The sequence below is a fragment of the Thalia democratica genome, chromosome 2 (genome assembly GCF_965202585.1).
Source record: "Thalia democratica chromosome 2, ktThaDemo2.hap1.1, whole genome shotgun sequence".
Taxonomy (NCBI): domain Eukaryota; kingdom Metazoa; phylum Chordata; class Thaliacea; order Salpida; family Salpidae; genus Thalia; species Thalia democratica.
The window spans coordinates 5,340,586-5,412,674 of record NC_139166.1 but is presented as its reverse complement, the minus strand read 5'-3'; the positions used below and the strand labels follow the sequence as shown (position 1 = coordinate 5,412,674).

Below are 72,089 nucleotides of genomic sequence, written 5' to 3'. Positions count from 1 at the left end.
GACCTTAAGTTTTGTTTTGTTTAACAGCCGTCTTCTGATTGAGTACGCACTTTGAAAAGCGTGCTTAATTGGGACGACTCGACAAAATAACCCGTTTTTGGTTTTTATATAAAATGATTTTTTTTGTTATATATGTTTACAAACACAATTTGCTTCTTTAGAGTTATAATTTAGAGCTTAGAAAATTAATCAAAAAAAAGTTAGAGAATTTTTTTTGTTGCTGCAATTATTCATTGTTATTGGTTTCTTTTATAAAGTGTATAGTGTATAAACTTTATAGTACTAATTCTATAATACTATTTATAAAAATTGAGCTGAGTTTATGGTCAACTCACTTCTTTAAAAAGTAATAAAAATTGTTTGATATGTTATGTTATTTATTAAAAACTTAAGTATTTTATCAATTATTTAAAGGACAAATTTAACTTTCAGCATAAAATACACGAGGGTTACTTTGACTCTAATAGCTTATTTTGTAGTTTGTTTTTTATCAAAATTTAAAACCCATGGTTTTAATTTCCTTAATGTTAACTTTATTTCTATTCTAAAGGACGTTTTTTGTGTTGCTTTTTACAGTAATTTCCATCGATATGGGGTTTTACTTCAGTAATGAGCCCCTTTAAAAATTAAACGTTTTTTTTAATCTTTTTACTTATTTTAGCTTTTCTCCTAAAAAAAAATAATGTTTTTTTTAATTACTTAATAAATCAACTTTTTTATAATGCAATCTTTATTTTTTTCTTCTTTTTATTTTCAAGATATCCCAAAATTATTTTTTCCTAAATATTCAAATATATCATGGCTTTAATGAAATACATAATATTATTCAAAAATTTTTTTATTTTCAATATTTTTTTTCAACTAAGTTTTATATTAAGGTAATATTATTATATTTTTATTTATATTACCTATGCAACTTTTACATAAATTTATATAATTCCAGGGATTTCTGGCTCAAGTGCTATGAATGTACTTAAATCAAACCAAATTTCGATGGAAACTATTGTGATAGGTAAAGCAAAAGAACGTATTTTACAATAAAAAAAAAGTTTCAAGTTAGCCTTAATAAAAATTGAAAATAGTGGGTTTAAAGTGTGGTAAAAAAAATTACAAAAAAAAACGTTTTTATCCAAAGTAGCCCTCGTAATTGTTTAAATATGTGGTGTATGACTCGATAACGGAAAGGTTTTTTCGTGCACTAAGACCATAAACCAAACTTTCTGAATACTTATATATATATATATATATATATATAAGATGTTCTACTTTTACAATTTACTATCAATTAAACAGGTTAGTATTTTTTAGTATATCAAGTATTATAGTAAATGTAATAGTCTTTTATATTTAACCGAAACTTAGAAATTCTTTTCACTACATTTTTTTTCTAAATATTTTACTAGGAAATTATCTTATCTTTTGCAAATTCTTTTAATACCTCCAACTACCGCGGGCGCCTGTATGGCCCAGCGGTTTGCCTCTGACTGCCGGCCATGCTTCTCGAGTTCGATCCCAGTGGTTGCTCTTAATGGGGACGACCACGCAAGTATATAAGAATGCAATTAGCTGCTAGCACCCCTGTTAGCACATTAGATTGTAAACGTTATTTAATTTTGTTAATTTCTTCAAATAAGGTATTTTTACAAACAGCCAATTTGACACATTTATTTCAAGGCAAAAAAAGATGTTAATTAAAAATAAAAATCTGAATTGTACAGCTGAAGCAGAGGCCTATTTAAAGCAGCGTGTTTAAATGCTTAAGCTATAAAATAAAGAATAAGGACGCCCCTTATACTTGCCCTTCCATAACTATTTTTCTCTTTAAATATCCCTTTTAATATTTTGTAGTTATAATCGTAGACACCTTCTTTATGCGCAAAAAGTAATAGGTTTGAAAAAAACAACGAATATTGACGTCATAATTGACAGTATAAGACGAAATACTTGTAAAGACACTAAAGTATATCACATTCCCTCCATTCTTTATTTTACTCTTTAGATATTTTTTTAAATATTTTCTTCTTGTAATCTATAATAATAAAAATAACGAATATTGACGTAATAATCAACTTTATAAGAGGAAATACTCGTTAAAACACTCAACTATTGTCTTTTCTACTTTATTCTTTGTATATCATTTTAATATTTCATACATATAATCTAACACATCTCCTTTGAACGCGAGATATAATTTTCGGAAAAATACGAATATTAACGTCAAAATCTACTATATAAGTTGAAATACTCGTAAAAAAACTAAATTATTGTACGTTTGTTACTGACTGGTAATTGTTTTTTAATTAATAATATTTCTAATGAATACCTAAAGTTAATTATTGAAATGAATTAATTTTAATAACACTAATTTATTGTTAATATGTAACGAATTTTCGATTTTAATTTTTGTTGTTCTCGATTATACTTTTCCTCCAGTTGGCGCTATAGTTAGCCGATATTGTGTTTTTATTTCAAGATAACGTTAAGAAATTGCTCATTAGCCTCTAGCTCGCGCACTACGCGCAGCTCGATTATGTTGTTCTTTATTTTAGTTTTTGAGTAAGTTCAGCCAAAAGATCGTACAGAAAGCACACCAAACTTAAGAACTTAAGACACTAATTAAATTTAAGAACTTCATTATGTTTTTCAATTTATAATATATTTATGTTTATTTTTATAATCGTATTTTATTGTGCTCAGTTAGCAATAAGACCGTGCGGAAGGCACATAAATATTAAGAACTTTAAGACACTATAAGAACTTAAGAACTTTTCTATTATTTTCATTTTATAAGATCTTGATGTTTATTTGCATTATCGTATTATATTGTGCTTAGTTTAGCCATTGTTGTGCATGAAGCACGACATATACTAAGACTCTGTATTATTAGTACTATTATTAGTAAGACTTTTTTTTGTATTTAAGATTGTGTCATTCAGACACTTTAAGAACACTATTAAGATATTTTAATTTGTAGAATTTGGTGTTTACTTGTTGTTTTTATATTCGCAGTTTTATTCTGATGATATATTAGCTGCTTTATCACTTCTACTTTTCTAGTTTTCACACCAAAATTACTTTGTCAATAAACTCACTTCATTAAAGAAACTATTTATGTTAAGTATTTTACATACATTTTAATTACCAAGTTAAACCTAATGAGTGAGGTAAATTCAGTAAAAGTTAAACGCGCTAAGCGTTTAACACAAAAAAGGGGACTTCCCCTAAATAAAGGTAGTTTCTACCACCGGTCTAGGACTACAAATATGTATCTTTTTTTAAATAACTTTAGATAAATGTTTCTATTAATATAATATACTTAAGTTAATTAAAGAGTGTAAACAATTCATTTGTCACACTCGCAGAAAAAGAAAATACGTCAATCAATTTTGAAATCCAAATTTATTACAAATTTATTATTAATCAACTTGTAATTATTTGTTATTAAAATAATTTGTACTTGAAAAAATTCTTTGTGAAAAGAAGCTTCGGCGTATTTTGAAACGACGAAAAAAAAGCTTAAAATAATTGGTCATAGAACTTGGTGGAGCACAAAGATCCTTTTGGTTATCGAGTCGCAGACCACTAATGTCTTTTAACTTCTTGTCCAGCATGTATCTACAAAGTCCGCAATACCAAAACCTGAAATATTTCTTTGGAATTATTGTACGGAAGGCAATAGAAATGAAGCGACTATTTGCAGTTCGAGCATCCTAACTGAAAGTACAAACTTTTTTTAACACAAACAACTAAAAAAAACTATTGATTTACCATATGTAGGAAGGGAAGGACAAAATCAAAATCAAAAAACAGCTTACTCACCCATTTTACCTTTTCATTTATGTTTTGTTTATGCATGGCAGGGTCGGAGATAAGGCAACTATAGCAGAAGACTTGATTTAAAACTAAAAGTACGTAGAACTAGATCGATTAATGGTTAAAAAAACTACAACTCAAATTAAACTTGTTTTTGCTTAGTAGTAATTTATATCTAATCAAACTTAGTTTTACCTCCGTCCTTTATTACGTTAAAATTTCCAAATGTTTGAAAATAAGATGTTTGCTGTTAGTCATTGCATGTAATTTCTGTTAGTGGGGGAGGGAAGCGAGATACAAACTGTTCTGCAGCCTAAAACGTAACAACAGCACTTAAAAAAAAAAAAATTAAAACACTAAGGAGAATAATTGCTAGTTTTTTTTAAATAAGCTACGTATATATACCTTAATGACATCCCACAGCTATCAATTTGTCTGTCATGATTAAAACCAATAGTTTGAAAATGTTCTGCTTTTTCTAACAAACTGTTGTTGTCTATTAATTGATGTCTATCAAAAATAAGTATTAATAAGAAAAAATATGAATATTTAAAACTAAATATCTGTTATAATTGAAATTTATAAACTAATTGACAACTAGAACTAAAAATTTTAGTGAACTGAAAAAAAAGCTTTGGTTTTGACTTAAACCTTTTAGTTGTTTTCTATTTACAATAAATCCCAATACTTTAAAATAAAAGAAAACTTTAAGAACATAAAACTTAAATTGTTTTGTGAACCATGGATTTTCGTTAGATTTTTCTATAGACTTTTACTGATAACAGAACTCACTTACTTTATTTTTTTATCAACGTATTTCTTCTACTTATCTCTTGTTGCAATACTTGTGAAAAGTCAAAAACGTAGACTTTTTAGCTTTCTGACAAAACCTTTACAAAAATTTAATTTATTTTAAATTTTAATTTATTACTATTAAGGTCATTTTTACTAAAATGTTAGGAATGTATTTTTCGTTACATAATTAAGATAAGTTTAAAATAAAGTTGATCCGTAATTAGTATAATATATTAAAATAAAGAATACTAAAAAGTAACATAAATAAGTCTAATCAAATGCAAATAAAATTTTATTATTCTTATATAAACATAGGAAGATTGAAATTTTTAACGAAAAACTATTTATTTCTTACAAAATACGTCTATACTTATCTATATATAAGATGGCAACACAAAAACAGAAAAAAAATACTAGTTTCTAATAAACAAAAAATAAATAAAAGGTAAATATAGATTAACATTAGATTAATGATCATTAATATATCAAATATAAATTACTTACTTTTTCTATCCAGCGCTCTAAGCCACTTATATGAACAAAGCTTACTACTCCATTCAAAGATTTGACCTTAGTTTACTGTTGAGAAGCTATTCTAAAGTTATACTGATTAAATAAAACTTTACTAACTTCTTTTAATAAATTTTTGTCTACGATTTTTCCATACAGCTTTCCAGATCTGTTTCAGAACTTACTAATGTTTGAAGCTACTTCAAGCTTAGTTCAGTAGCATCACTTATGTTTCTGTTCATTTTCAGTATACAGAGATGATAAAGAGTTCTTTTATTCGAGGTAACCTGTCACTTTTAGTCTGCAATGTTTTAATTTATTACAAACCTAATTATTATTGGCTTTAATGAATTTTACAAACCATGTTGCCCACAAGGTGTTTGTAAAGCTGTTTTGCGTCTTTATCTTCAGTTGATTTGCTTATATGGGTTGAGAGAGCCTTCATAATATGTGCGAACATATACGTATGATAGTTTTATCTTGCCTAAAATAACGTTTGTATTATCTGTTAAAGAATTGAATACTTTTATAAATAAAAAATATTATAATACTTTAAATACTATTACTAACCTGGATATATAGCTTTCTAATGTTTCTCTATTTAACAGAGTCAATAACAAATGAATAAATACATGACTGAAATCAGTTTCGATTTTAAACTGCAGCTTTTTAGTAAAATTTTAAAGGGTATACAGCCACTTTCTTATAAATGCAGAATCAATTGGTACTGTGTAACTGTTACTGAGCATTTCGGCTACGGGCAAAGATGCTCCGCCTCTTTTAGCACCAGGCAAAACTAGAGCGTAGTTTAAAACGTTGCCCTTTACCTTTGATAGTTTTTGGACAAGACCACCAGTAGCATCTAATAATAAAATAACGTTTCAGATTTTAGATGTTGTTGTAGAAATTTTAATACCTGGAACAAAAACAACTAAGTTTAAAAATTCTCTAAAAAATTATTTTATCGTTATCAGAAACAGTTAATTCATTTAGCACCTTTTTGTATATACACCCTCCGAAAGTGTCTTTGTTTAGTTGCTGAATGTATCCCTTCAGAGTTTTACTTGTAGAACTGTTCCTAGCAAGAAAAAAATTGCGGCTTTTGTTTTGCCAAACCATTCTTAACTTTTGCTTTTTTGGAGTTCGTACAAGATTAGACTTAAACAATCATATTTTATAATAAAAACTGATAAGTTAATATATAGTAATTTATTTAAGTTTGTTTCAATTGCATTAGCTGCTATGAACTTTTAGTGCTGAACTTCTGAGAAGTGTAGATACCACCACTCAGTTCTTCCTCTGCTCCCTCTCTAAGAAAGCTATCTTTAACAACTTGCATTTTCGTTTGGCCATCGTTAATCACTTTTTCAGCGACTTGTTTTCATATTTTCTTACTTAAAATTCCTTCATTAAGTAATATTTCCCTCTCGTATGTATAGATACACTCAATGCAGGTTTCAAGGTGAGCTCTTCTGTACAAATAACAATTGCTTATAAAAAATTTTACAAAAGTATTTAAGTAAAAAAAACTAACTTACTTTATTATAAGTATGATTGAATGTCTTTTGTACATATTATAGCAACCAACAATTTTACTAATACATTAATTAATATGTTAGGTATGTGAGGTATGGATGTTGGTACACTAGTTTATTGGTATTACTTATTATAAATGAATCCTACGTAATTCAATTGTTGCTTATAATTACTAATTGGTATTTTAGTTTACTTTATATAATTCAGACAAGAAAGTTTCAACAATGAATCTTTTAAAACGCGATAATTAAAACCCAATTTCAGAAGTATAAGTTACTTTTATAAACCAAAATTTAAGAACAATTTAATTTCAAGTGAATAACACTTTTAAAACTACCACTGATGTTTAAAGAACTTTAAAACAATTAAATGTTTTTTTAAATAACATTTCTTATACTTTAATCATGAAAGTTCACCAATAAATTTGTATGCTCTTTTTACTAAATATTTCAATCTCTAGGTCTTACACAACAGCTCTATATCTCAAAACAATGATAAGCGCCTTAGATACTTGCGTTCTGGTTGAATGATTTTGTAATACTCAGAATTCAAACACTGAACATATGAAAGTTGCATATCATTACAGTGAAAGTAAAGCAGACTCCCGCAGTTTTTCAAATGATTTTTTTTTTAATTTACCTTAACTAGTTGGTATTTACACTTTGTACATTAATCAAAAATTTAATATAGTACTAAAATTCGTGGGAAATCTGTTATAATGTAAAAACTTTTTTATAAAACCATTTTTGTACTAAAAAATTCTTAATCTATTTTGTACATAGTACAGCATACAATAATTGATATGTTAGTAAAAGTAAAACAAATTCCTTCAGTGCTTAATATTGATATTTTTATTTTAATTAACCATATTAAGATTGAATTAACTAGTGCCGTGGCCTTCAAACTAATGAAATTCTATGTACACCAAACTGCAAAAAATAAAATTAGTGCTTCCCAGGATATAACTTTAAAAAGCGCAGCTAGTGGTGGGACTACGTAAACACTTTTAGTAACATATTTCTTTTTATAGCAATATTCTTGAGATATCTGGTGATATCATTGTTTTATGTTAATGAAATACGTTTTCATGGAACCCACTAGCGGCGATAGTATATCATAATTAAGTTTTTTTTATACATCCAAACCTTTTAATAACTCAAGCTGAAACTTATTATTTGATTCAACCTTAATAGACCCTTCTATTTGTGATACCTTTTTTTCAAAGGACATTTTAGTTGTATGGTTTTGTATTACACACTTATTAATTAAACACATCTCCGCAATCACTACAAAATCCCCAGTACAGTACTCTCACAATATTTTATTTGACGTTAATTACATAGTTGAACAAAGTTTATGTTTTTCACTTTATGAGTGTTATCTATTTTTACAAATGATATTCAAACAGAAAAACGACTTACAAACAGCTAAATTCAAATAATGTATACTTTGTTGCCCTCCGTACAGTTGATGTAGACATTGTTTCTTTCATAGACTAAATTTTTACAGTCTAAGAAGTTCATGGTTGTAACTGATTGTTACTTCTTTCTGGTAAAAAAAAATAAAACTGAAATTTTTTTTATATCTTTTTGTAAAATTCATTTCATATAACTACCATAATTTAGGATTTAATTAAGCTCAGTACTTAATTTAGTGTTTGTTACACTTTCAAGTAAAAAGCAGTACTGATTGACCAAAAACCAGTTTATAATTCATTAAGCTAGTTTAAATTTAAATATGTATATTTATGTTGGCTAAAAACTAAATATAAAACAATTAAAGCTTATATGAACAATACATCAATTAACTAAACAAATACTGAATTGGAATACAAATTATTAGCCTAAGATTCAAAAAAAAAAATGTAAACTAGTCTGAATTTTTCAAAAACTTTTCAAACAAACATGTGTCAGCATGACTTTTTCCAAAATAATTACTTTGCCTAAGTTTTTTAAGTATCATTTAAGTTATTCTGAGAAGTTTGAGCGTGTGAAAATTCTGTTTTTTAAACAACTAAATGCCATTATTGCCTTTTAATCTAGTACTAATCGTTATCAAAAATAAATAAATACTAGTTAGCGGTAAAAAATTGTGCTGATTTTAAACTTTTTATTTCCATAATAAATATAAGAAAGCAAATTTAAATGAAAAATATTATTAAAGATTGGTATTATACATTAAATAAGATATCCCAGTATACGAATTTAAAAATTAATAATGTGTTAACATAACAAATAAAATAATTTAGATAAAAACCAGAGTTCTGGTAAGTAAAAGATGTTAAATGCAAAAAAAAAAGTTAAAATGACAATCTAATAACTTGCAATAAAAATAAATTCAATTTTACTGATATTAGAATTGCTTTTCTTTGGAGAAAAATTTTTTTTATTAAGGAAAACATTGAAAGTAGAAATTGTTGTTAAAGTTTGATAGGGTTGCAATACTTTTAGTAAAAACTGTCCTGATTGATAAGAAACTGTCTTGAATGACTTTAAACTGATCTGTAGTCATCAAGGATTTTTTCAATATATTTCGTAACTTTTCAAGGGCAAGAAAAACCAAGCTCTTCAACAAAAATAACCACAAAGTAATAAAAAATTGAAACTAAATTATCTATATCTCATTTAAATGGTAGAAAAATACTGGTCTTAAATCTAAAAGCTATACAGAGATAAAAATAAATTATCCTGAGGCAGCCTGAGTTGAAAAAAAAATTCAAAGTTTTCTGAGTTATCCTGTGTCATACTGAGATTTTCATAAGTTTTAAAATACCCAGGATTATTCAAAACTTGTGGCAACCTTGTTAACTAATTTGAATAACGTAGTTACAACAAACAGACAATTTGACACATTAATTTTAAGGCAAAATAGGTTGCTAATTAAAAATAAAAATTAGTTTTTAGTTTGGAAATAAAATTTTCTGAGTTACATCAAACTAGTATAGTCATCCTGATTGAGAATTTTCATTCAGATTGTTACTTCATGACATTGTTTATATAGAGAATCATATGTGACATTTATAACCAAAATCGATCATGAGAGTAAAATGGCTAATTAACTAAAAGCTAAAATAAACACCAGAGTTAAACTTAACTTTAATATTCAATTATGTCGCATAAAATAAATAAATAAAAAAACAAAACTAAAATTATTTTGTGTAATCTAAAAATTTCGTTCACCCCTTAATAAGTTTCGTGTACCCCAAAACTACTTTTTTGTACACTTTTAAGACCACTACACTAGTAATCTATTCCAATCTTAATGTTTTAATAGTTACAATATATTTGTCATAAATAAATAAATTGAATACTTACAAAAAAGTATATATTTAAAAGTATAAAGGTATCTGCTTTTATGTTATCTATTTTTTATTATAAATTGAATTTTTTCTTTGTAAAAATAACAGACCTTTTTATAAAAAACCTTAAATAAATACAGCCTTACTAAAAGAGAAATTTTTCAACTAACTAACAGGCTCAAAACACAACAACATGGTAACTAAAAAAATGAAATAAATAAGTGTGTTAATCCCTCTAATCTAAATTACATATTGTTGATCTCAAGTAAAAAAAGTATCTATAGTATCTAAATTAATGCTGAAAATTGCTTAATGATATATATTTTATATTCTTGCAGAAGAAAAGCCAAAATATAATTTGAACCAAAACAGGTTAAACAGCAAAAATAAAAAACTGTAGTAATAAACTAAATGTATGATGAAAAAATGAAAGGAGTTATACAAAAAGCTGAAAATAAATACCTTAATTAAATACTTAATTTTATTTAAAAGTTTAAAACAGGTGTTTATCCCAGTTTTTAAATTGTGTGCAAAAGTCTATTTTTAGGAATGCTTTTATAAATCGCAACCTTAGAAAATTAACAGCGTTGCCAAAAAACCTTGTACCTTGTTAGTTGGAAGTATCTAGAATTTGACAACTAATGCTAAGAAAAACCTTGAATTTGAAAATTTCTGAAAAAGTACCTGAAGTTTTGAACAAATATTACTAAAAAATCTGGAATTTTTAATAACTAATAGCATAAAAATTGTAATTTGAAACTAAAAATCTAAATTACGGATAAAAGAAAATCTCATAATTATTTTTTTTGCTTAAAAACAGATTAAATAAAGTTTTAAGATAATTTTTCAGTATCGTTATACTATCTAATACAGTTTTTTACCTTGAACTTGGTTTTAAGATAAAAATAGACCATAACACGTGCAGTTTTAAACCTTTTTACCTGGAAAAATAACTAAAACCTGATAGATATTTACAAAAAACGTTAGGCAACCCTGAAATAAGTTAAAGCGAGGAGGTACGACTAATAAGTGTCAATAGAAGTACTTGGTTTTATGCATTTGGTATAATTTAAAGTGATTTTTAATTATTAATATAAGCTATAAAGAGGAAAGTACGATAGTTTAGTGTTTTTACGAATATTTCGTCTTGTACAGTCGATTATGTTGCAAGTTTCGTTGTTTATTCTTGTTTTTTTTTTCGCATACAAAGAAGGTATTTTTGATCATAAGTACTAAATGTTAAAGGGATATTTGAAGATTGAAATAAGTTTTGGAGGGGAAGTTGAATGTAGAGCTCGTATCTGAATGTGTGTCTAACTAGAGACACGAAGTAAGTTCACTTGTTAGTTACAATAACTTTCATTTAATACTAAACGTTTTTTGCCTTTTAAGACTCTCCTCGAATTTTCTAGTAGACTAAAATGGCTTTTTGTAAATTTTTAATTACAGAAGTTCCTATGAAAAGTTGCACATTTGTTACTTGTTAAAAAAAACATAAAGTTATTTTTGTATCATTTACATTACAAGTTTATTATAGGGATGTTGTTGCTCTAATAGTCTTTTTTTTTGGTAAGTTCTAAGAACTTCATAAAATATTTTGTAAACTAATTTTAGCTAATAAAAAAAAACAGATTAAATCATAGCTTTTAGAGGTTACAAAATAAATGCGCACTATTAGTTTGTTATTATTATTTTTTATTTATTTTATCATCTTTTTTTTAGATTGATTAACTAGTATTAACCGGGTTGTTTGCCCGGGTACTGTGGTAGGTGCCTGTAATCTAGTTGTTAAGAAGCTTTGGGAACAACATTGCTAAATTAAATCAGAATTACTATGTAGACACATTGTTCACTGGAATGTTATAACTAGTATCTACAATAGTATTTCCTTTCTTTCATATGAAATTTTTTGATATAACATTTTTTAGTTGTGCAGAATTTATTCTTCAGATTGTAATGCGTAATTGTAATAATGAGGTATTTTACTAAATATGAAAAAAAAAATTAATCAAATTGTTATGAAAAAGAATATACCCACAAGTTTACCAGTTTCAAGATACTTAGTGTTTATACTTAGTTTTTGCAGTTTTACAATACCAACATTTTAATTAAAAATTTATTTTCAAACTAATAGTTCAATTTTTATTTTAAGAATTTTTTGACCACAAATTAGTATAATAATTTATATGTGAAAATTTTAATAAAAAAATTAACTTGACATTACAGTTAAGTTAATATTTGACAAGATATTAAGCAAAATCTCTGAAATCTAGAATACAGGGTTGCCAAAAACTTTAGAATTTTGGAAAAACCTAGAGTTAGACAATTTAGGTTATAAACAACCTGGAAAAACCTGTAACTTAAGAAATTTTGAAAAACCTTGGAATTTTTAACAAAAATCACTAAAAAACTTAGAAAAAAAGGCCTAATTAAATATATATCAGGGTTTGAGTCTTAATTACAGTTCTACTATAAAAATTAAAATATTTCTCTGTAATTGAAATTAACTGTTTTTCAGTTTTTAGTTTAGGATGTTGTACTGTTACCATTAGATAATTTTTTTTTAATTAATTAAAACAACAAACTTAAAACTTTATGTGTTTTAATGTTACTGTTTGATATTAGTTAAAGGTCATGGACTCAAGGTACAGTAGTTAAATTTTATAATAAATTATTTGGGTAAGAGAAAAATTTACACAAAGCTTCTGGTTTTTATTGGACCTTAGTTTAATAAAAAAGGCTATTTTGTATGTGGGTCAGGGATAATGGTATAAACGAATATAAAAAATGGTTTAAATTGGTTAAAAAAGCAGATATGCAAATCAGATTGACTTTTAAGTATACTTAATTAATAATTTATCTATAAAATATTTACTTATGATAAAATTAATCCAGCGTGGACTTTGGAAAACCTTGTTTTAAGTTGTATTGTTTAGTATTTAAATTAAACTAACAGTTTCTAACTTATAGTTCTTTACTCTACTTAAAGTTGTTGTACTTAACTCAACTAAGAAACTTCTCTCTTTAGCTATAAAACCCATTGAACAAAATCACTGACTAATAGCTAACTTTTATTACCCATACAAGGAAATCAAGTTTTGTTTATTTATTTGACAATAGCTATCCACCCCATTACTTTAGAATTATTGTCCTTGCTAGTTTTTTGCCAATCTTTATGTTTTGAACCAAATTTCACTTCAAAAAAAATCTCATTACTAAATAGTTCAATCTAATAATTTCAAGTCATGTAAGTATGGCCTTTAACTCTTTATTTTTTATTAAGTATTTTTGTTTATTTTCTTTTTGCAAAAGCCAAGCTACCTATTCATATTGTTTTCTTATAGAGAAACTATTAAAACAAAAAATGTATTTTAAATGATTTTTTATTGTTTAAATTGTTTTTAAGATATGATTTTAGTATTTTTTCCACATATTCAGTATGTTTTTATGTTCAAAATGTGCAAAAGTTCAAAAAAAATAGCTAATTTTTTTTTTCATTGAGATATTTTTACACTGATTTTGTTTAATAAAACTTCCATATTTGACATATTGTGCCAAAATTGCCATGTTTTTTGCTACAATTGCAAAATAGTTGCCACATTTTTCAAATTTTGTTATTTTTGTTATAATTGCAATATATTTGCTATTTCAGCCATATTTTCAATGTTTTTCTCAAACTTGCAATATTTTGCTATAACTCCAATATTTTGCCAAATCATTGTACAAAATCATTCATGCATAGCTAACTTCTATTGCTCATTCAAGTAAAATTATAATTAGTTTCCTTGTACAAGCAACAGTTCCTTCAGCTTCATACTTTAAAAATATTTCTCTCGTTAGTTTTTGATTATTTTCAACATTTTAAACCAAGTCTCACCTAAAAAATTAAACACAATACTAAATAGTTCAATCTAATAATATTAATTCCTGTAGGTATGGCCTTTTAATTTTTATATTTTTATTAAAACTTTCATTATTGTAGTGTTTTTTTTCTCTAAAATTTTTGTATTTCTCACAAATCCGCCTACTGTTTTCTTTTATAGAAAACCTCTTAGTATAAAAAAAAGTATGAATAATCATTTACATCTATTACTTATTTAATCATTTCATACTCTAATGCTGATTATGAATAGCAAAAAAAGAAGGTCTCATGTGTTTTTATGTTAGGTTTTTGAGTAATCATGTTGGAGGTTGTCATATCTTTATTAATTTCTTTAAAAGTTTGAAAAAAATTTCGGAAACCCCGTACTACATCAATCAAAGTATATTTTTTGGAAAAATATAGATCTAAATTTAAAGTTAAGTAAAACAAACTATAAAAAATACAAACAGTTATAAATATTTGGGAATTATTGTAAACAGAAGTTTTAATTGCTCAGAAAGTATAGAATCCATAAAAACAAAATTACAAAAAACATTATGTGTATTATATAAATAAGACATTTCTTAAATGAAAAAGTATTAATGTAATCTTTAGTTCTCTATTTACGAGCAATGTTAGATCTGGTTTGTTGTGCTGGGTAAAAGCAAATAAATATGTATAATGTATATATGATATCAATTTTCTTATAAACAGAGCATCTAGATGCGTACATTATAAGAAATATTAAGATAGTGTTAGAAAAATTGAAAAAAAATTAAAAGTGGAAAGTCTGTTGAAAAAAGGTCTTTTTACGTTTAAATTGAATAATAATTGGTTACCAATTTTCTTTTATGATTTATTTTAAAGTGTTAAAAATATTTATTATTGTCACACGAAGTCTTCAGAAACAATTATTTCAAGAGTGGTCACAAAATACTAGCTTACCAAGGTAATAAATTATTGACTGAGCTAATAAATTACAGGATGATCTTAAAATTTATATATCAAATAGTGATTATCAAGGTTATAAGTGATCATTACTACTTGTTTATTTACTTTTGTTTAGGGAGTTAATAATAACTGTCATCTAATACTCAAAAACTTTAGTTCATAAGTTGATTTGTTTGGCTACAATAACAGTAGTTCAGTCTAAACTGCAGAATTTTCTATATTATTATTCTTTAGATTGTTTATAAAATTACTATTTTGAAGTAATTTTAAAATTTTCATATTTTTATAATTTTTATATTTTATTTTTATATTTATTATAGTATGCCAATATAAAAATTAATTGATCGATGTACCATTTAACATAAGTTATGCATATAAATAAATCGTAAACTGTGATTACTAACTCAAGTTAACTTGAAATGAATTAACCTAACTTACAATTTAATCAAACTTATGTTATTTTAATGTCTTATTTAAACAAATATTACTTGCTGCTTTATAGTTACATTTTTGGACTTCTAAAAATATACAAAATTAAAATTAATGGAAGTAAATTTTTGTTGTCATACTATTCATTGTTATTGTTTTTTTTTTTTTTTTTTGATTCAGTGCATTGTGTATAAATGTTACAGTACTTTTTTTGAACTATTATTTATTAAAGTTAAGTTTGTGGTTAAATTAAGCAGTAAAAGTTTTATTATTTATTCAAATTTAAACTTTTTAACGTGTTTCAATCAAAAATTTAAAACAAAAGTCAAACTTTTAGCACTAAGTACTCATAAATTCAACGTATTCTTGTTAAAATGTTGCCTTCTTCAAAAGTGTTGTGACCTATATTTCAAGTGTTTTAATGTCAGCTATTAGTACTTATTATTTCGATCTATAAAGTAAGCTAAAGCTAACCCTTAAAGTCTAACAATTTTTTATACTTCTGTTTTTATTCTTTTAGTTTGTAGCCTTAAGCTGTATTTACTCTATTGCCTTATTACGCAAGTTTTTGAATATATTATGAATAAAACTTTTTATAAGTTAACACATAACTTAGTTTATTTTCGTTTAATTTTCCTTTAAACTATGCATTTTACTGATTGCTTTATGTCTTAAAATACGAAAAATTAGATTTAAACTTTTATTTTTTCAGCTTGTAAAATATAATAAAAGCATGTTGTGAACCACTCGATAACCGAAAGGTTATTTCGTATACCAGGTCCTTAGACCAGAGTTTTTAAGCCCTTTTTCTTCTTTCAATAAAAAAATATATAAGTTAGTCTATATAAATAATTTATTGTCATTTAATCAGAATAAATTTATTTCAGAAAAAAAGTATTTTTTAATAATTTTAACTACATTTTGGAATGAAAAGAATGGTTAGTATATTTTTTATATAAATTATATTTTAGTAACCATAATAGTCTTGTATATTTAAATCAAATTAATAAGTTAATATTTATAATGGTTTCAAGAACTTTTTTTTGTTACTTTTTTTATTTGAAATGTTTTTCTGTATCAAATGGTTTTACTATTTATTTTATTTTAAATCTTCTAATTTATTTTGTTGATAAAAGAGATAAAAAGTTTAGTATAAGAGGGTTTCAAAGTTAAAAAACTAATTTTTAATAAAGTCACTTTAAAGAATTTTTATCTGTTGTGATTGTTTAACTACCTTTAGCAAGAACATTTTAAATTTCATAGTATTTTTTTTTTGTTTTGGTTATTGAATTACCTAGTTTTAATACGTCTGTCTAAGTTACTTATTTCGTATATTTCTTTTGGTTACCATCGAATTGTTTATTGTACCAATTTATTGCAAATAACCATACTTTTTTCATTAAAAGTTTATTTAGCAGTGCTTTCGAAAATTTAAGTAATTATTTTTTCAAAACAAAATAAGTACTCAAAAATTAATTACACAATATACGAGTAAACTTAAGAAACAATTAATATAGAACTAATCAATTTAGTCATAGAAACTTAAAAAGATAATTAGAAGAAAAACCGACTTTTTTAAAATGAAAAGTGTAGTTCTAGCTCCTTTATCAGAACCTAGTTGATAATTAAGTTTTGATATTATTTTCAAATCATAACTACCTCTACTGCTAATAAAATACTTTGATTTCTACAAAATTTAATTACATCAAAACAATTAAAGATACTATCCTAATTTTGACAAAATGTTCATTGCTCAATATGAGATAATACTGCACTTTTTGTGGGCCTTGTATGTTCTCTGACAAATAGTGGTAGATCTGTTTCTCCAGTATATTGGGTATACAGGTCACCTGGACATTAAAACTTGCAAACAACGCAACTACCGTAAAATCTATCAATCTAATCTTTCAATGAGAAAATAGTTTCAAACTTTAGCTGTTCTGAGGTCCAACTTCAATGGTTTCCAACTTTAACATAAAAATTACTACAATGTTTTTAACTGTTTTGATGTAATTAAATTTTGTAAAAATCAAAGGATTTTATTAGCAGAAGAGGCAATTATGATTAAAAGATATGGCAAAAACTTAATTAACAACTAGGTCCTGATAAAGGAGCTAGAACTACACTTAACGTTTTCAAACAGTCCATTTTTGTTCTAGTTATCTTTTACAGTTTTATATTGTTTCTTAAGTTTACTTGTATTTTGTTTAATCAATTAGTATGTCAGTATTTGTTTTGTTTTGAAAAGAAAATTAGTTAAATTTTGAAAGCACTGCTCAATAAATTGTTTAATGGAAAAACTATGGTTATTAGCAACAGAGTAGCATATTAAATCATGTTAACATCTTTTATTACGTCTATTTAATTGCTAAGCTCTTACATAAAGGTAATCCTGGAAGAAAGAATTAAAGAGGTTGAACACCAAAGAATTGTTTTGATACAGCTTTGTCAAAAAATTTATGACGAGATGTATCGGCTATTGTCAATAGAGCCAAAAACTTCCGCCATTATACAAGCTCTACACAAGCTCAGTCAGGATTGTGCCGGAGCGGCGAAGGAATGCAACGATCTCCGAAGGGTCTTGGGGGCTCTTTACACTCAAAGAAAGAGGAGAGACTGCATCCGAAGAGAGATCAGTCCTGGCGACGGATTGACCGCTGACAGAATGGCCAGACTGCTGCATTTTGAGGCGGACGAGTCCCACGCGAAAGAGGAGTGTTGCGTTTGCTTGGAGGAAATTGAAGTCGGCAGGTCCATGGTGAAACTGGACTGCAAGCACGCGATGTGTCAAGGTTGCACGTACACGTGGATGTCTGCGAACAACACTTGTCCACTGTGCAGGCACTTTCACAAATGACAGCAAATACACGCTTTTATTATTTTACAGGTATCTTCCGCTTGAGTGCGCGCTAAGAACACAACACAATAGGTCCTCAACAAAAAACAAACTAATTCCATTTTTCGGGTTAACAGAGGCACTGGTGTCTCTTTTTAATCTACTTATTCGTTGGATGCATATTTTTAGGCATTGGCTTTTGATACAGTTCTACTTCATGTTTAGTAACTCGTTGTTAAGCCGATCTCAGCAGCTTACAAAGTTGCAGCCTTGAAAATAGTAGCAAAAAATTTTGTTGAGAGTGTGTAGTAAACTAAAAGATGCCTACTTAAATAAAGGAGACTAGTGTAACTACATTTATATATGTTTATAAGTTAACTTAATTAAACTCTATCAGTTTTAACAATGATAATATAATTAACATGTTATTATTTCAAAGAGAAACAATTACAATGTTTCACCGCAAAGCGGGTTTTCAAATTTAAAAACTTTAATAACTTAGTAAGGGTAAAAATTATAATAATGTAAAACTGAAATGGGGAATATTGTGATGCGTGCCCTTTACACAAGTTGTATAACATCTTAACAAATATTTTTACTATATTAATTATGGAACGGGTCAAAAATGCACGAAGACAAAATTGCACGAAAGCAAAAATTTGAACGAAGACAAATTTGCACCAAGGATCAATTTTGCACGAGAGTAAAAAAAAATAAAACAAAAAATAAGCTAAAACATGAATTTATGAAAAAATGAAAAAAATACTGACCGAAGGTAAGGGTTAGGGGTAACAGTAATTGAAAAAAAAATAGAATAGAAAATAAAAATAAAATAAAAAACAATTACTAAAACAAAAAAATTCATCCTGTGCAAAAGTATGTCCGCGCAAAATTGTCTTCTCGTGCAAAAGTATCTTCGTGCAAATTTGTTTCCTCCTGCAATTTTTTACGCTCGTAGAAATTTGACAGTTACCCATTAATTATAGCCTGTAAAAATTCATTCATGTAATGTGGGCATTAAGTTTTCAGTACGTATTTCTTGTTTAAGGTTTTTTGTCTGCTAAGAATATATGGAGTTTTTCTTGGGTACGTAAGGTGCACATGTTAGTATGGTTTGTGTTAGATTTTACTGATTTTACTATTTTCCATTTAATTAAGTATTTTATATAGTTACGGTTTAAATTCCATAAGTGGTTTGCAAGTTGGGTAAAATTTTTGAGTTGGTTTTCAGAGGGTTTAGGGAAGAGGTCTTGTGTTCATAATATCTAAATTTAAATGTTCTTTTGGTTTAACCTATGTAAATTTTGTGGTCATTATCATACGTGGAAACCTTAGCTTGATATACGACGTTATTTAGGCAACATCCACGGGGCAGTTTGATTTTGATCTACAGTTGCAAAGTTTTTTGTTTTTATCTGATTTCTTCATAAAGTTATAGTTGTCTGAATTTATAACGGATAAACGTTTGGTGTGCAGCAGTATCAAATTTTTATGCATTTTTTGTTAACTAGTTTGTGATAAATGCTGTCTTTTTTAAATGTTTATCTATAAAGTCTAGGAAACGCTTGCCAATTTTGGTCTGTACTAATTTACAAAAGGGGGGTTATTACAAATGCAATTTCATTTTCTATTATTTTTAATGTTGGTACTATTAAATTTATTGTAGGTTGAATTATACTTATATAATTTTTTAATGCATTTTGGTATAAGCTTTTGATGTTGTAGAAACTTTTTATTTCTATAGATAATTTTCATAATATTTATTCAATCATTTCTGGTATACTATTACGTATATTTTAAGGATGGTTGAAGCTGTTATTAATGTAGTCAGTTTTAGAATTAGGTTTACGGTAAGGACAGTAGGTTTTTAAGGATAGGTCGAGAAGGCTTCAGGAAATTCTGTGTTAGTGTTGCCAATTTCAATTTAATTTCAAATCCAATAGAAGACATTTTGTTTATTAGGGATAATTTAATTTTTTCAAGAATAGTTCCAGAAGGTTTTCTATAATTAAAAGGCCATCGTATCTATATAAGCCTACATTTGATGGACCTATAATTAGGGGTATTCCGCTTAGTATATATAAACTTATTAAATCACAGACCTCCGCGCCATGAGCCCATTGCTCTGTCTAAGTTATCGTTATTTGATTTTTCGGTCCAAGGTCTCTTATCATAAAATACAATGGTTTGACATGTATGCTTGAAAGTGTTTATTTCCTGTTTGTAAAAAACTAAGTATTTTCTGTAAATTTTATAGCTTTTACGAGGTGTCTTTATTTTCTAGAGGGTAAAAACTTTTTTTTTGAACAATAAGATAATATCAACGATAGAATTATTGCAAATAAAGAAGTTGTTTTATTTGTCATCTTTTCAAGCTAAATTACCATTGTATATATAAAACTATAAAAAAAAATTTTTTGGGTAAAAAATTAGCCAATTGAAATCTAACGGTAGGGAATTTAAAAGCATATGTTACTTCCTAAAAAAAAACTACTTCCTAATAAATACAAGAGTAATTGATTAAAGAAGTAGACAATAAGAACTTTTTACTAGTAACCTTTAAAGACCATGCTTCTAAAACTATGCTAAAAAAACCGTTTTCTTTGTGGTATAATTTATAAGGGGGCTAGAATATTCGTGGAGAGATTCACTGTAAAATTAGAACATACATTTATATACATATTAAAGAAAGATTTTTAGCAATAAGTAGGCAGAATAATTGTTAGGAGTTAAGTTGAGTATAATATAGTATATTAGTTATAAAGCGTATATATAGCAGTAAATGGTAAGGTTTTCTAAATTTATACTTTAAAGTGTCTAGTCTTAACGAAATAGGTGAAGAATTACAAGGTTTAAAACAGCTAAAAATAGTGTAGCATTAATTCTAACGGCTCTACTTTTCGAAATTTAATATTAAACTTCCAGTGAGAACTTAAAATAGTGATCTACCGGATCGATAAAGTTAGTAGCCGGCCGGATCCGGATCTTGTTTTAAAATTTGGCCAGATTCACTTTTGCGTCTTAATTTGAAAGTGGGATCCTTTTTAAATTCAGAATCCTATCGGATCTTTTAAAACTCTCAAATTTTCTTGTTCTATCAAGTGTTTAAAACTAGCCTTATATACACTTAATATATTTTTAAATCTTCAGCACGAAATCCAGAAAACCTGTTGTAATTTTCAAAACTTACTGTTATATCTGTAAAGCTTTCAAAATTTTTCGTAATATCCAACTATACATTCAAATTTTCCCGTATTACCTAATTAATGATTATCTTTCAAGATTTCCCATAACATCTAGTTAAACTTTTTAAATTTTCTCGTAATATCTAGTTAAACTTTAAAATGTTTCCGTTTTATCTGAATAGATTTCGATTTTTTCCCATATATCTAGTAAAACATTTTAATTTTCTGCAAAATTTATAAAACTTTCGAAATTTTTCCGTATTATTTTCTTAAACTTACAAAATTTTTCCGTAATATCTAGTTAAACTTTTGAATTCTTTCCGTAACGTCTGTTTAACTTTTGAAACTTTCCCGTGATATAATAAATTTCAAAACATAAGGGTTATATCTGTGTACCTTCCGAAGTATTGTACGTTGCTAGCTCCTTATGAAAAATTAGTTGCAAAAATTGTTTCAAGCAAAATGTTTAACACCACTTTTTCATTAAGATATTTTAAAGAAAACATATCATTAATGTGTGTTTAAAATGATTAAAAAAAAAATCAGTGATTACGTAGCAAAATTTATTTAAAATATTTTTTATCTATGTGTTTTTTGTTAAATATAAAAATTATCCTTAAGTTATTTACCAAACTTTTCCATGTTATTATTTTTATGAATCATTTGAGTGTATAAACCAATAACAAACATTACATTTTTTCATCTCTTAGTATACCAGTTTGATAATCCTACCAACTCGATAACCGAAAGGTTCTTTGTGCACCAGGTCCTTGGGCCAAACTTTTTGAGCGCTTTTTTTGTCGTTCAATAAACTATAATAATAACATTGTACAAACACGCCTGTATAAGGCTTTAAAATTTAGATCGTTTTATATTTGATACTATTACACTTATGACTATAAGTCTATATTTATTCATAAGCTGTGAAGCAAGCTGTTGCTGGTAAATTATAATGACATCACTAATAAAGAGTCTTGTTTAAATGAGTTTAGATCAAATTTCATCTCAAGTTTCGAGCCAGTTAGTCATATAATGAAATCAACTTTGGTGTATCAGAACATATTTAGGGTTTGTATACAATTGACAAAATTTACCTGAAAAATTGCAAAAAAATGTTTTTTTAATAAAGTTAACACAAAGTATTGAAATAAGCTCTGATAAAAGTTTTTTCTTATAAATTTTTGGATTATTTTGTTATGGTCTAAAACAAAATTGATCATCATTCTTAAACTCAAAAACACATGTTAAAAAATTAAAATTTACAGGTTTTCGCTCTGGTAGACGTTTGCTAGTATTTTTTGACTTGTTTAAATTTACATACAACTATTTTACCAATAGCTTGTTTAAGAAACGTAGATAAAATACAATTAGGTAAATTTTGAACTATTTTTAATGAATATCCTCTATTCTGTTATAAACTAATTTTTAAAATGTTTACCGTTATATGAGATTCTATTACATATATTACATCACTTAATAGCTTAAAGGTTTGAAGTCTTTGATCAGGTTTGCCACAAAGTCAGGAAGATTAGGAAAAAAGAAAAAAGTCAACAAAAAATAAGAAAAATTAAGATTTTCGAAAAAAATTCAGAAAATTTAATATAAACATGCTCTTAATAGAGAATTTATCATCACTAGAAGCTGCATTTAAAAACAAAATTCTAACTCAATTCATCTTTTTAAGGTCTAATTGAACTTTTAAAATAAATTAAAACTATTTGAGTTTTTGTTTGATGTATTTTTGAAAAGGTTTTGATTAAGAATTTGAGTTAGAAAAAGTTGATAACTTTTTTCCGCTCAATCTGTGGCAACCCTGTTTGAGGTGTAAGGACGTAATCCTTTATTTGAATATCCTTACAATAAATAATAATAATTTTCCTTTTAAATTAGTCATTTTAACCGACTTTTAAAAGCATATGACATATTTCCGCCTTGAAAAGTTTTTCCATATGTTGTTTATTAAATTGTTCGAAGTTTCCGCGGAAAAGAAATTATTTGCCGAGAGAAAAGCCAATTCTCTCGAATCGATTCTGTATATAAGCACTTAATTCGCTTGATGCGAGCGCTCTTTTTAAAATATGAAGTTGCAAAAGAGAATTTTCTTGCAACTCGCCATAAATTGAAGAAACTAATACTATGTTTTGTCCAGCTCAGTTCTTGTGTCACTAAAAGTTTACAGATTCTTTTATCAACTATTTTATAAAAATTATTTACTTGGTGTCCATTGAACAGTGCATCAGATCATCGCATATTAGACCTTGTTAGTGTCGTTTTTTATAGTTTTTGTATACTTATGTATATAAAGTAGTGTTTTCAAAAACTTGTTTATTTGTAGTTAATACAAAGAGTTAAATATATTTATTGCTAAAACTAAATAAACATATATGGTTAAGTTTTAATATTGTTTCTAGAAGACTTTAGGTTATAAACAGTTCACATCTAAACTCATAAATTCAGTAGTAACTAACTTATAACCGTTAATTTATAGCATATAATAATTTGATACATACGTTAGTATTATTACGTAATTATTCTCTTACTCGGTAGTACAGCGATAATATCATACTATTCAACCTTACCCAATCTTACCCTTAACATGTCCCATAACCAACCTAAACATACCGGCTGACTACAGAGGGAACGTTAGTTTTAACTTGTTTTCAACTAGCTAACTATACCTATGTAACAAAGTAAAAAATTATGATTTTATTTTTGCTTTATTTTAAGACCTAGCGCTTATATGGTGTGAAAATATAAATTTTAAATTTAGTTTTAAACTTTTTTAAATTAAAATTTATAATATTACATGGTATTTTTCATTTACTATACTTCTAATTTAAAGTAATCCTATTAGTTGTTTAAAGTGTAATATATTAATCTCATTTAAACAAGATTCTTTATTTGTGATGTCATTAAAATTTACCAACAATAGCTAACTTTACAACTTATGGATAAATATAGGCTTATATTGACAATGGCAAGTGGTATCAAATATCAAATGATTAAATTTTAAAGCGTCTGTACAGGCGTACATATACAATATTTTTATTTGTTCATATTACTGTTATTATACTGATATATTAAGTAAATAAATTATGTAATACTTGTTATTGACTTACACACTTAAATAGTAATATAGTTTATTGAACGATAAAAAAACGCTCAAAATATTTTGTCCTGGGACCTGGTGCACGTAGAACATTACGGCACACCATGAGTTTTGTCTTATCCAGGACATTGAAAGGGAAAGTTTGGTAAGTAACTTATTTCTTCAACAAAAATAAAACGTACCTAAGAAAAAGAATTATATTAAACTAGTTTTTCCTTTTATAAATAAACAAACTACTAACTTGTTTTTTTATTTTGTATTACATAAGTTTTTATTGTGCATTTATGCACAAGATGATTGTTATTTTTGGTACTTTAACAATATAATCAATAAATAAACATCCAATAACTAGATATTTATTATTATTCAAAAATTAAAAGGTTATTGCTAACATTCTTTTTATTTTGTTAGTGTTTAAATAATAACTAAATTAGTTTTCATATAAAGTCAAACTTAAATGTCCTCTTCAAATTTTACTTTGCAATTACGGAACCAGGTGAAATCTAGACAGAAATATTCATTCGATGAAAAAACACTGTTTGTAATTGAGTTTGACTTTTCAATAATTTATATCATTTAGTCACACATTTTAACTCAATATAGGTTTTATTTGAGTTAAAACTAAAAAAAGGTATTGTTTTATTTTTGTTTGTAGTTTTTAATCATTTAAAAATTGAAACTACAACAAACGAATGTTTTTGTTAATGTATATAAACCCTCGTTTAAGTTTCTTTAAAGTTGGTAAATTTTTTTTTACAACTTTCACCACCATCTATTTGACATGACAATAAAAAATTCAGACAACTCTAACTCCGACAACTTAAATTCTAAAAAAAAAATTTAATGATCATGTTTCAAAAAAGTAATATTAGTTTGAAAAAATGAAAACCACATATGTAGATTTTATTAAATATTTTAATACATTTTGAAATTACTAAACATAACTATGTTTTTTACTTTATTTAAGCCATATGTGAAAAAATATTTACTGTTTCGCAAAAGGAAAAAAAAAACGGCTTTTAGATATTAGTAAGACCTACATATATATTTTTTATACTTGACAAATATACACTGCTTTTTAAGTTGTGACATTTAAATCTTTTTTAAGAATTTAAATTGGCGGATTTTAAATAGTAGTGCACCCTATTTGACTAATGACAAATCAATGTAAGTTTTTATCTATTTTCTTACAAAAACCACAAAATTCCTTTTTTTTTTATTATATAAGAACTTCATTATAAATAACAAATTATTACTAACATTTAATTAAACTTCAACAAGCAATCAATTGTATTTGTGTTTGTACTTATTAGTAAATTGTTATAAAATGTCTTAATCCAGTCTTTCACTCGACCAATGCCAAAATAATGTTTAATAAAAAAATTTGAAAAGCAAGGGGCGTAAGCACAAAAAACGCGCCAAACGAATAAACCGAAATTGTGTAAACCGTCACAAAGAAAGGTTATTATACTACTAGCAAAGCATACATTATACTACCAGCTATGTCTTAAAGCCCAATAAAAAGACTAGAAAGTCCAGGAAAATTATTTACTTCAACCCTCCATACTGCAAATCTGTAAAAACAAATATTGGCAAAAAATTTTTGGATCTTATACGACTTCATTTTCCAAGAAATAACAAACTCCATAAGATCTTTAACAAGAACACCATCAAAATTTCCTATAGTTGCCTTCCAAACCTAAAAAACATTATAAATACCCATAACAAAAGGATTTTAGATGATTCAAACAAAAAAGATAAGACTTGCAACTGCAGGGACGAAACCAACTGCCCTTTTAAAGGAGAATGCTTACTAAAAGGCATCTATAAGGCTTCTATTAGGAATAAGGAATATATAGGATCAACAGGGGTATCCTTCAAAAAAAGATGGCAGCAACACAAATACAGTGTTCTCAAAAAAACCCAAACAACTACACTATCTAAATTTGCCATTATAAACAATATCAATTTTGCCGAAATCAATTGGCAAGTACTATACAAAGTTAAAAGCTCAGTCCCGAAGAAAGCCGACAACTGTTCAATCTGGAAAGAATGGCTATAGCAGAAGCAGATAGAAATAAATCACTAAATATCAGAAAAGAATTAACCGCTATGTGTCCTCATTATAGATCTTGTTATTTTTGATTTATTGTTTGCTTGTTGTGTCTTATTTTTACTATTTTACTATCTTACATGTTAAACTTAATTTTTAGACTTTTATAAGTTTTATGATAATTTACTAATTAAGCATAATAAGTTTTTTGAAAGGTTTTTTATAAAGTTATTAATTATTTTCACTCAAAAATATCTATAAATTACTTAATTACTAATTTTTGTCTAATTAGTGCTGATTAACCTGATTAGTGCCAATTAATTTGATTGTTTTTTTCTATATATATCAGTGTGCTTCATTTTTATTGCTACCTAGCTCTGAAGATCCTTTTTTAGGTGAAACCGGGTTAGCAGGGTAGCAATTTTTGTCAATAAATTATTAATATACTACTAGCATAAATTTCATAAAATTTAAACTGTGAACGTAAAGTTTGTTAAATTTTCGTTGGTGCATACCGTTGTTAAACATGTAAATTTAATTATATAGGAAAAAAAAACTTAATTGTGGTCCTCTCGGTTGTGATGGAGATCTTTTTTCACTTTCTTACAACGAATCGTCACATGTTGGATTCGTCGGTTAAAGTTTCCAACCCATCAGTGCGTTTAAGATTTAAGATCACAACTTTCATTGTGACGTACTTAAACAGAATCATACTGTTCGTGTTAGCAACGCATTTCATTTCCAGTCACTATAGTGTACACTTGTGAGGTAAAATCGAGATAACAATAAAACGTCTTGTAGGCTTCATTATTTAGTTTAATAACTTTGAGCACAAACTAATGTTGAACTACTTGATTTTAGTCTGTGTCGCACAGAGGTCGGAAACCTTCGATAAATTTATATTAGAATAAAAAAATGTTCCTCAAGACCTTTAAAATAAAGTTTTTTTTTTTTTAAGTGCTTATTAATGTGCTTTTATTTTTGTTTTTATAAACAGTGGCCGTTGTTAAAATAACACCACATTACAATAAGGACACGCTCAGTTAAAAATTTTTGGCAAAAACACTTTACAAATACTCTCTTTACTTGTTTGGTCAAAACTTTATTGCTGCCTAATATCTGGCAGTAAGGTTGCTAGAATGATAATGTTACCAACTTAATACTAAATATTTTTTTTTCTGAACTAAAATTTTACGCTCGGGAGTATTTTAAGTAGCTGTGCGGCTGATGGGTTGACAAATAGCGAGGTTGCTTGCCATGGCAATATGATGTTCGTAGCTCATCGGATCAATTTATCCGGATTCGAATCTTTCCAGATAATGCCGTTTTGGATCCCAATTAAAAAAAGTTATTCTGATCCGGGCGGATACTTTTTAAAAAATCATAAATCAAGATACGGCCGTAGCCTAATGTTATGGATGAGGTAGATCACAGAAGGGTACTTTTTATAAAAAAATATAAAAAAAAAGGAACATGTTTGAAAAAAGTTTTTAAATTTATACTATATTGCAAGTAAACTTTAAAAATTCAACTAGACAATACGGGAAAATTTTAAAAACTTAGATAGATATAACGGAAAAATTTCGAAAGTAATACAGATATAAAGCAAAACTTAAATAGTTTAACTAGATATTACAAGAAAGATTTTGAAAGCTATACAGATACTAAAAGAAAATTTTGAAAGTTATACAGGTATTACGAAAAATTCCGATAGTATAACTAGATATTACGTGAAAATTTTGAAATTTTTACTAGGAGTTAGAAGAAATTTCTAACGTTTAACTAAATACTACTGAAAAATTTCGAAAGTTATACAGATATTGCGGAAATACTTTGAAAGTTTAACTAGATACAACGGAAAAATTTCAAAAGTTTAACTAGATTTTATGAGATGATTTCGAAAGTTTTACAAATATCAAAGAAACCATTTGAAAGTTTAACTAGATATAAGAGAAAACTTTGAAGTTCAAATAGATATTACGGAAAGATTTTGAAGGTTATACAGATATTAGCGGAAAGATTTTGAAAGCTATTCAGATATTAGGAAAAAATTTCAAAAGTTATACTCATATCACGGAAAAATTCAGATTAAAAAATAAATTAAAGTTTAACTAAATATTACGGGAAAAATTTGAATGATACACAGATTAAACTTAAAATTTTGAAATCTATTGTATGACGGGAAAATTTCAAAAGTTAAATATACATTACGGAAAAAAATTGAAAATTTAACTAGATATTACGGAAAAATTCCAAGAGTTATACAGATATAACGGAAAAATTTCAAAAGTTTAACTATATTTTATGAGATGAATTCGAAAGTTATACAGATGTCCAGGAACTATTTGAAAGTTTTACAAGACATAAGGGAAAACTTTGAACGTTTAACTAGGTATATGGGAACATTTCGAAAGCTATACAGATAAACGGAAAAATTTGAAAGTTTAACTAGATATAACGAGAAAATTTTAAAAGTTTAACTAGATATTATGAGATGATTTCGAAAGATATACAGATATCAAAGGAACAATTTGAAAGTTTAACCAGATATAAGGGGAAACTTTGAAGTTTAAATAGATATTACGGAAAGATGTTGAAAGCTATACAGATATTAGGGGAAAATTTTGTAAGTTATACCCAGATCACGGAAAGATTATGATTTAAAAAAAAATTAAAGTTTAACTAAATATTACGGGAAATTTTTGAATGGTACACAGATATGACCCTAAAATTTGGAAATTTATTGTATCACGGGAAAATTTCAAAAATTAAATATACATTACGGAAAAAATTTGAAAATTTAGCTAGGTATTACGGAAAATTTTCGAAAGTTTTACAGATTTTGCAGAAAATTAATGTTAAACTAAATCTACGGGGAAATTTCGAAAGTTATACAGATAAAACGGAAAAATTTAAAAGTTTAAGTAGGTATTACGAGAAAATTTTAAAAGTTTAATTAGATGTTATGGGAAATTTTGAAAGTTAATTAACAATTAAGTAATAGTGTAAACTTTGAATGTATAATTGGATATTACGGAAAATTTTAAAGCTATAGAGATATAACAGTAAATTTTGAAAATTACAATAGGTTTTATGGAGTATGTGCTGAAGAAATAAAAAAATATTAGGTGTATATAAGTCTAATTTTGAAACTTACACTAGATAGAACAAGAAAATTTGGGAATTTTATAGCATCCGATAGGATTCTGTTTACAAAAAGGATCCCACTTTCAAATTATGACGCAAAAGTGAGTCTGGCCAAATACCAATTTTAAAACAATATCCGGATCCGGCCGGCTACTAACTTTATCGATCCGGTCGATCACTATTTTTAGTTCTCACTAGTAGTTTATTTTCACATTTCAAAAAGTAGAGCCGTTAGAATTAATGCTACACTAAATTTAGCTGTTTTAAACGTTTTAATTAATCACCTAGTCCTTTAAGACTAGACACTTTAAAATATAAGTTTTGGAAATCGTATCATTTACTGCTCTATATACGCTTTACAACTAATGGGTATACGCTCAACTTAACTCCTAACAATTATCCTGCCTACTTATTGCTAAAAATCTTTCTTTAATATGTATACAAATGTATATTCTAATTTTACAGTGAATCTCTCCACGAATATTCTAGCCCGCTTATAAATATTACCACAAAGAAAAAGAAAATTTCGTTGTTTTTATAACATAGTTTTAGAAACAGGCTCTTTCTAGGTTCGCTAGTAAAAAGTTCTTACTTTCTACTTTTTCAAACAATTTCTCTTGTATTTTTTAGAAAGTAGTTTTTTTTTTATTTTGTGGAAAACAACCAACTTCTTACAAAAAGCGGTTCAAGTTATTTGTTTTTTGTTTGATTGGTTTTATATATTTGTTTACTAACCCTTCCTTCTATACTTTAAAAATTATCTTCAACTTAAAACAATAAGTTCAATTGGCAAAGAAATAACCTGAATTTACATCAAAACTTTTGAAATTCTTACAGCTATATCGAAAGTAGTTACAATCTATAAACACTGGTTATTTTGTCTCCAAAAGAACAAAAAAAAAACTTCAAGGAGTTCAGGTCTTTTAGCATAAGACTAAAAAAGATTTTAAAAAATTATTGAGTGTCTAAATGCAAATAAGCATATTAAAAATTGTCAATTTATGCTATTTGTGATAAAAAAAGACGAGAAAAAGTTATTAAAAGAATAAAGTTTTCAGCCTGTGCACTGAAGAATATTTTTTCACAGATGCACAACTTAAAGAATACTTAATAAAACAATAAAGAAGGCTAAAGGTAATAAAATAAGCTTTTGCACGAAGTGTCATTTCTACACGAGAGTGAAAAGAAAGAAATAATTAGAAAATAAAATAAAAGATTAAGTAATAAAAAATAAAGTTTACCCTCCGAGAATAAGGGTTACGGGTAGCAGTGATATAAAAAAAACTAGAACAAAAGAAAAATCAAACTAATAAAAAAACGAAAAAGGAAAAAAACACAAACCGAAGGTAAAGGTTAGATGCATAGTGATAGAAAAAAAAGATGATTAACCAAAGTTAATAAAATAGATATCTTAAAACTTTACAACCCATGAAAAAGTGTCTTCGTGCAAAAGCTTCCGTTCGTGCAAAAGTTTTCCTCGTGCATTTTATACTCCTACTCGAATAACATATACTTTTAATTTCCTTACTATTAGAACTCAATTGACTCATTTCTAGCACAAGATTAATTTTTTTTAGTTTTATATAGAATGGTAATTTAGCTTTAACTGATGACAAATAAAACAACTTCTTTATTTGCTTTTATTTTATCGTTGGTATTATCTTATCGTTCAACAAAAAAAAAAGCTTTTACCCTCTAGAAAAAAAAGGACGCCTCGTTAAAGCTATAAGATTTACCGAAAATACTTATTTTTTAAAAACATGAAATAAACATTTTCATGCATACATGCAAAACCATTGTATTTTATGATAAGAGAACTTGGACCAAAAAATCAAATAACGATATTTTTGACATAACAATGGGATCATTCCAGGGCACCGAGGTCTATGACTTAATATGTTTATATATACTAAGCGGAATACCCTCAATTTTAGGTCCATCAAATGTCGGTCTATATAGATATGATGGCCTTTTAATTGTAAAAAACATCCTTGAAAAAATTTAAATTACCCCTAATCAACAAAATGTCTTCTATTGGATTTTAAGTTAAATTGAAATTGGCAACACTAAAAAAGAATTTCTTGAAGCCTCCTGGACCTATCCTTAAAAACCTACTGTCCTTACCGCAAACCTAAATCTAAAACTTACTACATCAATAACAACTCCAACCACCCTAAAAATATACGGAATAGTATACCAGAAATGATTGAATAAATATTACGCAAATTATCTAGAAATCAAAAGTTTTTAACAACATCAAAGGCTCAAACCAGAATACACTAAAAAAAGTATTTCCAAGTATGATTTAACCTATAAACTATTTAAAAGTACCAAGATTAACAATATTAGAAAATGAAATTGCGTTTGTTATAACCCCCCTTTTGTAAATTTTATCAGACCAAAATTGGCAAGCGTTTCCTAGACTTAATAGATAAACATTTAAAAAAGACAGCATTTACCACAAACTAATTAACAGAAAATGCATAAAAATTTGATACTGCTGCACAACAAACGTTATGGCCCTAATAAATTCATACAACTATAACCTTATAAAGAAATCAGGTAAAAACAAAAAACTTTGCAATTGTAGATCAAAAAAAAACTTATTTGTGTGGATTATATGTGTTGCCTAAATAACGTCGTATATCTAGCTAAGGTTTTAACGTCCGATAATGACCACAAAATTTTCATAGGTTAAACATAAAGAACATTTAAATATAGATATTCTGAACACAAGACCTGTTTCCCTAAACCCTCTTAAAACCACCTTAAAAACTTTACCCAACTTGCAAACAACTTATGGAATTTAAACAGTTACTATATCAAATACTTAATTGAATGGAAAATAGTAAAGTCAGTAAAATCTAACACAAACCATACTAACATATGCACCATATGTACCAAAGAAAAACTCCATATATTCTTAGCAGACAAAATAAAAACCTTAAACAAGAAAAACGTACTGATAACTTAATGCCCGCATTACTTGAATAAATTTTCACAGACTATAGTAAATGGGTAACTGTTAAATTTGTACGACCGTACAAAATTGCACGAGGAAGCAAAATTGCACGAAGATACTTTTGCACGAGCAGACAATTTTGCGCGGACACATTTTTGCACGAGCTGAATTTTTTGTTGTTTTAATAACATTTTTATTTTATTTTTTTTTTTTTCTTCAATAACTGTTACCCCTAACCCTAACCCTTACCTTCGGTCAGTAACTTCTGTTGTTTTTTCATTTTTATATATTTATGTTTTAGCTTTTTTTTTGTTTTATTATTGTTTTTTACTCTTGTGCAAAATTGACCCTTGATGCCAATTTGTCTTCGATCAATTTTATTCCCTAGTAAAATTTTGTCCCCTCGTGCAAATTTGTCTTCGTGAAATTTTGTTTTCGTGCAACTTTACCCGTTTCACAATTAATATAGTAAAAATTTTTGTTAAGATATTATATAACTTACTCAATGTGCATTCATCATAATATACCCATTTTCAGTTTTACAATATTATAATTTTAATTTTTACCATTACTAACTTATTACAGTTTTAAAATTTGAAAACCCGCTTTGCGATGAAACATTGTAATTGTTATTCATTAAAATAATAAATTATTAATTACTTTATCATTGTTAGAGCTAATAGAGTTAAATTTAGCTAACTTATAAATATATATGAATATAGTTTAAGTAGTCTCCTTTATTTAAGCAGGCATCTTTTAGTTTAGTGCGCAATCTCAACAAAATTTTTTAGCTACATTTTTCAAGGCTAAAACTTTATAAGCTGCTGAGATCGGCTTAATAACGAGTTACTGAACATGAGGCAGAACTGTATCAAAGGCAATGCCTAAAAAGTAGTAGCTGACGTATAAGCAGCATCAAAATAGACACCGGTGCCTTTGTTAACCGGAAAAATGGAATTTTTATTTGTTGAAGACCTATTGTATTGTGTGTTGTGTTCTAAGTGCGCACTCAAGCAGAAGACACCTGTAAAATAATAAAAGCATAACGTGTAGACGCATTTGCTGTCATTTGTGAAAGTGCCTGCATAATGGACAGGTGTTGTTTGCAGACATCCACGTGTACGTGCAACCTTGACACATTTCGTGCTTGCAGTCCAGTTTCACCATGGACCTGCCGACTTCAATGTCCTCCAAGCAAACGCAACACTCCTCTTTCGCGTGGGACTCGTCCGCCTCAAAATGCAGCAGTCTGGCCATTCTGTCAGCGCTTAATCCGTCGCCGGGTGTGATCTCTCTTCGAATGCGGTCGCTTCTCCTCTTTTGAATGTCCAGAGCTCCCAAGATCCTTCGGAGATCGTCGCATTCCTTCGCCGCTTCATCACAATCCTGACCGAGCTTGTGTAGAGCTTGTTTAATGGCGGAAGTTTTTGGCTCTATTGACAACAGCCGATATATCTCGTCACGAATTTTTTGACAATGCTGTATCAAAACAATTCTTTGGTGTTCAACCTCTTTAATTCTTTCTTCCAGGATTACCTTTATGCGTTAAGAGCTTAGCAATTAAATACACGTAATGAAAGATGTTAACATGATTTAATATGCTACTTTGTTGCTAATAACTATAGTTTTTACATTAGACAATTTATTGAGCAGTGCTTTCAAAGTTAAACTAATTTTCTTTTCAAAACAAAATAAATACTGACATACTAATTAATCAAACAAAACACGAGTAAACTTAAGAAACAATATAAAACTAATCAAGTTAATCATAAAAACTAAAAAACATAGTTGGAACAAAAATGGACTATTTGAAAACGTTAAGTGTAGTTCTAGCTCCTTTATCAGGACCTTGTAAATAATTACGGTTTGGTTTTATTTGTTTAGTCATAATTGCCTCTACTGCTAATAAAATACTTCGATTTTTACAAAATTTAATTAGATTAAAACAATTAAAAAAAACTATCATAGTTTTGACTAAATGTACATTGTTCAATATGCAATAATAGTGCACTATTTGTTATCTATTGGCCCACCTTTAGCTAATTGGTTTGTTAATAAGTAAGAAACAGGTCTTTTAATTGAAAGTGAACCCAAAATTTACAATAAATATTTCAACGAAGGTTTCATCATAACTTCCGATGAAAATACGGCAAATGACTTCAATCGAAAACTAAATAACCTTTATTTAATTTTATGTTTACAATGAAATCCAGTACATCAAACAATATTTTTTTTTTGACATAAATGTAAAATTAGAAGAGAACAGATTTATTAACTCAATTTACAAGAAACCATGAAACACAGACATTTTACTAAATTTCAACTCTTGCACAAAGCAACCATGAAAAAAAAAACATGATCAGACATTTGCTCGTCAGAAATAAAAGTTTAGTCTAAGAAGAACTACATAACCAAGAACAATAAACAAATAGAATAAAAGATCTTCGTTTAAGAAACGGTTATCCAATTAAATCTATAGTGTATGAATTTAAAAATATACAAAAATTACTTGATAAACCAAACCTTCCTAAATGACAGTATTTAACAGTTCCTTACTTGAAAAGGGTTTCAGAAAAATTTAGCTGAAGTATAACAAAATTGTTGGACATAATTGGTATCGATATTAAGGTAGCCATAAGAACAGCTAAAGTTGGAAACTAATTTCCCATTGAAAGGTTGGATTGATAGATTTTATAAAGTTGTTTAAAAGTTTAATGTCCAGGTGACCTGTATGCTCAATATATTGGAGAAACAGATCGACTAAAATTTGTCAGAGAAAATACAAGGCCCCCAAATAGTGCAGTATTGTCTCATATTGAACAATTAACATTTTGTCAAAATTAGGATTGTATCTTTAATTGTTTTGATGTAATTAAATTTTGTAGAAATCACAGTATTTTATTAGCAGTAGAGGTAGTTATGATTAAAAAAATGATATTAAAATTTAATTATAAACTAAGTCCTGATAAAAAAGCTAGAACTACACTTAACGTTTTCAAATAGTCCATTTTTGTTCTAATTATAGTTTTTAGGTTTTATAATTAATATGATTAGTTTTATATTGCTTTTAAGTTTACTCATATATTGTTAAATTAATTAGTTTGTGAGTACTTATTTTGTTTTGGAAAGAAAGTTAGCTAAGTTTTGAAAGCACTACTAAATTAATTGCATTATGGTAAAAGGTATGGTTATTACCAATAAAGTGGTACAAAAAACGCTTAAATGGTATTAAAAAAGAAACATACAATATAAACAACTTAAGACAGAAGTATTAAAACTAGGTACTTCAATAATTCAAAAAAATAAACAAGAGTACTACGGTAAAAATGTGTGTTTGCTAAAGGTACATAAAAACATTAATTTACAACATATAATTTTCCTTTAGAGAAAAGAAGTTAAATTTTTAAGTGGCTTCATTGTTAACTAATTTTCTAACTTTGACACCCTTTAATTAAACTTCTTGTATCTATTATCAACAAAACAATGGTAAAAAATATCCTACAGTAAAATATTTCAAAAGAAAAAAGTAACTAAAACTATTTCTTGAAACCATTATAAATTTTGATAAATGTTCTTAGTTTATATTAAACATACATGACTATTGTGGTTACTAAAATATACAATATATGATAAAATACTAACCATTCTTTCGATTCCAGTATGTAATTAAAATACTAAATAATTTTTTTTTATTCTGAAATAAGTTTATTGTAATTAAGTGACATTAAATTATTTATGTAGAATAACTTATATATTATTTTATTGAAAGATGAAAAAGAGCTCAAAATTATGGCTAAAACATTTTCTTAAAAAAATTCTTAAATTAATTCATAAATAATATTAATAAATCATAAATAATAATTCACAAATATGTTGCAATTATAACTATAAAAAAGCAAAAATTGGAAAAACGTGGCATAATATGGCAACTATAGCAAAAATGGTAAAATTGGAAAACGTATGGCGATTTTGGCACAATATGTCAAATATGGAAGTTTTATTAAACAAAAACAGTGTAGAAAATATCACAACAAAAAATAAACTAGCTCAAGTTTTTTGAACTTTAGCATATCTTAAACAAAAAAATACTGAATATTAGGCAAAAAAAACTTGAATCTTAACTAAAAAATATTTTTAGCAATAAAATACTATTTATTATACATTTTTCATTTTAATAGTTTCTCTATAAGAAAACAATATGAATAGGCGGCTTGGCTTTTGTATAAAAAGAAAAAAACTTAAAATAATGAAAATTTTAATAAATAAATAAAAAGTAAAAGGCCATATATACATGACTTAAAATTATTAGACTGAACTAATTAGTAATGTGTTTAATTTTGAGATGGAACTTGGTTTAAAACATAAACATAGTCAAATTAGGTAGACAAAAAGGGCAATATTTTTAAATTATGGGGCGGATGACAATATTGCTCAAGTAAATAAGCAAAACTTTATTTCCTTGAATGGAGAGTAGAAGTTGGCTATGAACCAGTGATTTCGTACAATGGGTTTTATAGCTAAAGAGAGAAGTTTTTTAGTTACGATTAAGTAGAGGAACTTTAGGTTGAGTAAATGACTACAATAAAGAAAACACTAGTTAAATTTAAAGACAAAACTGTATTATTTAAGAAATTAGAGTTGTTAGAACTTAATTAATTATATAAGTTATTGTGAATCTATCTACAGAAACATGTAAAAACATTCAACGTATCTACAAATTACTGCTGTTTATTATAAAAAAACTAATTTAACTAGATAGTATATTTACAGGTCAGTCTGATTTGTATATTCGCAATGTCAGAAATTTTTTTTTAATTTTTCTAAAAACTTACTTTTATTTATACCCTTATTCCTAACCCATCTAACTTAAACATTTTAGTAATTAATCAAAAACAAATTCATTGATTAAAATAAAAAATAACACGATAAAGCTTTTATTTTGATGACTCAGCAAATATTCAAATCAATCCTTACTTTATTCTAGTCACGAAACAAATCAACTAAAAAAATCAAAAATAGACTTGGTTTTTTATACTAAGGTCCAGCAAAAACTAAAAACTTTACTTTTAATTGAATTTTTTACTTGCAGAGTTGCCAAATAATTTTGGAAAATTTTCTGCAAGTTTTCAAAAGTACTTATTTTTGGTTTTACTTTTAGTTTAAAGTTAAGTTTAAGGTAAAAAACTGTGTTAAATAGAATAAAACAATTGAAAAGATACTGATAAGCTACTTAAAATATGTTCTTTAATAAAAAAAGTTTGATGACAAATAAAAATTATTTATATGGTAGATTTTTTGTGTCTAATCAGAATTTTTATACTTAACATGTAAAAATTGTCTTAAGTTCCAAGGGTTTCCAGGTTTTTTTTTTCAAAATGTCTCAAATTCAAGGTTTTTAGTCTAAATTGTCAAGTTCCAGGTTTTTTCAGGTTTCCAAGTTTTTAGGCAACCCTTTTACTTGTAAAATTATGTATGTATTTTTCTTTTACATGAAGCTTTTTTTTCAAATAAAAAAACTAATGTATCCTGACCTCCAACTAATATAAATCGTATACAAATAAATAGATTAAACTGTAAAGGTATCAGTGTGTTATTTTAAACTTAATATTGTTTTCTATTTAATGTTAACTGTACAACACCCAGATTTTTAATGCATACTTAAAACTGAAAAATAGTTATTTTTAATTTAAGAGAAATATTTCAACTTTGACATTAAAATTGTTGTTTTGTCTTTAAGATAAGACCTTTTAAAAATACTAGGGCTTAAATTTTTTTTTTTTTTGAGAATAATATACAATAGTATAAGTGGTGTAAACAACTACTTATACTATTATTTATTAAACATATATATATATATATATTAAAATATTATCAACAAAAAAATTGTCATTGTTATATAATTTTTAAAGTTTTTTTAAAACCGTCTGGTCAAGTTTAATTTTCATTATGACATCAACTTATCTGTTTCATTAAAGTTATCACTGTCTACAAATATAGAGATTTTCTTGTGAAAATATTATTAACTGAAAACCTAATCACTTGTACCTAAATTAAAATTAAAAACTACATAAATAAAATATTTAAACAAAAACACTAAATCAGATATTCCGATTTTTTTATATAATTCTTAGAAAAAAAAAGCTATGAATCCTTTTTTAAAAACCTTACATTAAATACGCCTAAACTCTTTTTTATTTACTCATCACTGCCAACACCAGAATATATAGTGTAACGTTTAATCTATGGCCTCATGGCTCTTTTACCACTCACGACCCCCTATGGCCCATCTGCAGCTCATGGCCAACTCTAAGATAGCCTGTTCTAAGTGAAATTTTCTTGATTATAAACACTTGACTAATACTTTTTTTTTCCAATTGTTAATATACCTCACTTATAACTCATTATAATATTCTTATGATATTATTTATTTAAAAAAAAAGAGTTCAAAAAATTTTAACACTATATGTATAACTAGTTGAAATTAAAACTAAGAATTAAACAGAAAAAAAGTTTGAAAAGAAAAATTAAAACAAGGGATGATAAAAAATTAAAACAATTCACAAAAAGCATTCTCTAAAATTTTAATAGTAAAAAAAATGTTAAAAATTTACGTTAAACCTTTGTAATTTTTAAAACAGTTTATTTTAACTTTATATAATTTTTTTTTTAATAGCATAAGCTTATTATTTTATTGAGGTCTTACAATTTAGCTACTTTCAAAAAAAGAAAAAAAATACAACTGCTGGATTAAAAACATTTTAAATCATATGTACTCAAATAAAAAAACATGAATTATAATTAGTGCTATTGAGTGTTCCAAAGTACTAATCTCATTAGGCAAACTGCTCATAAGGTATAATGAAATTAAAAATTTACAAAACAGCCATTTTCGTAGTATAGAAAGTTCGAGAAAAGTTTTAAAAATAAAAAAATGTTTAGTATCAACTATACCGACAGATAGTAATATTTTTACAATTTTGAATGTCCTAAAGTTCTTAACTCAATCATGCATAACTGAATGTTCTATAACTAAAAAAAAAAATTTACTTTGATTTTCTACTAAACAGCTTTTTACATAAACTAAGTGAAAACTGAAACTAAAATTTATAGTAGTTTTTGTGGTTTTTAATTCTTTAAAATACGTATTTTGATAAATACTATCTACACTGCTTACTTGACTCAATTATAATTATTTAGTACAATTTGAATTCTCATGTCATAATACTTTAACTACCATATTTTTTTACTTTTATTTTAACATGAATATACGGCAAAATCACATTGGTAAATGTTAAAAGTGTGACTAAATGTGCAATTTGCACAAACATATGATGAACATTGTACTTAAATTTGCAAAACAAATGTTTTTAAGTAATTAAACCTGTATAAGAGAGAGTTGCTACAAACACTTTTAAACTTATTTAAACATGAAAAAATAAATAACTTATTATTTTTAATTAAATGTGTAAACTTTTTGAATTACTTTTCCACTTGTATGCATTAGAAAAAAAAGTAAGTAAAGTTTAATAGTTTTTACAGTTATGTTTGTGTAGATAATTACTATTTATTTTTTGTAAGAATTTAAACATATTTCTTGTTTTAAAAAGAGTTTCTGACTGCTGTTTGTATATTTAATTTATTTTTCCGCTTTAAAACTTTAAAGATTAATAGTAAAATATTAATCCGGAAATTGTTTTATAACACAGAAAGAACTGTGTAATACTAAGACTCAAATTCATGTATATATAAATTTACTCGTTGTTTAAGTTTTCGAATAAGAACATCAAGAAACTAATATACTTTAAATTTTTGCAACTAAAGCTAATTAGACTTCTGAACTTTAAAATGGATGGTTTAAATTAAATTATAAAATGTTGTAGTTGTTTTAACATTATTAGATCTTATGTAGCTAGTAAAATGCTGTTAATTATAGTTTGTAGTTTTATTACAACTTAACTAACTGAGGCAACTCCAATTATTTTGTAAACTACAACTTATTATATTGAATTTAAATAGTCAACAATACAATTTAAAACAGGGTTTTCCAAATTCATCACTGGGTTAATTAATTAATAAATAAATATTATATAAAATTATTAATTAAGTATACTTAAAGGTCAATCTGATTTGCATGTTTACTTTTTTAACCACTTTGAAACTTTTTTTTTAATTCATTTATGCCCTTATCCGTAACCCACATAAAAAATACACTTTGTTTATTAAACTAAGGTCCAACAAAAACTAAAGGCTTTGCTTTTAATTGCAATTTTTACTCGTAAAATTGTGTGTAAGTTTTTCTTCTTATTCAAATAATTTACTATAAAAATCAACTATTGTACCTTGAGTCCCTGACCTTTAACTAATACCAATCCGTAGCATTAAAACAAAGTAATTGTAAAGTTATAAGTTTGTTGTTTTAACTTTTTTTTATTTAATGGTAACAGTACAACATCTAGATTTTTAACGTTTATTAAAAACTGAAAAACAGTTAGTTTTAATTTAAAAGAAATATTTTTATTTTTATAGTAAAACTGTTATTCAGACTTAAACCCTGATATATATTTATATAGACCTTTTTCCAAGTTTTTAGTGATTTTTGTTCAAAATTCTAGTTGTTTTTTTTAAATTTCTAAAATTATAGGTTTTTCTAGAAATCTAGGTTTTTTGGCAACTCTGTATTCTAGATTTCAGAGATTTTGCTGAATATCTTGTCAAATGTTAACTTTAATATAATGTCAACTAACTAAGTTAGTTAGCTAGTAGAACGGAAGCTAAAATTCAAGCAGGGTTGCCATAGATCGAGCTGAAAAATTTCCTTACTTTTTAACTCAAATTCTTATTTAAAACCGGTTCTAAAATACATAACCTAAGACTTAAAAAGTTTTAATTTATTCCAAAAGTTCAACTAGCCCTATTAAAAAGTGAATTGAGAAAGCAAAATAATTTAGAAAAGAACATAACCAATTTTCAGACTTTTATGATTACTTTATGATAAACTTTCCATTAGGAGCATGCTTATATCAAAATTCCTAATTTTTTTTCTGTTTTTTTATCAAAGACCCTATTTTTTTCCTAACTTTTGTTTTTTTTTACCTGATCTACCTGACTTTGTGGCAACCCTGATCAAAGCTTTTAAACATTTTTTTAAACCTTTAAACTATTAAGTGATTTAATTGATGTAATACAATGTCATACAGCAGTACTGAAGGGAAAAGCTACTAAACAGGAAGTTTATAAGAGAAGTTAATAAAAGGAGATAGTCATAAGAAATAGTTCAAAATTAATTATTTCTACTTTGTTTACGTTTTTTTGTTACAAAAATGTTGCTTAAATAGTTTTTTTCAAATTTTAAATTTATCAAAAACTACTGGCGAAAGGCTACCAGAGCAAAAATTTGTAATTTAAATTATATTTAAACAAGTATTAAAATCAAAGAATTATGACCAACTTTATTTAGACCATAAACACAACAACCTTTAAAATTCATAAGTGAAAATATTAATTTTTAAAAGTTTCAATCTTAACAAGCAGAAAACTACCGATATTGTCTTGATGTATTAAAAGTAACAAAAGTATTTAGTAGTTTGCTTTAAAATACAAAAAAAAATTTTTTTTTAATTAGTCCCAAATGAAATGAACTCGTTTTGAAAATTTTATTTATTAAGAAGAAATTTAAATTACGAAACAAAGAAGAAGTATGTAGTATATAGAGAGCGCGTTTAGAACAAAAAACTTGATAGAATAAAATAAAGCTAAGTTAATTATAAGGCAAAAACATAAAAAGTTTTTTAAATATTAAAATATGCATATAAACAAAGGCATTAAATCGACTATTAAAAAAAAATTATTAAAAGAATTTAAGAAGCTCAACTTTTATTTTAAGCTCTAAAAAGTTCTAAAAATTGTAAACTGTATAGTTATACATAATAAGACTGAAACTCTAAGTTTATATCCAAAACTTAGATTTTTCTCAAATATTGTTTACTTTAGTGCCAAATATAGAGAGCTAAAATTTTTTAAACAATTAAAAGTATTTTAAGGAATTGAAATTAAAAACAGGAAATTATCTGTAAAAACGAAAAGCATACAAAAACAATAACTATGTTTCAATATTGTACAATTAAGTTTAAATATGGAGCTTTTGTATTAATTAGCATAAAATTGTAAACAAATTTAACATTTAATTAAGCACAGTTAACTAATTATGTCAGGAACAATAAAAGTTTTACAACGAAACACCATATGCAGATTTAGTAGATAAACTACCAAAGTAGATTAACTTTTTGTTAATCTACTACATTAATTTTAATAAAGTTTAACTAAAGAACTTTTACAAATAGTAACAATAGCCATATTGAATAAAACTCAATCAAAACTGAACTTGAAAGAACAATATAAGTAAAAACAAATACCAAATTACAAATCTTAAATACTTAAAAAATTCTTAATTAAAATTCAACTTTCAAGAACTTATAGAGTTTAAAATTTCCACTAGAAAACCAGTAAAACTATAAAAAAGTTTATTTAAAAACTTGTTTATACAATTAAACAAATATATTTACCAAAACTAAACTTAATTAAAATTAGTAGTATTGGTTATTAAAAGAACTGAAATTATAAAGTTTTTCATAAAAAACTAAAACAGTTTAACTCAAAAATTTGCAGTTTTAAACTTTTTTGTTGTTTAACATTAATGTTTTTATCATTTAACAAGTGGAAGTTTGACATTATAAGTAGATTTATCTTTTATAATTAAAACTTTTTTTCAATTAAATAAAACACTTTTAAAACTTTGTACAATTTAAATGGGTTTTTTGGATTAGCAGAACTTGAAGAAAATAACAGATCATAGTTGAAAAATGTTTTTTATGTAAATTTATTACAATGTTTATATCTGAAGTTGTATTAGATTAAGAAAACTAAATATAAAAATACTACCATGAATAATACTGTATAACAACTAGTAATTTAAGTAGAAAATATAAGTATCAATTTTTAAACTTTTACTAAAATTTTAAGCAAGTTAATTTATTATATGGTTAATGTTGTTTGGGTTTTAATAACATGAAAATTACTCAAGTAACATCTGATTAATTTGATATAACATTTTTTTACATGTTTTTAGTTGAAATTAGGGGTTAAAAGATCAAAAATTCTTAAAAAGTAACAGTAATACAACTAGTGGTATTAGCAATCTGAATAACAGTTAAATAATAACTTATATTTAAGATGTTATATTTTTACAATTTTTCAGTAGAATTTCTAGGAGGTATCCGGTCAAGTGTGATATTTCTGCAATTTTTTAGTGGAGTTCTGAGGGGGTATCAGATCCAGTCGATCCAATGTAGTATTTTTACAATTTTTTAGTGGAGTTTTGAGGAGGAATAAGGTCGAGGTTTTCAGGTTTCAGCGGGAGGTTCAGGTCAAGTGGATCTCTCAACCTCTGAAGATCAGAAGAAGTTTTCTCAATCGACCGCACCAATTCGTTGTATCTGTTTGAATAACATAAAATTGTTATAAAAATTTAAACAAGTAATCGTTAAGAAAGGAATAGAATGAAATCATGTATCTGTAACTAAAATTTTGTAAATTTTATATTTTAAATAATTTTTGTTTATTGTAGACTGAAATAATACAGAAATGAATTATGTTTTACCTACTTGTGTTATATCTGTGAATTTTTTTTAATTGAAATAAACTCCTGTACTGTTGGAAAATTACTAATAAAGTTCAGTTTGTAAAAGGAAAACTTATTTACAATTGTTTTATTTTGTATATAATAAGAACAGTTAATACATTCACATTACTAAATTCGACTACAAAAACGTTTATGTGCAATGAAAAGCCTTAATGTATTAATTGTTTACAAACAAATAATCTACTAAACAGATTAACTTGCTCAAATAACAAGCTATAAACAATTAATCAATTGAATATTCAAGTCTTTCAATGAAGTTTCTTTTAAGTGAAAAAGCTTTTACTTTAGCAAAATCAACTTTGAAATAATATTAAGCAAAATACAAAGTCTGGGCTAAATTTTTACTAGATGGTAAATACTTATTTTATTTACTTCAAACTAATTTATCTGATCTCAACATAACCTGAAGCGTAAATTAGCAAAATCATATTATTCAAAGTTTTTTTAAATTGTTACCAGCTAAATATATCTGAGCAGTTAAGCATTATTTTGTTAACTTCTAACAGTAAAAAAATAACATTTTTTAAGAACTTTTATAATTAAATTTAAATTTAATTTCTTAATGACTTAAAGTTTGATAAAAAGTATACTATTAAAACTAGTTTTAAACAGAATAGCTATAAAAACTAGCTTTAGTTTAGTTTTTCAAAAAACAAAATAAAACAAAATTTTACTGTATGTAGTTTATGCTACATAGAGATTATTGATTAAAAGAATGGCACAAAAAACATATGAATGACAAGCAAATACCAGATTTAATCTATTGAAATTATAACGCAAAGCTTGAACTACTTCTAAAATCTATTTGTAACAGAAATAAGGTCATAGTTCAATTTAGTACTGCCAGTTTAACTATATAATAAGTAAGATTAGATGTGAATAAAGTAATATTAATAAAAACCTTTTATGTTAACAACCATTTTATAAATAAAAATTGATATGATTTTTTTTGTATAAAATTGCTTGTATATGATTGCATGTAGATGAACTATATGTTTATGAAATAGTTATCTTAACAACCGTTTTATAAACATAAATAAACAAAAATCGCTTTAAAAACAAACAAATTTAAATATAAATATTTACAATGACAGCTTAAATTTATCTTAAATAAATATTGAATGAAAACACTCTCGCTATCATAAAAACTATTGATTTAAACGGTTACTTATATTTGAGCTAAATATATTGTCAATAAGTATAAATCAATACTATGTATAGCACAAAGTAATCTATATATTTCATCTATGATACTAAAAAGGTTGTGGTTTATATAACAATAAAAAACATAAAAATTTGTGCTTTTAAAACTTATGGTAGTTTTACTTATTGAAAGAAAGGAACATTTTAAAACATTAGTTATCGAAAATAAGTACTATGAAAAACATTATGCTAATAAAATGAAATGAATTTATTAGCTCATAAAAAAACAACAGTTTAACAATAGTTTTTATAAAACAGATACTAAAAGTATTAAAAACAATTTGTTATACTTATACTTACTTATGAACTAAAAAATTAAAAACCTCAAGTTAAAAAAAAAATAAATATTTTTCTAAAGTTGTTATTATTTTATTATGCAACAAATATGTCAAAAAGCATCATAAATAATAAACTAATAAAAAAAATTAAAACTAGATTCAAAACAAAAGTAAATTGTAGATAAGACAATATCACATTTTCTTTTGACACGTTTTATATACAAAAATAAGGCGTTTTATGAGTAATTAAACGGAAATCAAACTTAACATTGTTTTCAGTTTTGAATTAGATGTAAAATAATGACTTGGCTTATAATTTGTGGTTTGTAACTCAAAAAATTAATTTGATAATGAAAAAAAAAGTAAAGCAACAATAATATCGAAACTTTAGCTACAAACATGACAAACAAATCTGAAAATTTTAAAATTATATTTTATTGACAATTAAAACTTAGTTTTAGTTTAATTAATAGAACTCTTTCAATAAAAAAAATTGATCAGTTAAAAAAAGACTAGTATTTATGTAAACTATACATATTTTAAATACAATGATAGGTCAATAAAAAAACGTTTTTAATAAAACAAGTACTAAAGTATAACACACTTTTAACTTTTTTTGCCCAACTATTTTTCCTTTTTCAGTTTAAATAGTATTATAAATAAATTTAAAAAATTTATAAACCGCTTTTAAAATTACATTTTTATTGTATTTAGTTTAAAATTAATTTAAAAACAAATTATTTATTAGTGAAAATTTAATTTCTAAACAACTACCGAACACTAACAAAAAAATTTTTTTGATAGCAAACTTTTTTTGTGTTTAAGTTTTCAAACATACATTTTCTTTTATTGAAACATATTTCAATGTTAAATAAAAACCGAAATCTTTAGTTGATTACAATAAAAAAATTTCAACATTTTTAATAAACTAATATTTAAATTCTAAACTAATAACAAGTAACAATTCTCAACAAAAGGTAAAATATAAAACACTTTTACTAACTATTACATTTTTGGATTTTATAAACCTTCTAAAAATTGTTAGCTTTTAGTTGCTATTTTTATTAATTTTTATAAGACTGGTAAAACTGAAATAAATTTTTATTGAGATATTTAAATAAAACTGTATAACATTTTATAAGTTAAAATTAATTAAATAAAAACTTTTTTTAATAACTGATAAACTAAGTACATATAGTAACAACTATTATTTTTTTCTTTCAAAGAAAACAACACATCTAATAAAATTATAATTACTATGCATAAAGTTTAAAAGTTTATATCATTGTTTGCAGTTTCAAGTAAAATTAAAACCTAAAGAATATACTTATTATAATTTGTATACAAAATGTAAACATTTTTTTAATTTTTTTACAAGAAATTTCCACAGTGCAACTTATTAAACTTGAAATATATGTTAGTTATTAAAAAAAAATGTAAATACTGAAACTCTAGTATAGCAAACAATATTTCTTCAAATGTTTAAGAAAGTAAACCCAAAAATAAACATTATATATCTTTGAAATAATTCAACATGATTTAAAATGTGCCAACTATACTAAATTTTGATGAAATTAGTCAAGTTTGAGTAATTTTACAATTCATAATTTAGACTGTATAAATATATACCTGTTACTAATTAGCATTTTATATGTATATATATTAGCAGTAAATATTTCAAGATAACTTAAAGCATGCCAAGTAATGTAAGTTCTAATTATTCAAATTGAAATAAAACTAAATTTTAAAAGATTCTTTTAGTATGTACTGTTATTAATCGAGATTTTTTTATAATATATAGTAGCAGTAAAATATCAAGAAAAAACTTTTAATCTTTTAAATGCCAAATAAATTATTCAACTTCAGAATTTTTAACTTAAACAGAAAGACTAAACAGCGAAAAATAAATCTCAGACTTTGAATGAATTATTTTTTCAACGTAAAATCAAAATCAATAAGGAAAAAAAGTTGGATTTTTTTTTTGCTTCCAGAGTTAAATAAAATTATTGATTTAAAAGTAAACGCTAATGTTCGACGAAAAGTAAAAATTTGTTTTAACGCGAAAAACGTTGTCAAATTTGTATTGATTAGTTACAGTTAAATAATAGTGAAAAATTTTGAATAATTTCTTTATTTATAATATGGACTTTGTAGTAGAATGTACGGTTTAATTTTACAACATAACTTTAAAACTATAGTGTAAAACATAAAATTTTTAATATGTATTTAGAACATTTTATTATTAACCTACTGCGTTTGAAAATATATATTTACATATTTAATAGAACAAGTAAGGCAGTAAATATTAATTTTATTATTTTAAGTGTATTTTCATTCACAATTAAAAAATAGATGAGAAACTAATTATAACATTTTGAAAAAAATACTTTAAACAATACAGTTAAATTGGTACTGAAATTTATTTATTTGGTCCAAGTAAACTTAAACGAAAAAATGTTTTGGTAAAGATTAATTTAAAAACCAATTAAACTAAAAAAATAACACAAAAAATCTAATTTCAATAGGTGATTTTCAGTATCCTTAACTTCTGTTTAACAACCACAAAAAGTTTGCTAATCTTTCAGCATTTATAAAATGAATAAAACTTTTGACGGGCTTATTGATTTATCTGACTCAAACAGGAAAAACGTTCATGGGATTTTAAAATTAAACGGATTAAAATAAAGGATTTAAACTTTCAGTGACTTTTTACAAACTTCTTATCATTTTCAGAGGTTTTAAAGGTACACAATTAAATTTTTCAACAATTTCCTAAACCTTAGACTACTCATAAAAATAATTAGAAATAATTTTTTTCATGTTTTTTACTTGGTAAATATTTTTTGCTTTATAATGAAAATATTATACATCATTAAATTTTTCAATGACTTTTTGAAACTTTTTTATACTTATTATTGACAAATGTAACTTTTATTTTTGTCATATCTAATCTACTCATAAATAAATCTTCTACTATTGTTTTAATTTTCTATAAACTTTATTTTATTGTTCGTGAATGTTGCTCACTGCATAAAAACCACAGTTTGTTTTAAATAAACTATATAAATAAATAATTAACAGTTGAAAAAACAAAATTTACCAACTAGTTTTTACAGAGTTGTTAACTACGATGATATTTTTAAGCGAAAGATAAAAACAGTATGTTTTGTAATACCAATGGGATTTAAAGTATATTTTTTATTAACAAAAAATTTCTTATAAATAAAAACTCTCGGGTTTGAGTTTTAGTCAATAAAACTTATTAAAGCTGTATGCGGTTTTGTTAAAGCTTAAACCATTAATTATATTTAATTTTCTAAAAGCAGATCTACTTATTTTTTACAAAATCCAAATAGAATTTTAACACAGGGGACTTAAATTCAACACTATGAAACCTTTTAAAATAAAGTTTTAACAAATTTTAACTCTGGGGAGATGAATCTAACATATTAGCAGAAATAATTACGAGGTGTGAAACTTTTGCAGTTCAATTTGAGTTGTTTTTTTACTAAAACTTTTTAAATCGATTTGTTAATTCTAAGATAAAAACTAAAAATAATCCTAATAGAACTAGTTTGACTATCATTAAATCTAAAATTTTTTTTTAAATTTACTATTTTTACTTCTATATCAGCTCTCTGTGTTCTGAATTATTCTAAACCAAACTTTCGTTGAATTATCAACAAATTTTCAACATCTATGTTTTTTAAGCTTATCAATAATTTTCTTAAATAAAAATAAACTTTTCAACATCTAGGTTTTCTTTTTTAGCTTATTTATAACATTTAACTCACTTTTCAACGTCTAGGTTTTCTTTTTTAGCTTATTTATAATATTTTACAAGAATAAAACTAACTTTTCAACATCTAGGTTTCCTTTTTCAGCTGATTTATAATATTTTACAAAAATAAAACTAACTTTTCAACATCTAGGTTTTCTTTTTTAGCTTATTTATAATATTTTACAAAAATAAAACTCACTTTTCAACATCAAGTTTTTCTTTTTTAGCCTGTTTGTAGAAGAATCTTATGTAAGCTCTATCTCTTGCTGCAGGGTAGACGTATTCCTGAAAAATATTAAAATAAATTATGAATATTTTCTTGTCTATATCAGTTTTATAAATACTGTCCTGAAAATAATGATAAAATATGTAAGTACAAATAATTGCTTCTTTATATTAGCTTAATAACATATTTCTGTAAAAATATTAAAATAATTATCTATAAATAGATGCTTTTTACCATTTTAATAAAAGTTTATCTGTATTGAAATATTAAAATAATTAAATATAATTAGCTCTACATTAACGCTAGTTTTATTAATATACTCCTGTAAAAAGATATTAATTTCAAAAAAGTTCATTTTATAAAAACTAAGCGACACTACCTCAAAAACAATACTCATTAAAAAATCATATTAATTGTGTTATAGGTTAGAAGCAAAAAAAAACAATGTATAAAAATTAAAATATTTACAAAGTAAAAGAAAATATTATCTACAGTAGCTAGTGTAAGTTCAAATTAAAAATACATCAACAAACATAGTTAGACGTCTAAAAATACAATATTTTCACTATAATTTAAATAAAACATTAACTTAATTCTAATATTACTTAAAAAAAACCTTCCATAAAAAACTTTAAAATAAGTTTTTATTAAACAATTTTTTTTTTCAATTTTAGTTGGTAAAATTTATCACATTGAAGGCTTTAGCAGAAGCAGAAAAAAAATGCTAGAGATATTTTGTCAAAGAAAAACGTAGCAAAATAAATGGTTAAATCAATAATGAACGTAAATAACATTTTAGTATTTTTAACTAAAGCAAACGAAAAGGTTATTAAAGAAACGTCAATATCAAAATAACAGATTGTATAAACAGTTTATGAAAAAAAAATCGATTTTAAACTTATCTAGCTTCATATCAAAAGTCATCAAAAAAAATCAATATTTAATCATAGTACAAATAGTTAGTCCAAATATTTTGTTTATAAATAATATAAAGGACTTAATTTTAGTCAAATTTTAAACGTTTTAAATTTCTTACAATTAATTACATACATATTTGAGTAAGAAATTAATTGGGTTGTTAAGGTAGTTTTATTTAAAACAAACTATTTGTATTAGCAGAGCTTGTAATTTAAAACAAGTCTTTACATATATATTTTTTAAAGTAACCGTAAAACTTTTCAAAAATTGCTAAATATTATTTTAGCTCAAAAAGTTGAACTAAAAGAAAAACTATTTTACTTAAACAACCCAATGTAAATAAAGGACTAATTTCGTTCTAAATAATTCAAAAGGTAATGTTCAGTTTTAAACAAAAGAAAACTTCTAATGTTTGACCATTACTAGGAAAAGTTATTGAGAAAATAGCTGTTACGCCTGTATTTGAATGTTTGCAGTCATTAAATGTTTGTTTGTTTGACGTTGGGTGTTTTAAAACGCTAGTTTCAAAATTTGCGGGTGTTTTTAACGACTGGTGAGCATTTTAATGTTTGTTTTTCTGGATAAGAGATTGCAGTGATAGGTTTTTTGATATTATTTTGCTATTTTTCGAAAACTCAAGCTTATAAGTTAGTGTTTATCAACGTTCTTTTTTTTATTTGTTTTATCTACAATATAGTACTACTTATTTTTTTTTACACTGATTTTTTTTTAATTACATTATTTTAAATATTTTGATTTGATAAGTGCTTTAATACTTAGTTAGTGTTTCAAAATATAAAAATTACAATAACGCTTTTGATAAATTAAAAGTAGATAAATTAAATAATTAATATCATATTGTATTGTACATCTTCATATAGCAATATAAGTATATACAGTGGTTTATTATGTAATATGCATGCTGGTTAGTGTTGTAATACTACATTAGTTTTTCTAAATTTTGACATTTGCCTTAGGATTATAAAAGGTTGAAAACTTAACAGCATTTAAACTACTATTAGCATAACATTTTTATATAAAATATCTTAGAACTGAGAGAATTACATAACATTAATACTTTTATCTGAAAATTCATAAGTTAAAACAGTTTAAAATTATGTAAATACATTAAAAGCATTTATTTGTACATTATTACTTACATAATATTACATTCATAACAAATGTATTGAGATGTTTGCATAATTTTTTTTATTTTTTTTAAGTTAAACAAACTGCACGAACACAGTTTAAAACATAAAAAAGCTTTTATTCAATTTACAATATTGTTTGATCGGTATATTTGTATAAAAGTGAAAAGCAATGTTTGTTATCAAATGTGTATTTTGATAGGTGTGTTTTATTGCTGAGTTTTCTATATATTTGTATTTTCATTTGTAGTAACTTTGATTTGGTTTTTTATACTGATGTTTTTTGCAATAGGAATGCTAACTTTGGTTTGAGTTAATATTTTATGTTTTTTATTGTATATTTTAATGCAATGAAAATACAAAGTAATCTAAAAAGCAATAAGTTTTTTAACTTATTTAAAACTTTTAACTCCAAAAACTTTAGAATTAAAAGCTACAATATATAATATTTTAACCTTTTGGTTCAAAGAAGTTTTAGTAAAGCGATATTTACTAACTTAATTTCTTTATTATATTTCGATTTTATTTCGTACCTTTAACTTTGTAGGAAGATAAACTACTTCACTTTATATTCACGAAAAGAAACCTTAAGCTTTATGTCTCAGACTAATCCTGAGGAAAGGTGATTTTAATTTTTAAATTGTAGTCTACCGTTTTAACATTTCAAGCCTTTAAGTTTCCTTGAAATTGTTTAAATTAAAATAACTTAATGCTTTATTGTAAACAATAAAAGCTCAGAAATGAAATTAAGTATAAATTAATATAATTTTTTTTAAAAGTTTTTTTTTTAATTTTCCATGCTTTTTTCATAACATATAAAGTTCTATAAAATAAACAAAACTCCTAAAGCACTTGAAATGGTCTTGAATCTAATTCTTAGTATTATTGTTTATTTTCTAGTATTTAATAAACATTTACCTACGTACTTTTATCTCTGCTTGAACTCACAAAAAAAAAATTAATTTGAACTTTCACCTACTGTCTAATCTGTTATTTGTCTCAAATAAACCAAAATAAAATAAATTTCTTTTAAACTTGCCTTACCTTTGATCAATTACCAGTTTAAAAAACACATTAGTATATAAAAGATTACTTTTTTCTGTCCTTTATAACTAATTGTTCTAGTGCCACAGAAAGTATTAATCTTGATAATTCAAACTTAGACAAAAATCTGTATAATTTTAAACTGACGAAAATAAAAACAACAATGTTTATTTAAGTAAAACAGTATTCAAAAAACTTTCGTTTTGATAAGTTTTAGCTTGTTTAATCCCAAATTAATTCTGAAAATTATGTTTTATTTTTAATTTGTTACCAACTTAAATTACTTTTCTGTATTGAGTAATTTTATTTTAAAGCCTGAAAGCTAGTTTTAAAACTAAAGGTTAAAGTCAATTTAAATTAAGTTTTGCTTGCAGTTATCACTATTTAAAAGAAGTTTATTCCTTTAAAAAATGTTTAAAAAACATATCAAACTTTTTGATAAATGTTTATAAAAAATACTTTTTTAAGCTATTTTAAACATATTTTTTTAATACTTGTATGCAACTGGTTTTTACAACTTATTTTAGCAAACTAAACTTTTTATAGAGAAAATCAAAAATGGGTGTTTTTCTCAAATAAATCTTCAAGAAATCTGCCTAAGCTTGAAGTTATTAACAAAAAAATGTTTAAGTCATTGTTTATGCATTTTTAAATATTATGCTTCCTTTTGAAATCATTAGCAACATTTCTATTTTTCAATAAAAACCTCACATGTACAAACTGTTTGTATCTTATTTAAAAATGGGTACACTGGTTTTCAACTGAACTGGCTATATAAATGATGTCACTATAAAGCTTTTCGACTTTTTTTTTAATTTATATAATTTGTTTTAATTATAACTTATCATCAAAACAGAAATTTTTTAAAATCTAAAGCATTTTTTTAAATTACAAACTTAACTAATTGTAGCATTCTAAAATCCTTTTACAACTATCTAATTGTTTTACGAATCCCACTTACTCAAACCATTTAAAATTTAAGTGGGTTCAAACACACTACAGTACAGTATTGTAAGTTCATTAGTACTACATCAACTTTTTTAACTTAATTAATCTGTCTGCTAAAGTGTTGCAGACTTGAATTTTAAATATATTTTATGCGGTTTCAGCTTATTTTAAGAGTGCAGACTATTATCGACGTTTTATAATTATTTTCCGTTACGATTTTTTAATTTTTAATTATTTGGGCGGCTTTTTTGATTGATAATGAATTTTTACTCACAACTGTCTATAATGATATAAAAGTATACAATTAAAACTTTATAAGGTTACTTTTTTTTTGAATTTATTAACTTTTCAGCGAATTAAAGTTTAAATAAAAAGTTTTATTCATTGAAAACTATGAAAAGTTTAAAGTTTAAGTTTTAAATAAGCTCAACTGTTAATTTACCAACTGTTGTTTGTTAAAAATGTATTGCTTTAAAAACTTTAAAAACTGCATAAAATACTCAGTCATTAAGTATTCAATTATTATTCTAAGCAAACCTAATTAAGTTGACAACATTTATGTTAAATTATTTTTTCCGTTTATATTACTTATTAACGTCAGAGGGCTTATACTTGAAATCAAAGGTTTTAAAGTTTAGAAAATAAAAATAAAAGTTTGACAAAAATGCTAACTTTTAAGTAAATCGGAAGCTTCGACCATTTAGTTCTTACATTTGTATTTTAAAAAGTTGGGGTTTTTACTGAGTTTAAAAAAACTGAACAAAAGTGTTATAAATTTGTTATTACAATTACTTTTATATCAATTATTAACGATTGTTTAACTCTTATTTCTATTAGTTTTAAAAGCTTTAACTTGTATTAAAATTTGAAATAAATTATTTCTGAAGAAAAATGTCAGAAATTTGTAAGTACAAGCCACTTTTAACTTTATGACGTATGAATTACGTAATGGATTTCTGGCTAAATTACGTATAAGTATTAAGAATATACCTGTCAATTAAGTGATAAGTAAGTATTTTTAATAGAATTTGATACAGAAGGTTTTGAAATAAAGTTTATAATTAAAACAATTAAATAAACTTTCAAAAAATTACTATAGAATTTTTTATACAAATATTATAATACTTGTAAAATAAGTGGATAAGGAAGTAATATTACTAAGTTTTGAAAAATAAATTTAGTAGAAATAATTGTTCAAGTTTTCAACAAAAATACTTTTAACAATGTATATTTAATTGAAGAAAATTAGTTGTCAGTTATGGTAGTACCTTTACTAAGTTTTTAATAAAAGTTTTTTTTTTCAAATAACTTTAAAACTAAAAAAAAATTATCAAATTTTTATTAAAATACTCTAGATAATTTATATTCAGTTCTAGTAAAATATTTTTCAATTAAGTGGTAATTAGCTATAAGGAAATTATTTTATTAGATTTTGAAATTAAGTTTCAAAAAAAATAGTTCCTTAGTTTTCAAAAAAATACTATATAATATATACTTTATTTAATTTAAGTATTTTATAATAAAATAATAAAGAACAATTAATTTGACTAGAGATATTTTAAAACTAAATTAAAATAAAATAGCTGTATAAAGTTAGTACTGAATACTACTGAAACTTATAGTTAGATGTGTTTAAGTCTTCAATTAAGTAACTACTTATAAACTGATGTTATTTTCCTACCATCATAAACTAATAACTTTAAAGTATATATTTCATTTCAAAAACTATTAGTTTAAATATTTTAAAGAGCTATTTTTGGAAACAAAACTAATATGTTTGTTATTGTTTTAAAGCAGAAAATATTAAATTAAAAATGTTATGAACTGACAGAAGTAAGTTACTTTTAACATAATTATTTTATGTTGTAAATGTAAGTAGTTGTAGTTAGTTCACATTAAAAAGACATATAATAAAATCAAAAATAAAACTTTAGTACATAATGCTTAGTTACATAAATGCTAACAAAAAGATATCAAAGAAAAAGTATAACTAATAATAATTATAAAATATTAATATACTTAATAAACCATAAACAAAAACTTTATATATTTTATTAAAAGCAATGTTATTTTTTATGCAAAACACTTTTTTCTATATACAAACATGTTTTGCTGACTATGCTAATTCTAAAATTTCTTTAAAAACAAAACTCAACTCAATTTATATTCAGACAGAAGTAAAACCACCAAAAACAAACAATTTACTTCAGTTATTAAAGTTAAAATGTAAAATTTAACTACAAAACGCTTAGCTACATAAATGCTAATAAAAATATATTAAAACCAAACCAAAAAAAAAAAAACTATAAATAATAACAAGTATCATACATTAATACACTTAAAAAACTATACATAAAAACTTCATTTATTTTATTGAGGCAATGTAGTTTTTTATTTAGAACATATTTTTGCTGACTATGCTTTAATTTCATACTAAACCATGTTTACAAACTAAATTCAACACAAATCTTATTCAGACAGAAGGAAAACCTCTAAAAATAAACAATTCACTTCAGCTTGGCATCTCTAAATTTTTAAAAAGTTTTCATATGAACTCAGCGAACTCAAAAAACTTTGAATTGAAGCTCATTTCAGCAGCTATCAAGGCGCTTTTAGCTGCAGTTTTTAGCTGCTTAAGTTTTTGAGTACTAAAAAGGGAAAAACTTCAAGTGCATTCAAAGTTTTTGTAAAGATTTCACCTTTTAACGATAAACTAAATTTTAACAAGCTTACTTTACAAGTCTTTGTTCTTGAATTAAATTAAATATTAAATTTAACTTAATAATATATTTTCATGTTGCTAATATTTGGAACAATACTAAATAAAGTTTAATATTTGTTTATAAGTATTTTACAAACTTTTTCTAAACTATATTTTTGGCATGAGTAGCTAGACTTGTGAAATATTACAATTGAAGTTAGAATATAAACTGACCAAAAAACTGTGCCAAATTTACAACTTAAAAGAAAACTGTACAAAGACATAAACAACTACTTTTCAATAATTCACATTCATAACAATGAAAGCCCTTATAGTTAAAAGTAAGCAGAAATTTTTTGAATAATTTATGACTAACCAGAAAGTTGTTTGAAATATAAACAATAAGACAAAAGACCTGCATTTGAAAAACAAAAGCTTTGGAAGTTTCAACTAAATTTAAAAAAATCTTTTCGCTCTGAATGTTTTATACTTCTTGAACTAAAATCTCAGTAACTGACAAAAAACTACAAAAAGTAAAACATTTGTTGTTAAAAGACTTTTTGCTAAACACTTAGTTGTTCAAAATAGATAGCCAAAGCATGAAATATAGTTTACATTTTTTTATGACTTTTATTAGATGTTCAATTTAAACATTATTGTTCTTAAACAATTTAATATTCTTTTTATAAAAATTAACTTTAATAAATACTTATACTTACTTGTTATGTTAAAAAGAAATATCCAAATATATCAATAGCTTGTCCAGCAGTAACAGAATATATAATAAAAATAAAACAAATAAATATTTAAATATATATATAACTACCTGTTGTGTTAATAAGAAAAATCCATACATGATAATAGCTTGTCCACCAGTTACAAAATAAGTTACAACAAATATTACAAATAAATATTTAAAAGTCTTTACTTACTTGTTGTGTTAATAGGAAATATCCATACATGATAATTGCTTGTCCAGCAGTTACGAAATAAGTAACAGGTTCCATAATATCCCAAGAGTACTCCCACCAGGTAAGTCTGGAAAAAAAGCAAAAACTTGAAATGTTAGTTTGAGAAAAAATCTATTTAAAATAAGCAAAAACTTTAAGTTCTGGTAAGGGATTTTTTAAAAGCGAAAACTTGAAATATTTGAACTTAAACCTGAAATTATAATAAATGCAGAGAAAAACCTTATGAAAGAAGTATAAATGTTTAACTGTATTTGTAAAAGTGAATGTAAAAAAAATTATGTTATAATTATTTATTCCAAAAGTTTTCACAAGATTGAACTAGTAAAGAAAGTAAAAAAAAAATAAATTTTGTCCAAATGCTTTGAAAATGTGAGCAAAACTTTTAATGATATTTCCACACCATATATGATATACTTAAAAATAATGAATAAAGTAAATAACCTAAAAATAAGTATCATATAATTAATATCTACCGAAACTCATAGAAATTATATTTAAAATTTTAATATAGTATGAACTTTTATATCTACCTAACAAGAAATCCACACTGAAAATTTATTGAAACTTAATTTATTAAAAATAATTATGTATCATGTTTGTATTAACTGAACTTTATTAATTAACTTTTTACCTAGCAAGAAATCCATACTGAAATGCCATTGCTGCCATTCCTCCGACCATCAAAAGTTTTGTTCTTTGGACTGCTCTTTGCTCACATCTATCTCGAATCTATAAAAATAAAATACTTATTAAAATAAATAGCACAAAATAAATAAAATTAAAATTTTTGCTTTTTGAACAGCTCTTTGTTTATATCTAACTCTAATCTGTAAAAATTAATATATAAAATATTTATTTGATTCATGTAAAAGGTGTTGTTCTTTGTAATATTTATTATTAAAATAAATAAAAAGCAAAAAATAATAATCTTGAAGTTTTTTAGTACGGATACTGTTATACTTTTTAAAAGATAAATTCTGAAAGTTATATACCTTAAATTATGTTTAAATACTTAATGTATTTAAAATTAAACATAAGCTTTTAAGTTCATTAAGAAATTGAAAGTAGTTTATTTGCTTGTAAACGAAAACTTCACATTAGCTAATGGGTATGTCGTTAAAGTCATTAAGTTGTAATATATGTTTGTTAAACTAGCATTTTGCTTTTTTGAATATTCAGCTACTTTATGAGTTTAATAGTACTTTTTTAGAAATTTTTAACTAGTTTAAAAACTGTATTATGTTATTTTGAATATTAAAAAAATACATATTGTAATTTTAAAACTTCAAAAAAAGTTGATTTTATAATTTAAGAACTGATCAATGCAAAATAAATTATGTTTAAAATAAACAAATTAGAATAACATTATCGACTATTAATCTTGGATTTTACATTTAAAAGTACAGTCAAACAATAACTATTTACCTACAATAGATATAATAACAATACACAAAGCTGACAGCTTAACAATGCTCAACTTGAAATATCTACAAATTAAAAGTTGAATGACTGCATTTACGTTGGTAGATACAATACAGATTAACGACATAACATTTTAATCAAATTAATTAAAGAATAGTACAAAAAATTCCAAAATAAGTACACTTTTATCTTTTTTAAATACACTTTTATTAAAAAGATTTTTAAAATATTTTTATTAGAATCATCAGTGAAAAAAAAAACTATACATTTATACTTTTATATGTTTAGTAAAACACATTATTATATAAAACATGTTATAATACAGTCAAAAAAAGTAGTTTTAAATCAATAAGTTTTACGTCCTACTATAGAAATTTTAGTGCAACACTTTTACAGTAAAATTATGTCATAAAATATTTCAATGCTTTAGTGTGGTTTAAATTTTAATTAATAATAACAAATAACTGTGTATAAAATAGTCACACTGATAGGTTTAATTTCAAATAAGAAATTGAAAGTAGATTTTTTGGTTTTAAACGAAAAATTAAGTTTTAAAACTTTTAAACCTTTAAAACTTAAAACTTTTAAATTCACATTAGCTAATGGGTATGTCGTTAAAGTCATTAAGTTGTAAAATATGTTTGCTAAACTAGTATTTTGCTTTTTTGAACATTCAACTACTATTTGAGTTTAATAACGTTTTTGTAGAGAATATTTAGCTAGTTTGAAAAACTGTATTATTCTTTTTTGAAATATTAAGAATATATATATATGTTGTAATTTTAAAAATTCAAAAAAAAAAGCTTTTAAAGTTTACTGAGCAATGCAAACTAATTTATGTTTAAATTAAGTAAATTTAAATGACATTTTCAAGTATTTATCTTTAAACTCATACAGTTAAAACAAAAATATGACTTATTATCTACATTTAACACAACAATTATGCAAGCAATGCAAACATTTTTAACAACAGTTTTAAAATAACAAGTTTTTAATTATTTTTATCTAAATTTGTACATTTTAAAGAACAGTTAAATATTAACTTATCATATACATTAGATATAATGTATAAGTATTAAACTTTCAATGATTTTTATTTAAATCTTTACATTTTAAAGTAGATCAAGCAAAAATATATTATCAACAATAGATAAAATAACAATACACAAAGCTGAAAGCTTAACAATGCCTAAATTCAAATATCTTTAAATCAAAATTATGAGTGAATGTATAGACGTTGTCTTATTAGATGCAATAAAGCTTTACAATAAAACTTTTCAATCAAATTAATTTTGAACTGACAAACAAACAATTATGACAAACATAAACTTTTATTTGTTAAAAATATACAACTTATAAATTTGCAAAGATTTTTACTAAAAATTAAAAATATATTTAAGAAAAATTATCAGTGAAATAAAACATGTATTTATTTACTTATACTTATATATGACTAATAAAGTTCACCGTAAATACGACAACATTATATAAAGTTTTTTTTCCTTCAATAAGTTAAAGCACAACTATATAACTAATATATTTAGTTAAAGTAACAGAACAATTGTTGTAAAACTTGTTAAAAAAAAACATCACATTTTAATTACTAAAACAAAATAACTTACAGCTTGCAGTGGTAGTACTTCTTCTTTTAATAATTCCAATTTTTTCATCAAATTTTGTTCCTGTTTAAGCTGATGTTCACCACTATTCAACTTCGAATAAAGCTGACTTATCCTCGTTCTTACTCCGTCGAAATTTTGCATCACTTCTGCGTTTGTTTCGTCTTCATCTATTAAATAAAATTAACAAAATAATATCTAAAATATCAAAAAAAATAATGCAAACAATAATTCAGTCATAAAGTTATATCTTAAAAAATTGAAATTTTTTGTAATAAATATCAAAATTATTATTTTTAAAAGTTGAAGCTTGGTTGACTGCTGTGTTTGGTTCATCTTCATCTATTAAAACATAAAAATAGATAAAATATTCAACAAAATATTTGTTGGAATGTTTAAGAAATTTAAGATTAAAACTTGCAATAGTGTAATTGTTTCGACATCATTCGAAAAATTGCTAAAAACAAAATTTAATGATTGTTGAATCTTTTTATATGTTAAAAGAAAAAGGTTTTTACTTAATTATTATTAAAATTAGTTGTATTTTGTGTTTGTCTCATATTTAATTTAATAAAAATTTATTTTGAATATAACAACTACAGAACAGACAACTATAAAAATTTTAACAAACATAAAAATAAAATCTATGAACATGTTACTTGATTTGTTATAAGGTACTGTATATAGTAAATAAAAATTTTATAGCACGATAATCAATATCATTAATGTCATAAAATATGTTGAAAAGATAAATTTTTAATATCAAAAACTGTCTTTAATTTTTCTTAATATTTTGTAACACTATTACAATTAATTTAAGGCTAGAAAGAATTGTTATGCTTCAAATAATTTTCAAAATGACGAAAATTTTATAAATATTTAATTTCATTAACGTCACACAAAAGTTGATCAAATTAATATTAATAAAGTTTTTTTTGAAACTAAATGCCAAACGTTACGCCCAATACTACGTGAACATCAAACTCAAGAAAACACAAATGATATTTTATTAAAAGGTAACATAAAACATAAAATAAATAATTATTACTAAAACTTTGTTAATTTTTATAAGTTGATCTAATTTCTAAAATTTTATTTTTAATAATAAACTTGCTTTGATGCTGATTGAAAATAACTTAATAAGTGAAACAAAAAGTTTAAATATTAAAAAACTCCAAACTAGTTATTTTATAACAAACTAGATTGATTAATTTACAAATTTAATTTGAAGACATATTCAAAATCATATCTTAATACTTATTTTTCAATAAAAACAAATAAAAAACAACAGAAATTCGTACAAAAATATGAAACATGTATAAAAATTGTTGTATAAAATTTAGATTTTAACTTAAAACTTTCATTTTGTTAAAACAAGTTAAACAAACAGTTAGCAAAACTGCTATTAAGAAAACACAAATAATTTATATTCAAATAAAATAATGCTTATGTATTAATAAAAAATATATTTTCTTAGATGATATTGCAATAACTAAAATGAAATTTTTTAATAGAACTTACAAGACAATGAGTTTAATAATTTATACAAACATACACCTGAAATATAATTTTAGACCATTAAAAAACTAACTACCTAAAAAAAATAAAAGTTTAAAACATAGTTGAAACAATTTACATAGAAAAAGAGCTTATGTTATAAATCACACAGAATTTTTCTTGGAAAACAATTCAATAATTGTCATGGTTTTTGGACGCTAAAAAGTCAAAGGTAATGGATTTTTGTCAAAACTTAATTATGATAAATTATGTAAAAAACGTAGGATCTATTTTCTTTTACAAAATGACTTTGTACCATTTTTGGAAATAATATGTTTGTTCTTTTTAAGTTTTACTTTGCTTTGTAAAAAAATAAAACAAACAAAAAACTTACTAAACTATAAACTCTCTTTATTTTGTGTGATTTTCAGCTAAAAACTAAAAAAAATTGAGAAAAATTATTAAAGAAGCTAAATCACCTCATAATTTACACAAATTAATCAAGAATGTCAAAACATTTTTCTCATTTATTGAACAACGATTAAAGTTTGAGCTATTAAAAAAGATGTTTTCTCAAACTCTATTGTTAACTACTTATATAACTAAACATTTAATAAACCTGCATTGATAGAGGGAAGTACAAAACATTAATTTTCTTGTCAATTTTAATTTTTAGTAAACTTAATCGTTAATTGTTTGAAAATACAACTTTATAGCTATCAACAAAATAAATCAAAGTTTAACCTGCATTCACAGTAGGTGGCACAGAAACATTAATTTTCTTGTCATTGATGCTCAATACAAAATCTTCAGCTAACAAGTTTCCAATGTTGGTGCTTGAAGCTATTCTCTTGCCATCTAAAAAGTAAAAAATATTAAGTATAAGATATTGAAATTTTGTTTTGTATAAATATTCATCTAAAAACTTAAATTGGTAGCTTAATTGTTAACTTAAATTTAACTCTTCCACTTGGTACTCCGATATGTCAAAAACTAATTTAGTTTCAAGAAATTGGTAAAAAGCAACTACTAGTTAATCAAAAAACTATAAAATAAAATCAACTTTAAAAAAAATATATAATAACTTATACTTTATAACAATAAAAACCCTACTGATACCAAAAAAATGAGTTCCGTATCAGTATTTTAATTATATGTTTCAAGTACTTCATACCACATTATTTTAAATTACAAACCAGTAGAGTAAACACAACCTGACAATATCTAACATACTATACCTTTACTCTATCAAAATGTTAGGTTAAACTAAAAACTATTATTTAATACTTTACCACTTAAGTAGACACAATTTCTGTCAATACAATCGAACTAATAACTCAAATTTTTCAAAACTATTTTAACAATGACTTTTAAGTTAAAGTAAGTGTAAATTAATTAATGTATTTTTCACAAACCAGTTGAGTATACGCAAGCCCTGTCAATACCAGGATCCTCGTTCTTGATATCACTTATGAGATCAGACACATTTGAAGTTACTGGTTTCAGTGTGAAAGTGCAGTACTCTTGTCTGGACGGAAGTTTGAGGTCCATTTTGGGGAATCCGTGTTGGTATTTGACATATATTCCTTCTGTAAAAGTTATAAAGTTTTATAAGTATTTTCAAAAAAAAAATACAACTTTATTGTTGGTAATTTACAATAATTTCATATGTGATTAATTACAAGTTTTAAATTTATATAAAATTCTATTAAATTCAAATTTTAGTAAGTCCGTGTTAACATTTGACGTATATTCCTTCTGTGAAAGTTACAATAAAATATTATAAGTATTTTCAAATGGTTAAAAATTTATTTATTGGTATTTCACACAAATTCCTTCTACAAAAGTTATATTAAATTCTAAAGTATTTTTAAATAATTACAAAAATACAACTTATTTTGTTGGTATCTTACGTATATTGAAAAATTCTAAATAAAGTAATACAAATAAATTGAACTAAATATACACTTTAATGTTAATTAGATATTTACAAAAACTTATTATATTTCCCATTGACAACAAATTTGCAATAATAATAAAAATGTTAATAAAAAATAGAACTGGGATTTTAAATTAACTAAAAGTATATAACATTGTGAAAATTTTGTGCATTGGTATTTATGCTATCAAAATAAATAAAATTTTTTTATTTTAAAAAATTTACTAACTTGTGAAAACTTTAAGAAAAGTTTTCATTAAATTTCAAACTATATACCACAAACAATCTTTCTACGGAAAAAAATGTAAAAGTAATTTTAACTAATTAAATTTGTGCACTACTTTGAAATTTCGTCTGTTGATATTTTACAAGAATTCCTTCCACTAAATTGAAAGAAAAAAAAGTACAAATAATTTGAACCAAATTTCTAAAATATTCTAAAATTATTTTTGTTGTTTGTTCCTCCCATCTAAGTGAGTATAAAAATAGTAAAAGTAACTTAAAATAACAAAACATTTGCAGTTCTCATTTTATACATTAAAAGTTGTAACAAGCGTTCCTTCTACAAAATATAAAACAGTATTTTTATTTAGGTACATTTAAGTTGTGGATTTTTAAACTTTGTTAGTATTTTATAAATATTTTATCACAAAACAAGAAAACTTTATAAAAACAGTTTTTTTTTTTTTCAACATAAGTTTATACAGTTTTATTTGTAAATTTATCAATCTCCCATAAAAGCTTAATTGAGGCATCTTACCAACTTAAGCTAAAAATTAAATCAGAATAATATAAAACTCAGTTAGAGTAATTTAGCTTATTTTAAAATAAAAAGAGCTTTTGTGGAACTGCTTATTCAAAAACATTCCCATTTTTAAAATTAACATAAACCTAATTTACTTAGTAAACCACAAATTATTATTATCATTTTTAACAATATTTACACATAAATAAACAAATAAAAAATTTATTTGTATATTATAATTTATTAAAAACTTTATAATGAATTAATTAGTAAATGTTTTTTGATGTTATTTTAATTTTTATGATTATTTACATAACTAATAATAAAAATTTTATAACAATAAACTTTTTTTACAAGAATTATAATAAATAAACAAACCTTCGGGAACTTCAGGAGATTCAGAACTATACAATCTTGCAGAAACCTGAAAATAAATAAAAAATAAAAATCTAAAGTATATAACTTACATGTTTAAAAATACATATATAATATCCTTGCAGTAATCTAAGATTTTTATATAAATAGTTTACTTAAATATTCAAAACACAACATAAAACCATAATAATATAATTTATATGTTTAGATAAATACATATATACAATATGTTAACTTACGGGTTGGAAAACTTAAGCCCACAAAAATTAAAACCAGTATAAATGTGGCATAAACCATATTTTGTTGAAACTCTTTATTACAAAAACTAGATATTATAAGGTTTGTTGTTATAAGTATATTGTAAAAAGTTGCTATTGCCAAAACTATAAAAATTAAAAGTCATTGTTTTATTTATGAAAAATAACAAAATGAAATCTGTAAAAGAAATGGTAAACCAAAAAGAATAGTAACAAGTTACTAAAATTTATACTAACTTAAATATTAAAAAAAAGAAGTATATACATTATAGTTAAATTAAACAATATGTGTTTCAACAAACTGAAACTTTAAAACTTGCAAAGCTTTATTTTATTCTTATACTTCCTAAAATGATTGCAATTATTAAATCAATCAGCTTTAATTTTGAATACAAAGTATAATTAAAAATCTTTAAATTAGTGAATAAGTAATAGGTACTGTAAAAGTGCCATATAAATTGTATACACACCAGTAACACGACAATTAAATTTGAAAAATTTAAATTTGTAAAAAAATGTTTAAGAAGCCATATCTCAAATAGTAAAACATATTTTTAAAAAAATCCCAATGCTTGTAGGTCTAATTCATAAGATAATAGTATTTTTAAAATAATGAAAATAAAATTTATTGAAAAGATTTTTTTTAAATACTAATAATTACTATATTTTAATTATTATTTTAGCCATTTCTAAAAAAATATTTTGTTCTTTCAAAAAAGAATTTTTGTACGTAATTTGTTAAGTTACAACAGCATTTTATATTGTCTAGAAATACATATTACTTTTTGAAATATGGCCTGTCAAATATTTTTTCAGAATTTGAATTTTCCCAATTTGAATTTTCCAAATTTGAATGGGCTTGCACACAAACCAAATACAAATAAAACAGATACACATATTACTTTTGTTCTAAACTTGCTAACATAATGACAATAAAATTAAAGTCTAGATGAACAAAAACTGCAGTAGTTAAACATTATTTATTCAGCAAATAGTATGAAAGACTGTTTAATAACAGTTTAAGTAGTAAAAAAGGGAGAAAACATTAACAAGTTTACTAATATTCATACTAACTTGGCCACTAACAATTGGTGAAAAGGCGATTCCACTGAAGCTGTTGGAACCAAGATTCAGTTTTGTTTTGCTGAAACTCTTGCCAGACTGGTTAATTATCAGCTTAATTAGATGTCTTGAGTCCATCTTACTATTACATACAAGTAAACCTGTGTTTATATTTTACAAAATAAAATAATTTTATATAAAAAATTGTTATGCAATATAACTTCTGAAGGCTACAAGATAAATTTACATAATTTTGTAAGACTTAAAATACAAATAAAAAATTATAAAATTATACAAATCATTAATCAAACTAATTAAAAAACTTCAATTTAATGTTCATAGTTCATAAGCTATTAACATAATTAATTTATTTTATTTGTGGTCTTCTCATGTTGTATTAATAGTATACAAAAAAAATGATCTAATCAGAAAATGTCAAGACTAAAACATAAAAATAGTAATTTTGTAAGTTGATTGTTAAACAAAAACTAAGTATTTTAAAAGAAAAAATTGTTATAAAATTTATACATTAATAACAAAATGTTTTTCTGAAAAATTTACTAAACGTTTTTATATGTATAAAAAAAATGGTTTGTACCATTTTAAAAGTTTAATCAACTGTGTTTAGGTTGTGATAATTAAAATCAAAGCTCAGATAAAACTCTATAAAACAAGATAAACTTGTAAAATAAATGTGGACCCCTCTAGACCCTTAATTTTAGTTATAAAATTACTTCAGTATCAAAAAAGGTGTCGTTATGTATAAGGGCATTATGGGATCAGCCTTATATCTTACAACTAGATCTTATTTTGTGAACTTTAATCTTAGCCTTAAAATAAATTTACCGCTTTAGAAAATTCTTATTAAATTTTGAGATATAAGCAATCAAGGTAGGTGAGTCTAACAGGTTCTTATTGAAGGAGAAAACCATAACATTGAAAAAATACTATTTTACCAAAGTCTATCTTCTCTATTTTTTAACTAATATTTTCAAAGTTTCACAGAATTTTTAAATTCAAATTTCAGTTTTGCTATCAACTCACTGCTTATCAGTTTATATAAAAGATTGTAAATAAAGATTGCTTTTTTTTGATTAAATACTATTCTTTTCAATATACATTTCTTTCAGTAGAATGGTGACTTCCAAAATCTACTGTTAATTTGTTGTTAGGTGGAGTATTATTTAATCAACTATTGTGTTCATGTATTCTACTAGTGTCTTTACTTTATATGTTTTTTGTAAAAAAATTAAATCTAAATTCTCAAAAACTAGTTGCAAAGCAAACACTTCCTGCTTCAGCCACACAATAAGCTTTTTAAATCTCTAAGGTAAACACATTCACATTTCTCCTAAGACAAATGCATTTGTGTTATTTCAAAGAACAACTTTTTGTAAACAGCAACTGTGGCTTGTTGTTTTGAAACAAAATGGCTATTTTTTACTGATAAGAGCACACGAAAGATTTTAATAACGTCTTTAACTTTTAAGTAGTAGTAACAATAAATAAGTTTTATTGATCATCTTATTTAATTATAACGAAGCTACCGTTAGTTTAAACAAATGTTATATAAAAAATTATTTGAGAAATTTCCTATGAAACAGCTGAAATTTCTTGGACCTTAAAAGTTCTGTGAAGTTCTCTTAACTCTGACACAGTCATGTTATAATCAAGATGCCAGTTAATTACAGCTGTTAATATCAGCTGTTTACTATAGCAACTAAAATGCTAAAGTAACAATTTGTAACTAACCTTTTCACATTTTTTACCTTATATTAAAATTTCATTAGTTATTTTTTTTTTACTTTTGTTTTAATAAAATTAGTAAAAAGTTAACTTTTAAAATTTTTAATTTACATTGTACTTTATTATTATAACATTTTGTTTGTAAAATTAAAACATTATATCATATTAATTTTATACATAAGCTCTTTCTTTTATAACAAAAATAAAGTTCTTCAGCTTAATGCTTTAAAAAAAAAAAAACTTATAAAGTACAAAAAAAAAATTTCTGTGATTTTAAGTTTTAATTAACATTTTTGTTTATTGACTATAATTTTTTGTATCATGTGTTTAAAAAAAATACATAATTTCTTCAAGGTACCACAAATTTAAATGTTTCAACATCTTAATATATTTATAAAAGTTTTTAAATTTTAAAAATTTTCAGGAAAAGTTCTTTGAAATATTAATGATATGGTTATGCTTAATAAAAAAACAAATTAATATCAAAATGTTAAAAAATATTTTCATCCTCCTATGATCTTAAAAGTCAATTTTTTTTTTCTTTTATTTCTCATTAACAACAATTTTTAATGGGCCATAATAATTTTGGTTAAATTCAATCTATAAAAATAGAACAATTAAACCAACGCCAGGCTTTAAAAACAAGTTTATTGTTAATGAAAAATTGTTTTTAGATTTTTAAATGTAGTTAAAATTTAATAATATATATTATTTTTATAAATAAAATTTTCATTATAATGGTGAAACTATTTTTCATCCTTGTTATTAGTGCAACATAAACCTTGGCAAATTATTAATTTTTAATTTAAATTAATTTATTTTTAAACTACATTTTAAAATCTAGAACAGTTCTATTTATTAGAGAAAAGATTAAACATTGCATGTAACATATTGAGGTGAATATTTTACCCTTATTTATGTAAAAATATTAAAAGACAGCTATTCTACAATATACTATAAATAATTAAACTAACTATGAAATTCACCTCTTTTATAATTTTTTTTTAAATATAAACAATTTTGAAAAAATTATAAACAGGTAGATTATACACATAAACTTATTACCCAAAACACTAAACCTAGTGTTAAATTAAAATGAAATAATTCATTCACCTAAAAAAAAACAATTAAATTTTAAAAATGCTAGATAAACTTATGTGTATTATCATTGTTTTACTAAGAAATGCTACAGATTATCAAACTGCATACAAAAACTGCTTGTTCAAGTAGGGTAGTTTTAGAATATTTTAATAGAAACATTTAGCAGTTTTATAAAGGATATACATTTAATTTTACAAGATGAAGGCATTGATAATTAAGTAATTTTGTAAAATTCTTGGAAATTTTTTCAATTTTAATCACACTTTAAAGAATTTTAATTAATTCTTTACCATTCAAAGACTTGTTTTTGAATATAAGGAATTCAGTAAATTTAAACTGACAAAATCTGGTATTTTTTAATATTTAGTTAAACTTCCTGACTGTTAAAAAAAAATCTTACTATTCTTGTTATTTGTCTTTTTTTTCTGCTTTTCCTGAGTTTTCTGACTTTTCCTGACCTTGTTTCAACTCTGCTTAATTTACAAAACTAGTCGTAAAAACCTTGAGTTGTACACTAAAACTTTCAGGTATAATTTTTTTTTAGATAAATTACCTAATTATAATAAAAAAAGACTCAATAAATTTGCCACATTAAATATTAAAAATTTTAAATAGATTTTTACTTAGCAAAAAGTAGTTTCAAGTTTGTAAACAAAAATAATAAATTATATTCAAATTACTTTTAAGTGAAATCTATGTCTTAATAAAATAATTTATAATGAATCTTAAAAAATTATAATAATCAAACTTTATTTTCAAGTTTAAAAATTCAAATAATTTGATAAAAGTAGGATATAAGAAAAAAAAAATTGTCTATTTCATCTAATTTTTGGAAAAAAAAAATCAAATAATAAATTAACTGGTTTACTATCATTTCTAACTCGCTATCATTTCTAACCTGATCATTTCTAACCCGATCATTTCTAACCCGATCATTTCTAACCCGATCACTTCTAACCCGATCACTTCTAACCCGATCACTTCTAACCCGATCACTTCTAACCCGATCAATTCTAACCCGATCACTTCTAACCCGATCATTTCTAACCCGATCACTTCTAACCCGATCACTTCTAACCCGATCACTTGTAACCCGATCACTTCTAACCCGATCATTTCTAACCCGATCACTTGTAACCCGATCATTTCTAACCCGATCATTTCTAACCCAATCACTTCTAACCCGATCACTTCTAACCCGATCACTTCTAACCCGATCAATTCTAACCCAATCACTTCTAACCCGATCACTTCTAACCCGATCACTTCTAACCCGATTAAACCCGATCGTTTCTAACCCGATCATTTCTAACCCGATCATATCTAACCCGATTATTTCAAACCCGATCGTTTCTAACCCGTCATATCTAACCCGAAATTTATTTAGCCGATCTGTATTAATATATTACTTCATTATTTTTTAAAGATAAGGATTTGTTTAAAAAAAAATCTCAACAAAATTGTTTTTTTTGAAGTATAGTTTATTTTGTTTAAAATAAAACCTAATGTTCAGATAGCTTTTGTTGAAAATTAATTGTTGATATCAATTGATTCATTTATTGTTTTGACAATAAGGTTTAAAATTGGATCATAATTTAGTGTAGTTAATTAGTTTTAAAAAGCATTAGGAAAAGTATAAGTCTTTTGTATTCTAAAGATTGAATATTAAGTTTTGATAGTCGTCAATGTAAGAAATATAATGAGTATCGCAGCGGTTAAAGTCTATTATGTACTTTCTTTTGAAATGATTCTATATGTTTAATATATTTTTTTAAGGGTAGAAACCAGATTACCAATTTGCCTCCAAAATCAGGGAGAATTTATATGAAATACAACTTTTTAAAAATATTAATATCAGCGTTTATGAAAATTTAAATAATAAAGTTAATAAATTTTAGTAATTGTAATTATAATAGTGGTTTCATTTAAAACTAATATCATTAAATTCTAAGTTCTTTAAACGAAAGTGTATACTGTTTAATATAAAGCCAAAAATAGAGGTAGAAGGTTTTTTAAATATTCAGAACTTGTCATTTACTCGAACTTTAATTTAATTTTAATTCTTAAATCAACCTGTAAACTGTATATAAAGATTAAGTGCAATTAAGTTATATTTAGTTGTAATAGACTTAACTATGAAAGTTTAGTGTCGAAAACTTATTATTACGCATTTTAACTTTTTCTTTTGAAATAAAATTTATGTAGGGAAAAATAAATTTACATTTTTCATAAAAATTTAAAAGTTTTCAAAATTTAAACTTCCTAAAACACGATCATTCTCACGATTAATAGTAGATATTTCTAAAATAATTTTCTTGACATCTTTTGAAAGTTATTGTTTAACATGTTTTCAAAAATACAAAAACTTTAGATTATTTAGCGATCATTATATTTGAAATGTAAGTATAAATTACTAGATTAAACTATATAACTTAATAACTTATAACAAAATAATAAAACCAGTTTGTATTGTGAAACCTATTATATAGGTTTAAATTTTTAATAAAGAAAAAGCTCATCATATTTATAGAAATTTAGAGGTGCAAAAAACCACCGAGAATAAAATCAATAGACTGCAAGCTGGCTTTACTGTAATGAATAAAAAATAAATGTGTTTAGTGTAATAATCGTCTGGAAAAATATTTGATTAAAACAAACAAAGAACTTAATGGATTTTTTTTTAAATTCTGCTCATAATTATACTTAACTCAACTATAACTATTTTATTATTCTATTTCAAAATGTTTTATTTTCAATACTTATTTTGTTTTACGTTATTTCAACTGCTAATAATAAAGTAATTTTAAAGAAGTGTTTGTCAATTAAAGTACTAATTTAATTCGCAATTAAAACATAGGCGAGATTTAATTACCCTCGAACTTGTTATACAAACAAACTTGTCTGTTTAACTGTTAGTTTTAAAC

At 24.6% G+C, this 72,089-nt stretch overlaps 3 protein-coding genes across 4 annotated transcripts; 1 reads left to right on the top strand and 2 right to left on the bottom strand.

Moving 5' to 3' along the window:
• The first annotated feature begins 17,661 nt into the window (after positions 1-17,661).
• On the top strand, positions 17,662-18,051 carry LOC145849577 (E3 ubiquitin-protein ligase Iruka-like). Its single transcript, XM_082954537.1, has one exon. The coding sequence runs from the start codon at positions 17,662-17,664 to the stop codon at positions 18,049-18,051; it is 390 nt and encodes a 129-aa protein (XP_082810663.1).
• A 15,500-nt stretch (positions 18,052-33,551) lies between these two features.
• Positions 33,552-34,374, bottom strand: LOC145849575 (uncharacterized). The gene is made up of 2 exons (XM_082954535.1): positions 34,303-34,374; positions 33,552-34,022 (listed from the first exon to the last, which is right to left on the bottom strand). The coding sequence occupies exons 1-2, from the start codon at positions 34,372-34,374 to the stop codon at positions 33,552-33,554; spliced, it is 543 nt and encodes a 180-aa protein (XP_082810661.1).
• Positions 34,375-43,309: 8,935 nt separating this feature from the next.
• Positions 43,310-66,475, bottom strand: LOC145849964 (calcium uniporter protein, mitochondrial-like). Of its 2 annotated transcripts, none has more exons than XM_082955091.1 (9): positions 66,331-66,475; positions 65,003-65,048; positions 63,356-63,529; positions 62,685-62,798; positions 60,447-60,613; positions 58,034-58,131; positions 57,364-57,469; positions 49,646-49,731; positions 43,310-43,978 (listed from the first exon to the last, which is right to left on the bottom strand). In XM_082955091.1, exons 1-9 carry the CDS (start codon positions 66,454-66,456, stop codon positions 43,840-43,842), a joined length of 1,056 nt encoding a protein of 351 aa, XP_082811217.1. In that variant the 5' UTR covers positions 66,457-66,475; the 3' UTR covers positions 43,310-43,839. The 2 variants fall into 2 exon arrangements, with proteins under 2 accessions (XP_082811217.1, XP_082811218.1); XM_082955092.1 differs by having other exon boundaries at positions 66,343-66,475.
• Between the last annotated feature and the right edge of the window lie 5,614 nt (positions 66,476-72,089).

Excerpts from the sequence above, each read along its gene's own strand:
- LOC145849577 (XM_082954537.1), top strand. The coding sequence starts at position 17,662 with ATGTATCGGCTATTGTCAATAGAGCCAAAAACTTCCGCCATTATACAA.
- LOC145849575 (XM_082954535.1), bottom strand. The coding sequence starts at position 34,374 with ATGACTAAACAAATAAAACCAAACCGTAATTATTTACAAGGTCCTGAT. Across the intron at positions 34,023-34,302 it reads GAGCTAGAACTACACTTAAC|GTAATCCTGGAAGAAAGAAT; the intron begins GTTTTCAAATAG and ends TAACGCATAAAG.
- LOC145849964 (XM_082955091.1), bottom strand. The coding sequence starts at position 66,456 with ATGGACTCAAGACATCTAATTAAGCTGATAATTAACCAGTCTGGCAAG. Across the intron at positions 63,530-65,002 it reads ATCTCCTGAAGTTCCCGAAG|AAGGAATATATGTCAAATAC; the intron begins GTTTGTTTATTT and ends TAACTTTTACAG. Across the intron at positions 60,614-62,684 it reads GCCACCTACTGTGAATGCAG|ATGAAGACGAAACAAACGCA; the intron begins GTTAAACTTTGA and ends TTTATTTAATAG.